At 39.8% G+C, this 72,089-nt stretch overlaps 2 protein-coding genes across 2 annotated transcripts in view; both read right to left on the bottom strand.

The window, feature by feature from the left end:
- The window catches only part of LOC129404260 (protein LEG1 homolog), a 15,910-nt gene extending 14,984 nt beyond the window's left edge, over positions 1-926 (bottom strand). The window contains exon 1 of the mRNA XM_055135988.1: positions 606-926. Within this exon, the coding sequence (XP_054991963.1) occupies positions 606-906 (301 nt within the window). The 5' untranslated portion in view covers positions 907-926. The remainder of the gene's footprint in view (positions 1-605) is intronic.
- Positions 927-44,668: 43,742 nt separating this feature from the next.
- LOC129404370 (protein LEG1 homolog) lies at positions 44,669-59,614 on the bottom strand. The gene is made up of 6 exons (XM_055136735.1): positions 59,314-59,614; positions 56,957-57,040; positions 54,509-54,693; positions 52,852-52,952; positions 49,278-49,516; positions 44,669-44,772 (listed from the first exon to the last, which is right to left on the bottom strand). The coding sequence occupies exons 1-6, from the start codon at positions 59,612-59,614 to the stop codon at positions 44,669-44,671; spliced, it is 1,014 nt and encodes a 337-aa protein (XP_054992710.1).
- Positions 59,615-72,089: the final 12,475 nt, after the last annotated feature.

Raw genomic sequence — 72,089 nt, 5'->3', positions numbered from 1 at the left:
ACACCTTCTCATGTGAATCTTTGGTTTGTCAGACAGGACAAGATTTTACATTTAATTTATGAAGCTCTGGCCTAAGTATACTTCAAATAAACATTAGTACATGCATTGCTTCTTAAAAAGAGACAAACAAAAAACATTATTCTCAGAGAACCCCCTCAAAAATCAATATTCTCAGAGAAGCATGCTCCTACACAAGATTCTTCTCTTTTGCACTTCCATTCCCAGTGGCTAAGTAATCATAACTTAAAAAAACTTTCTAATTGGAAGTCATATCTGGCTTCAATGGATATCTCCTTGATGGTATTATTTAACCCAATGCGTAGAATGGAGTCGGATGCTTACAGAAATTTAACAAATATCTGTGGAAAGATCAACAAATTATACATAAAATGTCTCATGAATGGCAACTATGTCTTATGTCCTATTATTGTTTCTAATAAAAAATACAACACATAAAAAAATTATGGTGAAGGGCACGAAAAAATGTACAAGAAGGAAAAAAAGAATTTATAAAATGAATGCATGATATATACTGAGTCCCATTTACCAACTAGTGCATGGTTACATTAATAGATCATTAGAACAAAAATGAGAAAGATACTTACCTGAACTATATTGCCAGCCATGCTGCAGAGGCAATCCCCATAAGATATTTTCTTCATTATCTTTTCCAAATCTTTGAAAATATTTGGCTGTCTTGTTTAATAGGATTTTATACATCCCCAATCTCTCAGGGTATACCCAAGGATTAATAATATATTTTCCATTTTGTGATGTATAGTCACTGAATTCAGCAGGACTCTCCTCCCATTTAGGAGGGTACAGAGCTGAGAGGTTGAGCATCTCTGCTAGAGAAACAGAGAAGCAACCAACTAGTACACAGTACCACAGAGCGAAGAACGCCATCGTGCCAGTACTGAGGACTGAGATTCGATCAGAGTATTTATTGGGAAACGAAGGAAGAACTCTGATGTAGGTTTATTGTCTATCTACTGTTTTCTTTTTTCAGGAGATGAAAAGATGAAAATGAAAATGCCTCCCTTGCCAATGAAAATAGGGTAACCTGTCCAATACGACCTTCTATTCACATAACAGGTGAAAAAAATGTTCCAGGAGAGTTTAATTTGGTTATTTATTTTAGACTTGTTAGTTTTGGGTTTGGGTTTGGGTTTTGGGTTTGTTTTGTTTTGATTCTACACCTGCCAGTTATCAGATTTATGTTCATTGTAGAACAATGTTTTCTCCCCCCACACCCCATGACAATAGGATAAAGATGAAAATGCGTTGCCAATGAAAAAAGGTTGGTTGTATTGTTAAATAACATTACTAATATTGATTTATATTCATATGACAGTAGAAAAAATGTTCTTGAAGACTTCTTAATGTTGAGTATTTTAGAATTGTTTTGGTCTTGTTTGGGGGTCACAAGTGTTAGTGCTTAGGGCTTACTCCCATCTCTGTGCTCAGGGATCACTCCTCACAAATGTGGAGAACCATAGTGCGTGTTAGGAATCAAATCTTGATTGGATGTGTGCAAGACAAGCACACACAATGCTGGCAATACTATCTCTGTGCCTCATTTTAAACTTTTAGAAAACTGTTATTATATTCATTTTTTAATGTGACTAGAAATTTAAGGACATTCCTTACATACTCATCTAGAAATTTTAAGACAAGGCATTTACTTGCCTTTGGAGAGGAGAGCTTACTTATTAAGTCCTCTATAATGATTAAGATCTCATTGAACTGAAGGTGGAAGCAAGAAGAAAGAGACAGGAGGTAACCTGGGTAGGGGGCAGAAGCCTCCAGCATATTAGTGCCGTAAAGGTGTGATCCAGGTATATATCTAAATCACAGAGCCAAAAAGCACTGTAAATATGAGATCCATACCGCACCACCAAACTTAAAAGTGTGTCTACCCTGGTGAAGGGATGGTTGTTTCACCATTGTATGACTGAGACTTAAGCCTGAGGGCATTGTGATTTTCCACATGGTGATTCAATAAAATGAAATTTAAAAAAATAGAATAAAAATTTTTTTTAAAAAGTGTGCCTACCCAATACTCCCCAAAGCATTATACAGATTCAACGCGATCCCTATAAGTATACCCATGACATTCTTCAAAGAAATGGATCAAGCAATCCTAAAATTCATATGGAACAACAAACGTCCAAGGATAGCTAAAACAATTCTTGAGAAAAAGACGATGGGAGGTATCACCCTCCCCAACCTCAATCTTTACTACAAAGCAGTAACAATTAAAACAGCATGGTAGTGGAACAAAGGCAGAGCCGTAGACCAATGGAACAGGGTGGAATACCCTTACACACATCCCCAAATGTATGATCATCTAATCTTTGATAAGGGAGCAAGAGATGTGAAGTGGAGCAAGGAAAGCCTCTTTAACAAATGGTGCTGGCACAACTGGACAACCACATGCAAAAAAATGGGCGTAGACCTTGACCTGACACCATGCACAAAAGTCAGATCAAAATGGATTAAAGACCTCAACATTAGACCACAAACCATAAGGTACATTGAAGACAAGGTCGGCAAAACCCTCCACGATATTGAAGATAAAGGTACCTTCAAAGGTGACACAGAACTTAGCAATCTTGTAAAAACAGAGATCAACAAATGGGACTACATTATACTAAAAAGCTTTTGCACCGCAAAAGATACAGTGACCAGAACCCAAAGACTATCTACAGAATGGGAAAGGATATTTACACAATACCCATCAGATAAGGGGTTGATATCAATGGTATATAAAGCACTGGTTGAACTCTACAAAAAGAAAACATCCAACCCCATCAAAAAATGGGGCGAAGAAATGAACAGAAACTTTACCAAAGAAGAAATACGAATGGCCAAAAGGCACACAAAAAAGTGCTCTACATCACTAATCATCAGAGAGATGCAGATCAAAACAACCACAAGATACCACCTCACACCACAGAGACTAGCGCACATCCAAAAGAACAAAAGCAACCGCTGTTGGAGAGGATGTGGGGAGAAAGGGACCCTTCTACACTGCTGGTGGGAATGCCGACTGGTTCAGCCCTTCTGGAAAACAATATGGACGATTCTCAAAAATTAGAAATTGAGCTCCCATTTGACCCAGCAATACCACTGCTGGGAATATATCCCAGAGAGGCAAAAAAGTATAATCGAAATGGCATCTGCACATGTATGTTCATCGCAGCACTGTTTACAATAGCCAGAATCTGGAAAAAACCCGAATGCCCTAGAACGGATGACTGGTTGAGGAAACTGTGGTACATCTATACAATGGAATGCTATGCAGCTGTTAGAAAAAAGGAGGTCACAAATTTTTTATTTAAGTGGATCGGCATGAAAAGTTTCATGATAAGTGAAATGAGTCAGAAAGAGAGAGACAGACATAGAAAGATTGCACTCATCTATGACATATAGAATAACAGAGTGGGAGACTAACACCCAAGAATTGTAGAAACAACTACTAGGAGGTTGACTTCATGGCTAGGAGGCTGGCCTCACATTCTGGGGAAAGGGAACCTCAGAGAAGGGATCACCAACTATAATGTAGTCGAAGGCCATGTGGGAGAAGGGAGTTTCGGGCTGAATGAGGGCTAGAGACTGAGCACAGTGGCCACTCAACACCTTTATTGCAAACCTCAACAGCTAATTAGAGGGAGAGAACAGAAGGGAATGCCCTGCCACAGTGACAGGGTGGGGTGGGGGGGAGATGGGATTGGGGAGGATGGGAGGGATGCTGAGTTTACTGGTGGTGGAGAATGGGCACTGGTGAAGGGATGGGGTCCCGAACTTTGTATGAGGGAAGCATAAGCACAAAAGTGTATAAATCTGTAAATGTGTCCTCATGGTGATTCACGAATTAAAAATAAATAAATTTATTAAAAAAAAAGTGTGCCTACCAAGAAGGCAGGCTAGAGAGTATAAAAGAATCTGGGGACACTAGTGGAGGGAAGTCAAAACTGTAGTGTGATTCATGTTGGAATATGGTACATTTGAAACTCAAATAGGAATAACAACCAGGAGTTACTTCAAAATTTCATAGTCCTGTCAGCCCAGTAGGATCACTGCAAATCTGATTGGAAAGTTGCATAGAAGACCACCAAGATCAGTGAATCTAAATAGCAACACAGAAGCCTCAACAAGCACTACATGGCACAGTAGATGCTCAGACAATGATTTTAGTAACATCATTGTGACACATAACAGTTATCACAGATGGACTCATTAATCTAAGTTCTGAGAATACCATTTGCCTTTGTGTTGTAAGAAACAATATGAAGTAATGTTATTGGCGTCCACAATGGGGCACACAGGGATAGAGATGAGAAATGGGGAAGGAAGGGTACACTAGTAGTGGGATGCTGTTGAAAGAAACAATTAGTGCCTGAAACAACTATATTATAAACAACATGGTAAGTCATGGTGTTACAATAAAAGTGTTGAAACTGATGCTTGTATGGTGTACATTTTGATGACCAGAAATCTAAAGTAGGACGTTTGTGATCAGAATTTTTGCTATGGATCTGTCAACAAATGTGGACAGATATTTTCATGGTAAGCATAAGCTTTTCATTTTGAAAAGCCAACCTTCTAATCCTGAAACTGAGCTTTTGTGCTACTAGTACTAGTACTGCATCACGAATCCTGTGCTACTAGTACTCAAACAAAGATATGCATGTTGGACATATTTGGTTCCAGACTAAAACTATAGTGTGCATACCATAATGCTTTTACAGTGTCTTTCAAGCAAAGACTCTGCCCTTCTAAATCTTCCTAGAATTTGCCATACCCTCACCTTGTTGTCGAAAACTCGGATGATGTGGATGGGCTTTTCAGCTAACTTCCTGTTTTCTGGAAACAGCAAGACCAGTATCACTCTCACTTTCAGTAATCTCTTAGTCCTCATTAATGTATCTCAGCTACCAGTTTCTCTTCTGAGATCTCTCTGAGGCCAATTAGGCAAGATGAAGAACACAATGAAAATAGAATAATGTGGGAACAGAGGAAGAAGACATAATTCAGAGTCAAAAAGAAAAATAATAGACCAAAGTAAAGAGCACAGGGAATCTCCAATAGCATGGCTTAAAATGAGAAAACACAAAGCTCAAAGCATCTTAGGACAATTAGATGGACTTCACACAATACTTTTGAACCTTTCCAAGTGACCACACACTGAGCAACCCTCGATCCCAAAGGAGTCCCTTTTTGTCTGTGAACTCTAGGCAACTGGGAACAGAGTGAGAGAGAAGGTAGAATCAGAAGGCAAACAAAAGCTACTAACACCATGAGGGGAAAAGTATTTCATAAGTACTGTATTTTTCTAAGGATTAAAGGAGTTTACTTAAGCTCTGTAAGTGTACATACAAATAATCTAATTATTTTTTTTACACTAAACTGGAGCCAACAGAAAACATTTATGGTAATATTCATGTCTTACTTGTCATTAATAAAACTTTAAAAAGATTCCATGCTAATATATTTTGGAGTTTACATGAAATAGGTACGGCCTACGCATGTAAAATTTTTTTCTCCTACACTTTATTTAAACACTGCGGTTTACAAAGTTGTTCCTAATCATCTATTACAGGCATTCAATATTCCAACACCAAACCTACCATCATTGTCTCTAATTTTCCCAAGCACTCCTCAAGCCTGCCCCTAATAGCAGGCCCACAATAATTTATTTTATATTGCTTGCTACTAATAAATTGCTAATTGAATGATCAGAAAATCATTTCCTTAGCAGAAAATTAGTGTAAATGGTTGTCATTTACCATGGAGACATTACATCCTTGTCTGAGGGATTACTAAAGTGTTGTTGCAAGTCGAGCCTTCTATGTTGATGTTAATGTTTTTAGTAGTCGAAATTGGTCGGCTTCTATGTGACATCCCATCCAATCTGGTGTGCTATTACTGCATTATCAGTATTGTAGAGTTTGGAGATGGCATGCAGGTGCATTTGCTCCAGAGAAATCCAGAATTTTTAACTGAGCAGTACAGTTGGCATTAAACTTTTAACCAGGCAGTGGCTTTGGCATATGAATGTGACTGTGGGGGTCTTTTTGAAAGTACAGGAAAGTGTTTCAACAGAAAGATTTAACTATTCCCTTCTAAAACATGGCCTCAGAATTTGCTCAAACCAGAATGACAGTACAGCTGGCAGGGCACTGGCGCTAGCCTTGCTCTCAGCTGACCTGGGTTCACTCTTCAACATCCTGGAGCACCACCAGGAGTGATGCCAGGTGTGGCCCAACACTCCCCCCCCCCCAAAAAAAAAATTTGCCAAAATCAAAAGGGCAAAACAATGTTTCAAGATTCTTCCTGGTGGAATAGAATCATAGTAGACTGATTTTTTTCTAGAAGGTTATCTCCACCCCAGATTATTTCCAATGAGTTAGCTGCAATGTCTACTCTTAGTGTAGAAAGAGGCTGTTCTTTCTTTGGAAAGGTTCAAGTTGTCACAGGCTTTTGAACACAGAAAAACTAAAATGTAACCAAATTATTTGGAAGCTGATTCAGTAACGATCTGTGGTAATATTTTATACAATACTTTTCTGGCTGAAAAGGGGAATAAAAGTACCGAAGAAGTGAGAGGAATATCAGTGTCATAGACATGTATATCCCTTCCTATTCAAGATTTTATACATTCATAACTTTCCAAAAAAATCTGGATAAACTCAGGGGCTGGAGAGATAGCATAGCAGCTAGGGCGTTTGCCTTGCACGCGGCCGACCCGGGTTCAAATCCCAGCATCCCATATGGTGCCCTGAGCACGGCCAGGGGTAATTCCTGAGTGCAAAGCCAGGAGTAATCCCTGTGCATCGCCAGTTGTGACCCAAAAACCAAAAAGAAAAAGAAAAAAAAACTGGAGAAACTCAGTTTTTTTCTTCCTTTATTCCTTCCTTCTTTTCTTTCTTTCTTCCTTTCTTTACTTCTTTTCTTTCTTTCCTTCCTTCTTTTCTTTCTTTATCTTTCTTTCTCTCCTACCTTCCTTCCTTCCTTCCTTCCTTCCTACCTTTCATTCCTACTTTTCTTTCTTTCCTTCTTCCTTCCTTCCTTCCTTCCTTCCTTCCTTTCTTTCTTTCTTTCTTTCTTTCTTTCTTTCTTTCTTTCTTTCTTTCTTTCTTTCTTTCTTTCTTTCTTTCTTTCTTTCTTTCTTTCTTTCTTTCTTTCTTTCTTTCTTTCCCTCTTTCTTTCCCTCTTTCTTTCCCTCTTTCTTTTTCTTTCTTTCTTTCCTTCTCTCCTGCCTACCTTCCTTCCTTCCTTACTTTTCTTTCTTTCTTCCTTCTTTTCTTTCTTAATCTTACTTTCCTACCTTTCTTTCTTCTCTACCTTTCTACCTTTCTTTCTTTCTTTCTTTCTTTCTTTCTTTCTTTCTTTCTACCTTTCTTTCTTTCTTTCTTTCTACCTTTCTTTCTTTCTTTCTCTCTCATTCTTTCTTTCTTTCTTTCTGTCTTTCTTTCCTACCTTTCTTTCTTACTTCCTTTCTTTCTTTTCTTTCTTTCTACCTTCTTTTCTTTCTTAATCTTTCTTTCTTTCTCTCTCTTTCTTTTTCTCTTTCTTTCTTTCTCTCGTTCATTCTCTTTCTCATTCTTTCTTTCTTTCTCTTTCTTTCTTTCTTTCCTACCTTTCATTCCTACCTTTGTTTCTTCCCTACCTTTTTTTCTTTCCTTTATTTCCTTCTTTCTTTCTTTCTTTCTTTCTTTCTTTCTTTCTTTCTTTCTGTCTGTCTGTCTGTCTTTCTTTCTCTCCTACCTTTCTTTCTTACTTCCTTTCTTTTCTTTCCTTCTACCTTCTTTTCTTTCTTAGTCTTTCTCTCTCTTTCTTTCTTTCTTTCGTTCGTTCATTCTCTTTCTCTCTCTATTTCTTTCTTTCTTTCTTTTTTTATTTCTTTCTTTCTTTCCTACCTTTCATTCCTACCTTTCTTTCTTCCCTAAATTTTTTCTTTCCTATCTTTCTTTCCTTCTTTCCTTCTTTCTTTCTTTCTTTCTTTCGTTCAATCTTTCTGTCTGTCTTTCTTTTTCTCTCCTACCTTTCTTTCTTACTTCATTTCTTTCTTTTCTTTCTTTCTACCTTCTTTTCTTTCTTAATCTTTATTCCTTTCTTTCTCTCTCTTTTTTCTCTTTCTTTCTCTCGTTCTTTCTCTTTCTCTCTCTTTCTTTCTTTCTTTCCTACATTTCATTCCTACCTTTCTTTCTTTCTTCCCTACCTTTCTTTCCTATCTTCTTTTCCTTCTTTCGTTCTTTCTCTTTCTTTTTTTCCTATATTTCTTTTCTTCTTTCTTTCTTTTCTTCTTTCATCTTTCTTTCTTTCTTTCTTTCTTTCTTTCTTTCTTTCTTTCCTTCTTTCTTCCTTCTTTTCTTTCTTATTCTTTCTTTCATTCCTACCTTTCTTTCTTCCCTACTTTTTTTCTTTCTCTCGTTTGTTCTCTTTCTCTCTTTCTTTCTCTCTCTCTCTTTCTTTCTTTCTTTCCTACCGTTCATTCCTACCTTTTTTTCTTTCTTCCCTACCTTTCTTTCTTTCCTAACTTTCTTTCTTTCTTTCTTTCTTTCTTTCTTTCTTTCTTTCTTTCTTTCTTTCTTTCTTTCTTTCTTTCTTTCTTTCTTTCTTTCTTTCTTCCTTTCATTCTTTCTTTCTCTCCTACCTTCCTTCCTTCCTTCCTTTCTTTTCTTTCTTCCTTCTTTTCTTTCTTAATCTTTCTTTCTTTCCTACCTTTCTTTCTTTCTTTCTTTCTTCCTTTCTTTCTTTCTTTCTTTCTTTCTTTCTTTCTTTCTTTCTTTCTCTCTCTTTCTTTCTCTCTCTCTTTCTCTCGCTCATTTTTCTTTCTTTCTTTCTTTCTTTCTTTCTTTCTTTCTTTCTTTCTTTCTTTCTTTCTTTCTTTCTTTCTTTCTTTCTTTCTTTCTTTCTTTCTTTCTTTCTTGCTTTCTTGCTTTCTTGCTTTCTTGCTTTTTCAAATTAAAAAATAAATCTGGAGGGGCCGGAGCGATAGCACAGCGGGTAGGGCGTTTGCCTTGCACGCGGCCGACCCGGGTTCGATCCCCGGCATCCCATATGGTCCCCCAAGCACAGCCAGGAGTAATTCCTGAGTGCAAAGCCAGGAATAACCCCTGAGCATCGCTGGGTGTGACCCAAAAAGCAAAAAAAAAAATCTGGGGGACAATTCCTGAATTGGGATAAACAGTTAACCAAATCTCCAGCATTGTTTATATTTGCAACCAGAGCAAAGCAGAAATGTTATAGTGCCCTCTAATGGTCAAGTGTAGTCATTTTGACAAACTTGCCATAGTCGTCTATTTATTTTATTTTATTTTATTTTATTTTATTTTATTTTATTAAGCGATTATTTATTTATTTATTTATTTTGGGGGATTTGGAACGATATTTTATTTATTTTTTAAATTCTTGTATTGAATCACCATGTGGAAAGTTACAAAGCTTTCAGGTTTAAGTCTCAGTTATACAATGCTCGAACACCCATCCCTTCACCAGTGCACATATTCCAACACCAAGAATCACAGTAAACGTCCCCCTGTCCCCCGGACCTACCCAGCCCCCCACCCCTCATGTGTAACTGGTAACTTTAACTTTACTTTCACTTTACTTTGATTACATTCAATATTCAGCAAAAAATTCACTATTATTGATTTGGAGTTTCTACCCCCTAAAGTCGACCTGCTGAAAAGAAAGCACTTGATCATTTGTTTTCCATTGCTGAGAATGAAGAGATATGAGGTAAATCGACCACACTAGCAGTCGCACGGTTTTGGATTTCTGTATTTTAGTATTTTAGCATCTAAGTCCAGAGAAATATCTGCCAGAAATCGCAACATTGTAAACTTGTACCTCTCAGCTACTTTATATTCCACATATGAGTGCAATCATTCTATGTCTGTTTCTTTCTTTCTGAATCATTTCACTCAACATGATACTTTCCATGTTGATCCACTTATATGCAAATTTCATGACTTCATGTTTTCTGACAGCTACGTAGTATTCCATTGTGTAGATATACCACAGTTTCTTTAGCCAATCATCTGTTTTTGGGCACTCTGGTTTTTTCTATAATGTGGCTATTGTAAACAGTGTGGCAATGAACATGGAAATGCAGATGTCATCTCTACTATACCTTTTTGCCTCTCCGGGATATATTCCCAGGAGTGGTATTGCTGGGTCAAGTGGGAGCTCAATTTCTAAAGTTTTCAGAATCGTACACATTGTTTTCCAAAAGGGCGGAACCAGTCGGCATTCCCACCAGCAGTGAAGGAGAGTCCCTTTCTCCCCACATCCACGCCAACACCTATTGCTTTTGTTTTTGGGGATGTGGGCCAGTCTCTGTGGTGTAAGATGATATCTCATTGTTGTTTTGATCTGCATCTCCCTGATGATTAGTGATGTTGAACATTTTCTCATGTGCCTCTCAGCCATTCAGATTTCTTCTTTGGGAAAGTTTCTGTTCATTTCATCACCCCATTTTTTGATGGGGTTGGCAGTTTTCTTCTTGTGGAGTTCAACCAGTGCATTGTATATCCTTGTTATCAACCCTTTATCGGATGGGTACTGCATAAATATCCTTTCCCATTCTGTAGACTGTCTTTGTATTTTGGTCACTGTTTCTTTTGAGCTGCAGAAGCTTCTTAGTTTGAGTTAGTCCCATTAATTTATCTTTGTTTTCACTAGCTTAGCCAGTGGCGTGTCAGCTTTGAAGATACCTTTGGCTTCAATGTCATGGAGGGTTTTGCCGACCTTATCTTCAATGTACCTTAGGGATTCTGGTCTGATGTTGAGGTCTTTAATCCAGTTTGATCTGATTTTTGTACATGGTGATAGATGGAGGTCTAAGCCCATTTTTTTGCATGTAGCCGTCCAGTTTTGCCAGCACAATTTGTTAAACATGCTTTCCTTGCTCCACTTCACATTTCTTGCTCCCTTATCAAAGATTGGATGATCATATATTTGGGGGTGTATGTCAGAGTATTCAACCCTGTTCCATTGGTCTGCTGCTCTGCCTTTGTTCCAGTACCATGCTGTTTTAATGACTACCACTTTGTAGTACAGTTGGAAGTTGGGGAGGTTGATTCCTCCCATTTTCTTTTTCCCAAGGATTGCTTTAGCTATTCGTGGGGGCTTATTGTTCCATATGAATTTCAGGAGCGCTTGCTCCATTTCTTTGAAGAATGTCAAGGGTATCCCTATAGGGATCGCATTGAATTTGTACAATTCTTTGGGGACAATTGCCATTTTGACAATATTAGTTCTTCCAATCCATGAGCAGGGGATGTCTTTCCATTTCCTCGTGTCCTCTTTTATTTCCTGAAGTAGTGTTTTATAGTTTTCATTATACAAGTCCTTTACCTCCTTTGTTAAGCTGATTCCGAGGTATTTGATTTTTTGAGGCGCAATTGTGAACGGGATTGCTTTTCTCAGGTCACTTTCTTCTCTCTCATTATTTGCATATAGGAAAGCCATGGACTTTTGGGTATTGATTCTATAGCCTGCAACTTTACTGTACGAGTCTATTGTTTCTAGGAGTTTCTTGGTAGAGGTTTTAGGGTTTTCTAAGTATAGTATCATATCATCTGCGAATAGTGAGAGCTTGATTTCTTCCTTTCCTACCTGAATGCCCTTAATGTCTTTTTCTTGCCTAATCGCTATTGCAAGTACTTCCAGTACTATATTGAACAGAAGTGGAGCGAGTGGGCATCCTTGTCTCGTCCCTGTTCTCAGAGGGAAGGCTCTTAGTTTTTCCCCATTGAGGACAATGCTTGCCATAGGCTTGTGATAAATGGCTTTGACTATATTGAGGAAGGTCCCTTCTATACCCATTTTGGCTAGTGTTTTCATCATAAACGGATGCTGGATCTTGTCAAATGCTTTCTCTGCATCTATTGATATGATTATATGATTTTTATCTTTTCTTTTGTTGATATGGTGGATTATGTTGATTGATTTCCTGATGTTAAACCATCCTTGCATCCCCGGGATGAATCCCACTTGGTCGTGGTGTGTGATCTTTTTGATGAGTTGGCGAATTCCATTTGCTAATATTTTGTTGAGAATTTTTGCATCTGTGTTCATCAGGGATATTGGCCTGTAGTTTTCTTTTTTTGTGGTGTCTTTGTTTGCTTTTGGTATTAGGGAGATATGAGCCTCATAGAAACTGTTAGGGAGGGTTTCTGTTTCTTCAATTTCCTGGAAGAGCTTGAGAAGGACTGGCAAAAGGTCCTCTTTAAATGTTTGGAAGAACTCACTAGTGAATCCGTCTGGACCTGGGCTTTTGTTTTTGGGAAGACTTTTGATTACCATTTCAATTTCCTTGATGTTAATTGGACTATTCAGGTACTCCAGGTCTTCTTGGTTCAGCCTTGGGAGATTATAGGAGTCGAGGAATTTATCCATTTTTTCTAGGTTCTCTTGTTTCGTGGCATAGGGATTTTCAAAGTAATCTCTGATGATCTTTTGAATTTCATTGGTTTCTGTTGTGATGTCCCCCTTTTCATTTCTGATTCGGCTTATAAGGGTTCTCTCTCTCTCTTTCTTTGTGAGTCTTGCTAGTGGTTTATCAATCTTGTTTATTTTCTCGAAGAACCAGCTCTTGGTTTCATTGATCTTCCGGATTGTCTTTTGGGTTTCCATGTCATTAATTTCTGCTCTAAGTTTTATTATCTCTTTCCTTCTGCCTGGTTTGGGCTCCTTTTATTGGTCCTTTTCTAAGGTCTTGAGCTGTGAAGTCAAGTTATTTATGTGGGCCCTTTTTTCCTTCCTGAGATATGCTTGCAGAGCTATAAATTTTCCCCTTAAAACGGCTTTAGCTGCGTCCCACAGGTTCTGGTAGCTCGTGTCTTCATTCTCATTTGTTTCTAGGTACCTTTTGATTTCTTCCTTGATTTCCTTCCTGACCCACTCATTGTTCAATATCGAGCTATTTGATTTCCAGGTGTTTGATTTGGTTTTCTGCATCTGTCCACAATTAAGTTTTATCTTCAGTGCATCATGGTCTGAAAAGATAGCTGGTACAATGTCTATCTTGTTGATTCTGTTGAGGTATGTTGTGTGGCCCAGCGCATGGTCTATTCTGGAAAATGTTCCATGTGCACTGGAAAAGAATGTGTATTCCTTTTTTGGGGGATATAAAGCCCTGTATAGATCTATTAGCCCTCTCTCTTCTATTTCTTCCTTCAAAGCCAGTATTTCATTGGTGAGTTTTAATCTTCTAGATCTGTCCAGAGGAGACAGTGCGGTGTTGAAGTCTCCAACTACTATTGTGTTGCTTGAGATGTCCTTCTAGAGGTCTCTTAGCAGCTGTTGTAGGTATTTAGCTGGTCCCTCATTGGGTGCGTAGACATGTAGGAGTGTGATTTCTTCCTGATGTACACATCCCTTGATTAATAAAAAGTGGACTTTCTTGCAGGCAACAGAATGTTGGGTTGAGTCTCTGAATCCATTTTGCCAGTCTGTGTCTCTTAATTGGTGAATTCAGACCATTGACATTAAGGGAGATTATTGTTATGGGATTTTGTGCCGTCTTTGTGCAAGGGTTTGTTGTGCTTGTAGGGGTTGTTCTTGTCTTACAATAGCCCCTTTAGTGCTTCTTTTAGGTGTGACTTTGAATCTATGAAGTTCCTGAGCTGTTGTTTATCCCCAAAGTAGTGTATGATTCCTTTGAGTTTGAATGAGAGTTTAGCCGGATAAAGTATTCTTGGTGAAGCGTTGATTTCATTGAGTTTTTTCACTATATCCCACCATTGCCTTCGAGCTTGGAGGCTTTCCTCTGATAGATCTGCTGTGAGCCTAAGGGGTGTTCCTTTGTATGCGATTTCCTTCTTGGACCTTGCTGCTTGGAGTATTGTGTCTCTCTGGAAGATGTCCATCATTGTAACTATCATATGTCTTGGGGTTTTTCTGTTAGGATCTCTTTTAGCTGGCACTCTTCGGGCGCCTTGAATCTGGATGCCCGCATTGTCCAGCTGTGGGAAGTTTTCCGCAATGATTTGTTTGACTGTGTCTTTTTCGCTGGGGTTGGTTCCCTGTGGTTCTGGTAGTCCAACGATTCTAATGTTGTTCCTCTTGAAGTCATCCCCTAGGACTCTGATTCTGGCTAGAGCTATTTTGAGGTCTCTTGCCATGGTTTGATGTTGCCTGTAGGCCTCTTGCAGCTCATCTTCAAGCATACTGATTCTGTCTTCGGCTGCAGTCATCCTATTGTTGAGGGAAGCCAGAGAGTTTTTGATTTCATGTATGGAATCCTTCATTTCTTTTTGAAGGTTTTTTATTTCTGCTCTCATTTCTTCCCGTATTTTGTCGGCTGTCTGTGGTATTGTTTCTGCCAGGTCTTCCTTGAAGTTGTCCATCTTTGCATTGAGTTCATTGAACATGTTGAGGATTTCAACTCTGAATTCTTTCTCAGAGAGGTCAAGTTTGTAGGAAGCGCCCATTGAGGTTTCCGGACTCCTTTGATCGTCCTCTGGTTGCAATGGGGATTTTCGCTGTTTCTTCATGTTGTTTGTGTTGATATGAAAGAGGGCCCTTGAAGATGAGTATCCCTGTCTCCTTTTGTTGTGAAAAAGGATTGTGGATAGGCTCAGTTAATAGTGGTTACCTTTTAACTTGCTGTTTGTAGAACCTGGTCTACTGAGATGTTTCCTTCAACCCTTATGTGGGGTCTTGTGCATTATTGTCCTACTGCTTGCGAATAGCTAGGATGTTAGTCTTGGATAGGATGTCGAGGAAACTACCTGCCGCCGTGTAGGAAAGTATAATTTTAATTGAACCCTAACAGTGCATTTTTCTAAAAAGAACTTATTTTCCAGCTTTTAAGTTCCAAAATAATTGTTTCATAGACTGTTTTATTACCATGGTAACTTTATTAATAAGCATGTTCTTAGGGTTTATGCTAAAATATAATTTCTCATTATTTATGTAGATTAAGTACTGTATGAATGAACAGGGAGTGCTTTAAAATTATATGAGGTTTGGGGTGAGGGGCGGGGCAGTGGGTATACTGATGATTTTGGTGGTGGAATATGGGCACTGGTGAAGGGATGGTGTTTGAATATTGTTTAACTGAGACATAAACCTGAAAACTGTAACTTTACACATGGTGATTAAATAAAAATTAAAAAAAAATAAAAATAAATAAAAACAAAAATTTAGTAATATTAAAAAAAATTATTTGAGAAAACTGCAGCTCCCGGAAGAGAGCGCGGCAGAATGTACTGACCCTGTGCCAGGCTGTCTTCACCAGGGCACCTCAGAGGGGAGCGGGTTGAGTTTCCCTCCCTGCCCCAAGCTGAACCTCGGCAGCCAAAACATTCCAGAACGCAAACGCCGGCATGCCCAAGGCAACTCTCCACATACTCAGATGACTTCAAGCAGGGATGAGCCTCACTCAAGACAGGATGAACCTCACTCAAGAGTGGACCAGCAGGAAAACCTAGGTATGCGGAACCTGTGGCTGAGATCTCCAAGCCCACTGGGATTGGGGCTGGGCCTCTCCTGCCAGCTCCCCAGTTTTCCAGTAGCCTGGCAGTCATACCCATAAACTGCCCCCAGCGCTGTCGGGGTCCTGGCCGGTCAACCCCAGCACACTGGAGTGTGAGCCCCGAAGTCACTGGACTTACTCCCTATGGGAGAGGGAGTGAGAAGCGGAGAAGCCTCTGCCCTGACCACAGGATTCCTACTGCTGAGAAAGAAGCCGACCAAGAAGGTCACCGAGCAGAGCAGGGAAGCCTGGTGGTCAAGCAGACTCCGTTTAGTAATTCTTACACAGGGGATTTTATACACACAATCTAGGGTGGGGGGACATTCCATGCTTGTATCACGTTTACCCCATGGAGCTCAGTACAGATGCCAGTTAATGATTTGTATTCCCCAATCTCAGGACCATGTTAACTAGCTCAGGTAAATGTTAACTGTCACACCCCTCATCCCATTGTCTCCTCAACCAGAGTGCCTGTGCGTGGAATTCTGGAGTGTATGGAATGCAGAGCCCCTGGGCCCCTGTAGACAGGGCCGACTCTTGCTTTCAGGGTCAGGGGGTTTAGTCAAAGTCGCAGGCCATCTACTGAGACCCCAACACAGTGCTATGTAATCTCATCAATGGCCAAAATCCAGAGACTATAAACTAAAGCTCCAGGAAGAGAGTGCTACATAATGTCCTGGAGTGGCATTCATGGCCATGCAACCTCTTATGCTCTACCTCACTTATTTATCAAAAGTAGCACATATTTGTTTGGTTTTAACATACTTGCTTGTAGTCTCTCATATTCGGGCTTAAACAGCTCCAGAATGAAATACAACAACCTTCACACATTTCCTTCTTATTGTGGTGGGAAGGTGCTTGGTGGTGGGATTGGTGTTTGAATATTATCTGCAATGAACTATTGTAAACTACTTTTATGAAAATAAAATATATATAACTATAAAAAATAAAAAAAACTATTTGAGAGTTTGGGTAATAAATGATCAACAGTATCAGAATGTATCAGAGAACTGGAGTGTATAAGAATACTACTAGAATTCATCCAGGCTATGCAAATTTATTTGAGGAAAGAAATACCTGCCCTGTTAGAGAGTATTGAAAGAATTTGTCAGAAGGGAATTCCCTGCCACATGGGTAGGGTGGGGAGGGGGATAGGGCGGGGGTGGAGGGATACTGAGATATTTGGTGGTGCAGAATGGGCACTGGTGGAGGGATGGGTAACCGATAATTGTATGACTAGAATGCAAACACGAACATATGTAAGTATGTAACTACCTCACGGTGATTCACTAATAAAAAAAAGTTTAAAAAGAAATAAAACTAAATAAAATGTTTAAATTATCTCAAGAAATAGGAAAGAATTTGTCAAAACTTTCTTAAATTACTTTTTTATAATGACTGTGAATTACAATGTTACAAAGTTATTTGTTTTTACTTTCAGGCATATAAATTTCCAACACCAATCCCTTCACCAGTGTCCACATTCCTCTACCACTGTCCCCTGTCTCCCTCCCTTCCCAACCTGCCTCTAGAGCAGGCACTTTCCCCCTCCACCATTGTCCTAGTGTTCCTTTCATAATTTATCCCTCCACCTCCAACCCAGTGGCAATCTTCCTCCTGAAAAACAGTTTTCCTGATCTTTATTTTGATTGCCTTTTGGACTTTTGTTATTCCCTTACGCAGTCAATTATACCCTGAATATGAAAGAGATCACTGTCTGTCCTTTCCTGATGGTTAACATCACTCAACTTGATACTCTTCAGATGCACCCATGTAGCAAAAAATTGTATGACTTTTTCTTTCCCTTTTACTGCCAAGCAGTATTCTATTGTGTATATGTACCGTAGTTTCTTATCCGGTCATTTGTTCTGCAGCACTTGTGTTGTTTCCAGATTTTAGCTAATGTGACCGGTGCTAAAATAAACATAGGAGTGTACTTGTTTTTTTTTTTTTTAATTGTGCCTTTGGATTGGATTTCAGGTCATATGGAAACTCAACTGTTAGTCTCATGAGTAATGACCATACTGACTTCCAAAAAGCATAGATCAGTCTACATTCCTACCTACAGTGAATGAAGGTCCTTTCCCCACAACCTCCACAACACCAGATGGGGTTTTTTCTTTTATTTTATTTTAATGTGTGGCAGTCTCTCTGGTGGTATGAGGTGGCATTTCATTGTTTTGATTTGCATTTTCCTGATGATTAGTGATACAGAATATTTTTTCATGTACCTTTTAGCCATTTATGATTTTTCTTTGAGAAAGTTTCTGTTCCTCTTTTCTTTGCATTTTTTTAGATGCGGTTAGATCTTCTTTTCTTATAGAGTTTTATCATCATCATCATCCCATTGATCGTCGAATTCTCGAGCAGTCTCAGTAACATCTCCATTCATCCTGGCCCCGAGATTTTAGAAGCCTCTATCTATTCAACCTTTCCACTGATGCCGCATTGGAGGCTCTTTTGGGGTCAGGGAAATGAGACCCAACTGGTTACTGGTTTTGGCATATGAATACACCGTGGGGACCTCACGAGGCTCTCCCATGTGGGTTGGAAACTCCCGGTACTTTGCCATGTTCTCCCAGAGGGAGAAGTAGGTTATAAGATATTGCTGTTTTATCACTGTTTTATGTATTTTGGATATTAATCCTTTATCAGATGGATGGTGAACAAAACGTTTTTCCCGGTCTCTGGAGTGTCTTTGTATTCTGACCATCATTTCTTTCAAGATACAGAGGCTTCTTAATTTAATAGAGCTCCATTGTTTGTCAATGCTTCCACTTGCTTGGTTCATGTCATTTCATACTTAAGATGCCTCTAGCTTCAATGTCATGGAAAGTTCTGCCAATATTTTTTTCAATGTACCTAATGGATTTAAGTCTGATGTCAAGGTCTTTGACCCTTTTTGATTTGACTTCTGTGCATAGCAATAGGAAGAGGTCTGTGTGAAAGAATATTTTAAAAAGATTATCAAGTGTTGCTTCATATAGTCAATAGCTTAAAGTGAAGTAAAAAATACAATGGGGGACGTTCAAAGTACATTAAAGGATGGAAAAAGTGAACCTAGAGCCCTTTGTGTCAACAGGCTAGTCTTACCTGGCTACGTTAAGTCAATGTTAAGCCCACATGCAGGACTAGAGCTAGGGATGAGGGGTCAGGAAGGACACTGGGGCAGCCTCATCAGAAAAAAATACAGGAAGGACATTGACAAATACTCAAAAATTCAGCCTTTGCAAACTTTATAATAAGATAAAAAATCAAGCTTTGTCTTTAAATCCTTTCTCTTAAACTATTATCATTTACTCAAGTGTGGCAAAAGCATACTTTTGTTAATGGGAAAGACATTTAATTTTTTTTCTATGTCCAGAATTTTTGAAACAGTGAGTATTCTTATAATAATGGCCATAAAATCCCATTCTTCTTGTAAAGAGTTTTGTGTAATAATTGATTATGAGCAACGAAACAGATTTCCTGCTCTTGGCACATTGGCAGGTATTTAAATATAAATATAATAATAATGATAGCAGTAATGATGCCCTTTTTGAATTTTCTTAATTGAAAGATAATTTCCAATGTCTTTAGACAACCACTACATCAGTGGATGTAATATATGTGCATGTATAATAACATATGTAAATTTAGACATTAAAGGATTAAAGCTGAAATATGATTGTTATTAAAATAAAAGTACTAGATAACACACACTAAGTCTCATTATATCTCATTTAATAGTATCATATAAAAACCACAGTAACATGTATATCTCTAATAGCACTTAAAATTTATAGTTATATGTATATACAACATGTGTCATATTTAACTTCTTGTGTCATATTTAATGTGTCATATTTAAGTGTGTTTGCTCATTTCGTTACAATTTTTTTTATTGAATCACCATTAGAAAAGTTACAAAGCTTTCAGGTTTAAGTCTCAGTCACACAATGATCAAACACCAATCCCTTCACCAGTGCACATGTTCCACCACCAAGAACCACAGTGTACCTCCCATCCCACCCATCCCTGCCTGTGTGGCTGATGATTTTCACTCTATCTCTCTTTACTTTGATTGCATTCAATATTTCAACAGAAAACTCACTATTATTATTTGGAATTTTCCCCCAACAATCAAAAAAGGCATCATTTGATAATTTGTTTTCCATTGCTGAGAATGAAGAGCATATGAGGTTTTGGATTTCTGGTATTTTAGTGATTAAGTCCAGAGAAATTTCTGCCAGAAGTCGCGTCGCTGCAAGCTCGTACCTCCGGTTAGTGGGCTCTATAAGATGGCGGTCTCCACAATGCTGCCGAAAGGAAAGGCCGAGAGAGAAAAACCTTTCCCCTCCTGGGGCGGCATGGGGCCATAGCTTAGTTCACAGTCTAGAGGCACTTCTGCAAGAAGCCGCTGGGTTCTGAGAGTAGTTCTTTTAGGAGTGGAGGAGCCGTTCATGTTTGGTCGCTCATGGTCTCGTCTGGGCAGAGAGCGCCTCGTTACAAAATTTTAATGTGTTCGCTGATTGGACTTTGACTATGACTCTAATTGAGGTCAGATAACATAGTAACTTTCTAAAGTTTGGAAAACTTTTATATCCTAAATTATCAGTGTGCAATATATCACTTGTGATTGTTACACTACAAATCACACCAAAACTATTTCTTATAAGATTATTTCTTTCTGAACTTTACAGAGTTCAGTGTGCAGGCAATTTCTAAAGCCTCAAGAGCTGTATTCGATACATTTTTCTGTCACTGTAAACGAATTGATTTAAACAAGGGAGAATATAGTTCAAATCTCAAAAAAATAATCAAAGAAAAGAAGAAATAAAAGTTAAAGTAAAACGAAATGATGACGCTCTCGGACTCTTGAATGAAGCGTTTGGTGCAAGGAGCTTCCATCCTGATGAGACTACCTGGAGGTAGTTGAGCTGTGAGTGATGAAGATACCTATTCACTATAGAAATTACTCCCTCAAGAAAACATCATGATTTAGGGGAGACAAGCATAAGGAAGGAGGAAGAAAGGAAATGTTTATAGAGGTGAGGATTACTACTGTCAATAGCTTAAAGTGAAGCAAAAAATACAATGGGGGATGTTCAAAGGACATTAAAGGATGGAAAAAGTGAACCTAGAGCCCTTTGTGTCAACAAGCTAACTTACCTGGCTATGTTAAGTCAATGTTAAGCCCACATGCAGGACTAGAACTAAGGATGAGGGGTCAAGAAGGACACTGGGGCAGCCTCATTAGGAAAAAAATACAGGTAGGATATTGACAAATACTCAAAAACTCAGCCTTTGCAAACTTTATAATAAAATAAAAAACCAAGCTTGGTCTTTAAATCTTTGCTCTTAAACTATTATCATTTACTCAAGTGTGGCTAAAGCATACTTCTGTTAATGGGAAAGACATTTAAAGACATTTAATTTTTTTCAATGTCCAGAATTTTTGAAACAGTGAGAATTCTTATAGTAATGGCAATAAAATCCAATTCTTCTTGTAAAGGGTTTTGTGTAATAATTGATTATGAGCAATAAAACAGATTTACTTCTATGATGAACATTTTTGGACCTAAGCAAAAAATATGACAGTTTTATTGAATGCCAAACAAATAACAAATTTGTTACACACTGCCAAACAAATTAACTCTGCTGTGTTTGTATTTAACAGAAGTGCAATAAATTTTAGAGAGGAATAACTGTTTGCTCCTTTGTAGATAAAAGATTAAAATTCTATTATCTTTGAGGTTTTGTTTTATTTATTTATATTTTTAAATTTTATTTATTAATTTATTTTTGCTTTTAGGGTCACAATCGGCGATGCACCGGGGTTACTCCTGACTCTACAGTCAGGAATTTCTCCTGGAGGTTCTGGGGGACCATATGGGATACTGGGGATCAAACCTAGGTTGGCCGCGTGCAAGGCAAATGCCCTACCTGCTGTGCTATCACTCCAACCCCCGAGGTTTTGTTTTAGACCTGTAAACTGGACTACATTTACAATTCTGGCTTCTTCAATTGTCTGCCTTTGACTCTCCAAATTTGTTTTCAATTTGCTCACTTGGTCCTGGTTGGAATTGCTGAGAACAAAGGCCTATGAATTTTCTTGAATAGAGCTTTATCAACTACTTCTCACTAGGGGAACCTGAAAAAGAGTTTACCATCTTTGAAACCTTCAGCCCTGGAATACAGGACCGAGACTTCTAAGAATGAAGAAGTGAGGAGGAGAGTCTTCTTGTGATGTGGAGGACAGGAGGTTACCTAATGTCAAGGGTCATGGAGACTATACTAGATTCTATTTTGTTTATTTAAAAAACTGTTTTGTGAAGCAAAATGGTTTGTCTGGTTTTGTTTTGTTTGTTTTTTACTTTTTTGCTTTTTGGGTCACACCTGGAGATGCACAGGGATTATTCCTGGATCTGCACTCAGGAATCACCCCTGGCGGTGTTCAGCGGACCATATGGGACGTTGGGAATCGAACCCAGGTCAGCCACATGCAAGGAAAATGCCTTATCGGCTGTGTTATCGCGCCAGCCCCACCAAATGGTTTTTATTTGAAAAAAAATGAGGATATGTGGAGAGACAGACAGGCAGAGACAGAGACACAGAGAGAAGATTGATTCTGGAGAGAACCTGGACTTCTTCAGAGTGAAATGGCATAATATTTAAATTTTTAAAAATGAGTTTACTGGGCCTGGAGTGATAGCATAGTGGGTAGGGCATTTGCCTTGACTTGGCCAACCCGGGTTCGATTCCCAACATATCATATGGTCTCCTGAGCACCTGCAGGAGTAATTCCTGAGTACAGACTCAGGAGTAACCCCTGAGCATCTCCAGGTTTGACCCAAAAAGAAAAAAAAAAAAGAGTTTGCTAAGGAGATGGAATAGGGTTATGGAGGGGGGCCTTGAGAAATTGTTGTGGTTGCTAACATTGATGAAGAGTTATTAACAGAATTGTAAATCATTGTACATTTAAAGTAGCCAAGGGGCCCTTCCCCTAGGCTTTGGTTTAGAGTTTCTTTTCCTCCTCCTCCCCTCTCTGTTGGGATGCCTCATCTTCAATGTCCGTCTCCTGGCCTGCTTCTTGGGCTGCTTCAGGGGCTGCCTCCAGCCACCTTCCATGCCAGACATAATATATTAAGGTTGAATATCCTGACATTAAACCCAGGTTTGGGACTCCCTGCCAGGCTTTTTTAACTCGGGGTACCCCAGAGAATGGCGGGTGACAGTCCTCCCTGCCCCACGGAACCCAGCCCCGGCAAACGACCTCCACTACCCAACCTCTGCCACTTTCCGGACACATTATAAACACTTCCTACCCATTTTCTATAATTACCACGCCATATTTGATGGAGTTCAGACAGCAGGCAACAAGTCATAGAGAGTAATATATGTAGTATAATATATACGTACACACATACCTCTCAGAAAGCCTGGCAAGCTACCGAGAGTATCCCGCCTGCACGGGCACAGCCTGGCAAGCTACCTGTGGCATATTTGATGTGCCAAAAACAGAACGATAGGTCTCATTCCCCTGACCCTGAAAGAACCTCTAATCATTGGGAATGACGAGTAAGGAGAAGCTGCTAAAATCCCAGGGCTGGGAGGAATAGAGATGTTACTGGTGCCCACTCAAGTAAATCCATGAACAATGGGATGACATGTTAGGACACAGCTCTGGATCTCTGACTGCAGACAAGGACCACACAGGAATGCAATCAGAAAGCAGGTAGTTTATTGTAAGACTGGCTAGCCAGGGTCGTGCATAGGCACACAGCGATACGCAGGTCCCATATTCGAGGCAAGGCCCCGACCCAGGGTGCAGGGGTTAGTTATATTGGCCCATGTCAGCCATTACGGCAAAAGCGCGAAAGCCCGCGCATTCCCTAGCCAATAAGTTCATAATTCGACATGCCTCTCCCTCCAATCCCATTAGGCCCATCTGCTTGTCCAGCCTATAGATATACAGGTCACAATTGCATAAGCGCCTGCACAGGTCCAAGGGCTGAGTCCGGGCGGGCCAGGAGGCTATCTTTTTAGATTATACCCTTATATGGTCGTAGCTCAGGAACCCTCACATTCCCCCTGGAGCAAGCAAGTAGCAGAGGCCTGAGTGGAAAATTTACAATTTTCATTGTCCTTGGCCCCGCCCAGGGTAGTCCTGCACTAACATACAGTGATACAGTGTAAATTAAAAAAAAAAAAAAGCAAAAACTTGAATAAAAGTATAAGTAGCACTGGAGTGGGCCACATCCCTGAACAGCACCTAACAGAACTGCAGTGTTCCTCAGGGGGTCGGAGAATGACCTCTCTATCTCCATACCCACCAAATCAAGTGTCTAGGAAAAGTAAGTAAAAAAAACTGCTACTGTTGGAGAGACTTAGAGAAATGAACTCCGCTGGAAGTTAACACAGTTAAAAGGTAAAATCTGAAGCTGATTGATGGTGGAGCAAATACTTTTTTTTTTTTTTTGCTTTTTTGGTCACACCTGGCGATGCACAGAGGTTACTCCTGGCTCATGCACTCAGGAATTATTCCTGGCGGTGCTCGGGGGACCATATGGGATGCTGGGAATTGAACCCGGGGTCGGCTGCATGCAAGTCAAACACCTTACCCATTGTGCTATCACTCCAGTCCTGGAGCAGATACTTAAGAAAAAAAAAAAAAGGCTCTCTGGCAAAAGTCAAGCCCAGTATAAAAGTCAATGTATCATTGAAGGATTTGAGGCCTCTGGTTCACTGAATGTAATCTGAGGCACAAATGTCACTTCGTGCTTAATTAGATTAATACAATCAGATCTTATGGAAGGAGAGGGGTGTCACCCCCTGCCCCCAGCAAAAACAAAATGGTTAGCTAAGAAAAATATTTTTTTCCAGCATCTGAACTTGTCTTGAAATGTCATATAATTAGATAACTTAAAATTCTTTCTAATCTTAGTACAAAGATTTCTTTCTTTGTTTAGTCGAGGTTCCTAAACAAAGAATTCCACTGAGTCCAAAGAGAGTAGAGTTCCTAAACTTATTTCACTGACTGCCTCTTTTTCAGAAGAAAAGAACAACAACAACAACAACAAAAAACATCTCAGTAGCCACCCTGGAAATCTATCTTACTTAAGAAAACAAACAGAAAATGCTCCTTCCCCTCCCCCATCCCAATTGTACACAAGAACCACTTTCTGCATCGTTCCAATCCTCTCAGGGGACAGTATCAGTGTACTTTGGGAAGCAGAGTTTAGAAATGCATGATCCAAACATTAACTTAACTGTTTAAACATATAAATATATATGCAAAATTATCTAGATTTCAGAAACTGATGGATCATTGGAACAAGCCATACTAGGATGTGGAGGAAAAGCCTCCTCAGACTCAGAATCAGAGTCAGATGTTAAAGGATTCAAGGTGGTAGCAATACAATTATATTCGTCTCATTCATCTTCAGAGATTAAGTCCCCATTTTTTTTAAAATTAATTTATTTATTTTTAATTCGTGAATCACCATGAGGGCACATTTACAGATTTATACACTTTTGTGCTTATGCTTCCCTCATACAAAGTTCGGGACCCCATCCCTTCACCAGTGCCCATTCTCCACCACCAGTAAACCCAGCATCCCTCCCACCCTCCCCATCCCATCTTCCCCCACCCCACCCTGCCACTGTGGCAGGGCATTCCCTTCTGTTTTCTCTCTCTAATTAGCTGTTGTGGTTTGCAATAAAGGTGTTGAGTGGCCACTGTGCTCAGTCTCTAGCCCTCATTCAGCCCGCAACTCCCTTCCTCCATATGGCCTTCGACTACATTATAGTTGGTGATCCCTTCTCTGAGTTGCCCTTTCCCCAGAATGTGAGGCCAGCCTCCAAGCCATGGAGTCAACCTCCTAGTACTTATTCCTACAATTCTTGGGTGTTAGTCTCCCACTCTGTTATTCTATATACCCTAGATGAGTGCAATCTTTCTATGTCTGTCTCTCTCTTTCTGACTCATTTCACTCAGCATGAAACTTTTCATGCCCATCCACTTAAATACAAAATTCGTGACCTCCTTTTTTCTGACAGCTGCATAGCATTCCATTGTATAGATGTACCAAAGTTTCCTCAGCCAGTCATCTGTTCTAGGGCATTCGGGTTTTTTCCAGATTCTGGCTATTGTAAATAGTCCCCATTTTTATGTGATTGACGCAATTCTTTTCCCACTCTTTTCCACAGTTCTGAATCTAACTGATCTTTATTTCTGGACTCAAACCAATAACAATGCTTGTGTACCCTTTCAAGTAAGCGTTGCACTACTAGCTCCTTCAAAGGCAGACCAGCTGCTTTTGTCAGAGTTCAAGAAATCCAATGATCGATTAGTTTCTGAAGTAACTTACAGGGAAACTCCTGTGTTAGAGGAGGAGAGGGGGGAAGAGTCTTGGACTCAGCCTGTATCCTGAGCTGATCGAGTGACATCTTTATTATCTATTGATTCAGATCAGACTAATAGTTTACCTGCCCAGGCTGTGCCTGACAACTTTGGGTTAGACACAGACAACTCTGACTCAAGAGAGGTGGTAACTCGTCAGGAACTGAATTCAGTTAATGAGAAATTGGATCGATTGCTTAGACAGATGCAGTGCCTGAGCGCTGCCCTTCCAAAAGAGAGACAAGCCCGCCCTACAGGGGCTCAATGATTCTGACCCTCTAGCAGTTCTTCTCCCTTCCTATCGGTTTGGGGGAGAGGAAGCCCTGAATCATCGTTTTTGGTTTATTCCTGAATTATATGCCTTTATGCAAGAATCTGAGGCTCCTTTACAACGGGCTAAATCAAGCCGACAGCCTGCTCAGTTCATGGCTTTTCCAGTCGTTCGTAGTCCTGATACACAAGGAAATGGGCAGGTGGGGGAATATGAACCTGTTCCCTTTGAGTTTCTTTCCTCGCTTAAGCAAGTTGTAGTCACCTATGGCGTTACTGCTAAATATGTTCTGGCCCTTCTCGAAAATTTTGCAGAAGCTAATACTCTGCTTCCATTTGATTGGCAGACTCTTGCAAAGGCGGTGTGAGAAAATTCAAGTCATGGTGGAGAGAAGAGGCTGAGAAAGTTGCTAGGACTAAGACACCAAGACAAGTTAAGGCTGCTGTGAGCCAGATCTTGGGCACTGATAAATGGGCTCCTGCGGAAGAACAAGTTCGCTTGGAGGCAGACGTTTTGGAAGCTGTCAGTAACACCTGTCTGAAGGCCTGCTTCTCTCTTGAGACCTCGGCGAGAAGTACTATGCCGTTTACAAAATTCCTCAACAACTTTTGTAAATTGTTGAGGGGCCCCCTCCAAAATACGGGAGATTGTCAGTAGAACCTCAAGTTAAATCTGGGGGTTCTCCCTCCTTCGCAATGGCGATAATTGACAATCTTAAGACCATCAACAAAAAATTATCTTATACTGACCTTGTAAGAGCAACAGAGTGAAGTGTAGCCGCTGATATTCCAGCTTTACAGGATTTGTTTCTGATTCCTAACAAAATATATAAAATCCCGACTAATGTTTATGGTCCCCTTCCAAAAGGGACAGCCAGATTAGTCCTAGGGAGAAGCAGCATGACTGTGCATTGTTTCAATGTGACGATGGGACTTATTGACAGTGATTTTGTTGGTGAAATCTGGTTCACAGTCACTGTTCAAGCAGACTTCAGGATACTTAAAGGGGAGCGCATTGCTCAGCTGCTTTTGTTTCCATGTGTATCTGGGAAAAGTACAGGCATGAGGAGAGAAGGTGATTTTGGAAGTACTAACGCAGAAATAGTCTGGGCAAGAATGATAACTGATGATAAAGCTGCTTTAGTAATGACCTTTGAGGGTGGAATAAAACTGGAAGGTTTGGTGGATTCAGGTGCTGATGTTACTATTGTTGCCTCTCATCAATGGCCTATGATTTGAGAAAAGCACCGTGTGGACCTTACTTTTTCTGGTTTGGGTGTGATCACTGATGTACAGCAGAGTGTGCGACCCCTTCACTGTACTGATCCTGATGGAGAGAAGGCAGAAATTCAGCCATACATTGCTCCAATAGCCATTACCCTATGGGGACGGGATTTGTTGAAACAACTTTGTGGGGCTGGAGAGATAGCACAGCGGGTAGGGTGTTTGCCTTGCAAGCGGCCGACCCGGGTTCAAATCCCAGCATCCCATATGGTCCCCTGAGCACGGCCAGGGGCAATTCCTGAGTGCGGAGCCAGGAGTAACCCCTGTGCATCCCCAGGTGTGACCCAAAAGCAAAAAAAAAAAAAAAAAGAAACAACTTTGTGTGAAATATATTAAGGAGAAAATGGCGCCCCAAGAGCCACCTTTCCAAATGGGGCCGCTGCTTGAGAAACAGCTCTCCTAAAAGTCTGGAAACAGGTTCAGTCTCTTTGGGTTGAGCAGTGTCCCTTGACAAAAGAAAAACTTAAAGCTCTACATGAGTTGATTACAGAACAGCTTGACTTGGGATATCGTTCCAAGCTCTAGCGCTTGGAATTCTCCTGTATTTGTTATTAAGAAAAAGAGTGGTAAATGGCGGATGTTCAATGATTTGAGAAAGTCAATAATTGTATGGAACCCATGGGCCCTTTACAGTCAGGCCTACCTAATTTGGCTATCATTCCAAAGCAGTGGAATATTATTATAATATTATTATAATACATGGCAGAGCCTGGCAAGCTACCCGTGTGTATTGGATATGCCAAAAACAGTAACAATAAGTCTCTCAATGAGAGATGTTACTGGTGCCCGCTCGACCAAATCGATGAACAGCAGGATGACAGTGATCTAGATTTATTTTTTATTAAAGAATGTATCTCTTAAAAACAACTCAAGGTTCCAAGAACAATGACTGGATAAAGAAATGATGGCATATGCACATTGATGGCTCCTAGAAAAGACAAAATCATGGAATTTGCTGCCATTTGGTTGAATCTGGAAAGTAGCATGTTGAGTAAAGTTAGTCAGAAGGAGAGGGACAAAGAATGCTCTCTCTCTTTCTCTCTCTTTCTCTCTCTCTCTCTCTCTCTCTCCCTCTCTCTCCCTCTCTCTCTGTCCTAAGTGGGAAGTAGGGGAATAATGAATAACCGAAGGCCACAAAACCTGAGAATTGGGTATCTATAGGAAGTTGACCACAGGTTTCTGGGTCTGGGAAGTGTCCAGGTGCTGAAACAATGGTGGAGGGAAGAGGACACTCTGGTGGAGGGTGTGGTAATGAAATAGTTTATGTGCGAAACTATACATTATCAGTGTATGTAAAATAGATGGTGTTTAAAATAAGAACTAGAAAATATGTGCCTCAAATAGATTTTCTGAGTGCCAGAGTAAAAATTCTAAAGATGGCTTGAAGCAATAAGAAATTTTGTATGCTTTGGTAGAAATATTATTATTTTTTAATTGAATAAATAAATGCAATTCTATGTATGTTTTATGTCATTTAAAATTTGAAGGATGAACCTATAAGGGGCCCTGATTGTCAACTGTTCTCACTTAATAGACAACTACAGGCCTCCCCTCTGGACAGCCGGCCGAGTGGCCAGCACGCCGACCCCAAGCGCCTGCAGCAGTTCTGTCTCCACCCCCAGCCCCTTGACCACTGTCGGGCTGTGGGAAAGGGGCGTGGCCTAATTGGCAGGGGGTGTGGCCTAAGAAGTGGGCATGGCCTCTTTTCAGACCGGCACCCGCTAACGGTGCAGCAGATAGTTGCCTCAGCATCATGTCCAAGACTAACATCCTAGCTATTCACAAACTGTAGGACAATAAAACACAAGAATTCACATAAGGATTGAAGGAACCTCTCAGTGGGAGACCAGGTTCTACAAGGGGGAAATAAAAAGGCAACCACCATTGACTGAGCCTATCCACAATCCTTTTTCACAACAAGAGGAAACAGGGATACTCATCTTCAAGGTCCCTCTTCCATACCACCACAACAACATGAAGAAACAGCGCAAATCCCCATTGCAAGCAGAGGATGATCAAAGGAGTCCAGAAACCTCAATTGGCGTTTCCTAAAAACTTGACCTCTCTGATAAAGAATTCAGAGTTGAAATCCTCAACATGTTCATTGAACTCAATGCAAAGATGGACAACTTAAAGGAGAACCTGGCAGAAACAATACAACAGACAGCCAACAAAATACAGGAAGAAATGAGAGCAGAAATAAAAAACCTTCAAAAAGAAATGAAGGATTCGGTAGATGAAATCAAAAACTCTCTGGCTGCCCTCAACAATAGGATGACTACAGCGGAAAACAGAATCAGTATGCTTGAAGATGAGCTGCAAGAAGCCTACAGGCAACAACAAACCATGGCAAGAGACCTCAAAATAGCTCTAGGGTGAATCAGAGTCCTAGGGGATGATTTGAAGAGGAACATTAGAATCATTAGACTACCAGAACCACAGGGAACCAACTCCAACGAAAAAGCCACAGTCAAAGAAATCATTGCTGAAAACTTCCCACAGCTGGACAATGTGGGCATTCAGATTCACGGCCCCGGAAGGGTGCCAGCTAAAAGAGATCCTAACAGAAAATCCCCAAGACATATCATAGTTACAATGATGGATGTTATCCAGAGACACAATACTGCAAGCAGCAATGTCGAAGAAGGAAATCACATACAAAGGAACACCCCTTAGATTCACAGCAGATCTATCAGAGGAAACCCTCCAAGCCAGAAGGCAATGGTGGGATATAGTGAAAAAACTCAATGAAATGAACACTTCACCAAGAATACTTTATCCGGCCAAACTCTCATTCAAACTCAAAGGAATCATACACTACTTTGGGGATAAACAACAGCTCAGGAACTTCATAGACTCAAAGTCACACCTAAAAGAAGCACTAAAGGGGCTATTGTAAGACAAGAAGAACCCTACAAGCACGACAAACCCTTACACAAAGATGGCACAAAATCCCATAACAATAATCTCCCTTAATGTCACTGGTCTAAATTCATCAATTAAGAGACACGGACTGGCAAAATGGATTCAAAGACTGAACCCAACATTCTGCTGCCTGCAAGAAACACATCTGAATAGCCAGAACAAACACAGACTCAAAATCAAACGATGGAAAACAATCCTGCAAGCAAACAACTCCCTCAAGAAAGCTGGGGTGGCTTTACTAGTATCGGACAACATAGACTTCAGGTTGAAAAAGATTAGAAGGGGGATATGTACATCACAGGCTATGTACATCAGGAAGAAATCACACTCCTAAAGGTCTACGCACCCAGTGAGGGACCAGCTAAATACCTACAACAGCTGCTAAGAGACCTTAAGAAGGACATTGTGAACAACACAATAGTAGTTGGAGACTTCAACACCACCCTGTCTCCTCTGGACAGATCAAGAAGATTAAAACTCACCAAGGAAATACTGGCTTTGAAGGAAGAAATAGAAGAGAGAGGGCTAATAGATCTATACAGGGCTTTATATCCCCCCAAAAAAGGAATACACATTCTTTTCCAGTGCACATGGAACATTTTCCAGAATAGACCATGCGCTGGGCCACACAGCATACCTCAACAGAATCAACAAGTTAGACATTGTACCAGCTATCTTTTCAGACCATGATACACTGAAGATAAAAGTTAATCATGGACAGATGAAGAAAAACAAATCAAACACCTGGAAATAAAATAGCTTGATGTTGAGCAATGAGTGGGTCAGGAAGGAAATCAAGGAAGAAATCAAAAGGTACCTGGAAACAAATGAGAATGAAGAGACGGAGCTACCAGAACCTATGGGACGCTGCTAAAGCCGTATTAAGGGGAAAATTTATAGCTCTGCAAGCGTATCTCAGGAAGTAAGAAAGGGTCCGCATAAATGACTTCACAGCTCAAGACCTTAGCAAAGGACCAACAAAAGGAGCCCAAACCAGGCAGAAGGAAAGAGATAATAAAACTTAGAGCAGAAATTAAAGACATGGAAACCCAAAAGACAATCCGAAAGGTCAATGAAACCAAGAGCTGGTTCTTTGAGAAAATAAACAAGATTGATAAACCACTAGCAAGATGTGGAAGTCAATGTGGAGGTCTCGTTCTGTTCAGCAGGGAGAACCTTTCATGGGGCTGAGAAGGGGATGCAGCTGAATGAACAGACGCAGAGCCCGGAAAAGGGAGAAAAGGTATTTATTCTATGGCAGTTACAGTATTTTATACCTCCCTGCTGGGAGGAGGTGCATAGTATGCACGCTGGGACCCCCAATAGAAATGCAGGGTGTGGCACGGGCTTTAGCTAGTAATAAAACAAATGCTGATAGGATAAGATCAGTAAGATTAGGAGTGGCAACCTTTGCTAGGTGTGGCATGGGGTTAGCAAGTGATAAACAAATAGTGACAGGATAAGATCAGTAAGGTAAAATGGCTCCCTACATCTCCCCCTGTTTTGTTTTAAATTAAATGTGGTCAGGGGAGGCACTTTCCGGTATCCCTTGTGACATAAAGACTCCATTTTTGCAGGGAAAGGAAGGAAAGGATGATTGGGTCTATGCAGGGGGCTCCTCGTAGGCCCCATCAATCCTTGGTTTTGGAGTAATCTCTAAGCTATACCGGAATACCACACAGGGAGCCGGGCCCGGGTATCAGCCCTCCCTTGCAGTGCTTTGCCTGGCAACCTGATCCACAAGAATAAATCCTTGGGAGCCCGGCATCCTCAAGGTAAAGAACTGGGGGAAGATGAGGTCCTACAAATCAAGGCAATGATCCTTAAACACTCGAAAACCTCATTTGTTACTCTAAGATATTAACCCAGCCATGGACCCAAAGTAGCACTTGCTGTAGAGTGTTCAATTGTTGCTCAACATCATGGTTGACAGTAGCCTGCATTGTCCAAAGGTGGTAAGAGACATTTTGCCATGTTTTGACGAAGTTGTGTGTCTGGACCGAGGTTTGAAGAGCTATTCCTGCAACAGCAGCAGTAGTGGTTACAGCAATGAGTCCCAGGATACCTGCAATCAGGGGTCCAAGGAATCGTTAGGAGCGCCGGAGCAGTTGTGTCAGGTCTTCAGTAAAGAGCCCATCATTGGGGGAGCGTTGCCATTCTTTGGTCAGGTACACTGGTAACCATATGTGATCTGGCCCTTAATAAAATTATACTGTGGGGAGAATCTTGGGTTGAGAGGAAAGAATTGAGACAGGTAAATAATGCACAATCACCAGAAAAGAAAAATCTTTTTGCGAGTGATCAGAGGTAGTATGAATTTGGGACTTGGTATGAATCCAAGTCTGAAAGAGAAGAGGGAGACAGGGAGGCACTCCATTGCGGACAGGATCAAGTGAGTATCCTAGAGAAAAAATGAAAAGGTGTTTCTTCTTTATTCGGCAGCTGAGGCATCTGTGAATCCCATGGAGGGGGTAAAAGAAAGGAATTGTTAGTCCAGATACGGGGTCCTGGCATGGTCCAATCTACAACCTGTAAAAGTGGAGGGTGAGGAATGTAAGTCCAATAGATATGTTTAACTTACTGGAATTCAAGAGAATTTCAACTGTTAATAACTATTAATGTTTCTTCCAATATGAAATCTAGATTGAAATTTCAATTTCTTTGTAGGCGCCACATTCTGATTAGAAATCTTTGTTTAGACCTGATCTAACAAGCTCCAAAGATACCTAGATCTTTTAAATTGCTGGGCTCCATATCACTCTGACCTCCCTTGATTTTATTTGCCCATGTCTAAGAATTACTGACTTTATTTTTTATTTATTTTTTTTTTTTGCTTTTTGGGTCACACCCAGCGATGCTCAGGGGTTACTCCTGGCTCTGCACTCAGGAATTACTCCTGGCGGGACTTGGGGGACCATATGGGATGCTGGGGATCGAACCCGGGTCGGCCGCGTGCAAGGCAAACGCCCTACCCGCTGTGCTATCGCTCCGGCCCCAGAATTACTGACTTTAAACTAGCTCTAATACTCAAGTGTTCCACAGACAGAGAGACAGACAGTCAGACAATAAACATCACACATGTGCATAAATATATACTTGATCGATCAATCTGACCCCTCAAGAATGGCAGGAAAAAACTAATAGACTGAGAAAGGAAAGAGCAGTCCCCATGGCAAAGTGAGCCCTGTCAGCCTATTGGGAACATTGCTCCCCATTTCTCTGCCTGAGCAGTCAGTTTCCTGCTTGTTGAAAGAACGGGTCAAGAAAGCGCTTTTGTTGATATAAACCGGCAAAACCTTCTCAAAGTTGTTGAAACCTAAGCAGAACTAAGAGAAAGATAATGAGACAATTACACACACACTAGGGGCACATGCACAAATCTTATTCCTGCACACGCTTGGACCAGTCCTTTCTTTCACATGGGTGCGCACCCCACTCACCATGTTCACACTGAGACTCCCGAACCTGCCCTAAGGGCGTCCACGTTATCTTCGGTCTTGAAAGTAACGCCGGTTCCTGCTCTCGCCAGGCCAAGTCTGAACAACTGTTCTGTGAACGAGACCACTAGTTGATCGCTCCCGACGCGACTGATGTGACTGCCGTTGTGGTTTCAGTGGCGATGAGCAGAAGCAACTTCCTGGGCAGTGGCAGAGGGGACACTGTCCTCAGAGGATTCATTTATTCTCTGGGCAGAAGTTGGTTCAGCCAGAGCAGGTGTGTCGACCTGCCTTATCAGTTGTTCAGGGAACCAGTGGGCTACACCATCAACAGCATCAAATATGCAGGCTGACCCTCGGCCCCATATAAGGACTGCATCAGGGCCCTTCCATAGACCACTCAGTGGATCTTTCCACCTTACTTTTGCGTAAGTGGGGCTGGTGGAAGTATGCCAAAAACAGTCCGCCGCGCTGCGGCTTTCTTTGTCCAGTATAAGAAAGTTCATGACAAACAAAGCATGAGATAGTAACGTCTTAGGGAAAAGTGAGGCTGGGTACAGTTCCTTTTCTGTCCGAAGCTTTTGAATATATGATTTAACGTGAGATGGGCTTGCTCCACTATCCCCTGCCCTTGAGGGTTATAGGGGATCCCTGTACAATGGGAAATCTTGGGAAATCTGCAGCTTCTTGCAAAAATGCTCCAACCTTTTTCCAGCGTATCCTGGACCATTGTCTGTTTTTATTAGCTGCGGTTTGCCCAGTACAGAAAGGCAGTACAAGACATGAGTAATGACATTTTTTGAGGCTTCTCCAGTCTGAGCTGAGGTGCAAATAAACCCACTAAAAGTGTCAATAGTCACATGCACGTATTTATGCTGCCTGAAGGAAGGAATATGAGTGACATCCATTTGCCAGATGGCTTTAGGGACTAGTCCTCAGGGATTGACCCCTAAGTGAGGCACGGGTAGAAGGGATACACAGGAAGGGCACTGGCGCACAATCTGCCGTGACTGCTCACGCGTGATTTTAAACATAAGGCGGAGACTTTGAGCATTCAGATGGTGAAGGGCCTGTGCAGTCGTGGCCTCCTGCAGCGGATCTGTTTGTAGAGTTAGCGCTGCGAAAGATCGGGTGGCCAAATCTGCCAAGTGATTACCTATTGCCAGTGGCCCAGGGAGGTTAGTGTGGGCACGAAGATGGCCTATGAAAAATGGAGCTTGCCGGGAGCGAATATACTGTTGGATTTGCAAAAACCATGATGTTGAGGGGGAGGAGGGTTTTATGTAACTAATAGTCTCCAGTAATGGTATGGAGAAGGCCACATAGGCACTATCCGTGTATAAATTGAAAGGAAGAAGGGAAAAATTTTTTAAAAACCATTAGAACAGCTGTGAGTTCAACCAGCTGAGCAGAGGACTCCTTTGTGGAAAAAGAAACAGTCTCACGTGACCTCACAGGCATAGGCGGCCTGGCCATTAGAGGATCCATCAGTGAAAATCACTTTAGCCCCAGGGATAGGGCTGGTCTTAGTGACAACGGGAAAAACCCATTGATGTAAAGCCATAAATTGTATCAACTTATTGGGGGGATAATGATTATCTAAAATTCCTGAAAAGGAAGCGCAGGCGATTGGCCAATCATCAGTATTTTGAAGAAGCCAATCTATCTGTTCCTTATTGTAGGGTTGAATAACAGAAGCCGGTTCAAGACCAAAGTGTCTTCGAGAGAAACTCCTTCCTTCAATAATTAAGGATGCCACTAAGAGATAGTAGGGTACAAGAACTTTCTTTGGTGTGGCAGGAAGGTGAATCCAAGAAACAGGGTTTTGCTGCCAAATTAAGCCCATGGGGGAATGAGGAGTAGTGAAGATAAGGAGGTGAAAAGGGCACTGATAATCTAGAGAGCAAACAAAGTGACCTTCAATCGCTTTTTCTATGAGAACTAGGGATTCTCAGGTTGCTAGTGTCAAACTCCGAGGGGAAGAAGGGTCAGTATCACCACGCAAAAGGTCATAAAGGGGCATAAGGTCTCCTTTGGTAAGTTTCAGATAGGGACTGAGCCATGTAATATGCCCAAGCAGTTGTTGAAAATCATGTAGTGTCTTTAACGAAGTAAGTTTCAGCTGCATTTTTTGCAAAAGTACACGGGACCCCTGAAGACGAAATCCAAGAAAGGTATAAGGGTCAGTAATCTGAATTTTTTTGAGGGCAATTTGAAAGCCAGACTGAGTAAACGCATGGATCACCTGATTGCAACAGAGCATAGTGGCCTGTGGGTCAGATCCAGCAAGCAGTATATCATCCATATAATGGATCATATAGATGTTGGGCCATTGTGCCCTAATGGGAGCAAGAATTTGAGCCAAAAATTTTTGACACAGCATGGGGCTATTTGCCATTCCCTGGGGCAAAACCTTCCATTGAAAACATTGCATGGGCTCTTTACAATTAATAGCTGGCAAACTAAAGGCAAAACGGGGGCGATCATCAGGATGCAAGGGAATTGAGAAGAAGCAGTCTTTTAAATCGAGTACTATCTTATACATTTATGAAGGAATGGCCTCTGGGGAGGGCAGTCCAGGTTGAAGTGCCCCGAAAATGACCATGGTTTTATTTACTGCTCGTAGATCCTGTAGCAGTCGCCAACTGCCGTTTTTCTTTTTTATAACAAAAATGGGTGTGTTTCAGGGGGAGGAGGTGGGTTCTATGTGTCCCGCCGCGAGTTGTTCCTGCACTAACAACTTGGCGGCCTGTAATTTTTCAGTGGGAAGCGGCCACTGGTCCACCCATACAGGCTCATTGGACTTCCATATGATCTTATCCGTATGGGGTGCAGGAGGAGCAGTGGCAGTTACTGAGAATAAACCTAAGCCTGTGCGGTCATTTTTCACTGGGTCGAGGGCTAGCGGCGAAGACGTGCCCTGGAGGTGTTTTCCTAGAACCTTTCGGGGAGAATAACCTGCTGCAAGGAGCATGTCTAGGCCCTTGGCGTCAATTAGTATAAGGTCCGTTTGTGAAAGAATATCCCGGCCCCAGATATTGAGTGGGAGCCCGGGCAGAACATAGGGGCGTACCATCCTGGATATTCCCTCCTTGGTGCGCCAATCAAGCGTAAATGAGCTTAACATAGGGTTTTGGGATTGACCTATACCCTGAAGGTGAGTCAGTGAGGAGGTGAGGGGCCACCTTTTTGGCCAGTCTTTTTCAGCAATGACCATTACATCCGCACCAATGTCAATCAGACCTAAAAACTCCTTCCCGTTGATCTCTAAAATCATCAGGCCCTTGTAATTAAGGATGCATTGGGCAAAAAATGCAAAAGTGTCTGACATTGGGGGTGGTTTTTGTACTGTTGTTATAGGAATGAGTATTAGCTGTGCTAGCCGAGCGCCAGCGTCTAAGACTGAAAATGGGGAGATTGATTCAACTACTACTCCAATCTGCCCTTGAAAATCAGCATCTACAATCCCGGGGAGTACTTGTACGCCCTGAGCAAGCATATTGCCTCACCCAATAATTAGGCCAAAAGTTCCAGATGGCAAAGGGCCACAGGCGTTGACACACACTATCTGGAGACCCTGTTCTTTAACTAATATTGTGCGGGAGGTGGCACAGAGATCCAATCCGGCTGAGTATGGGATGGCTCTGCAGAGGGGTTGGGTGCCGATGGATTGAACGGCCCATGATTTTGAGGTGCCCCGGTCATGGGAGAGGGAGCGAATTGGGGGCTGGACGCCGATGGGTTGTACGGCCCATGATTTTGAGGTGCCCCAGACACGGGAGAGGGAGTGGACTGGGGGCCCTGGGGCTGGCCCTGTATCCAGTTTCCCGGCCTGGCCTTCTGGCAGCACTCTGACGACCAGTGGAAACCCTGTTTGCACTTAGGGCAAAGACTTTTAGGTCTGGGCCGCGATTTTTTATTGGGACAGTTTCTTTAGAAATGTCCAGGCTGCAAACAGCCAAAGCATAGCTTGTTCTGACTGCTCGATGGTTGAATAGAGAACTGTTTGAAGGCAGCCCCTATAGCATGCCCTATTTTTTGGGTGGTGGGATCAACATTGGAGGATAGCCGGATGAATTCTGAGAGGGTCTTCCCACGCTTATAGGGGCGGAGTGTGGCCTGGCAGATGGGATTAGCATTCTCATATGGCCTATATGCCATATAGGAGAATTAGCATTCTCCTATGCCCTCATATGGCCATTCTCATATGGCCTATATGCTATAGGCCAAATGGCAGATCAGCTTATTATCCGTCTCTTCATTTCCCATAAGTTTTTCAGCCGCCTCCGTGAGGCGCCCTATGAAATCACTATAGGGCTCATTAGCTCCCTGACGAACCTTGGCTAAGGATGTTACCACCGGCCCTTTAGAGGGAAGTCCCTTCCAGGCCCGGAGGGCAGTCACATGTATTTGGGCTAGTAGCCCTGGGGGAAATTTAGCCTGCACCTCATTAGAATCGAAGGGTGCATTGCCCTGAAATTTAGCAAAGATCCAGGATGAGGAAGAGCCTCCTGCCGCGACATTGTGGTGCGCCATTTCTTGGCATCGTTCTAAATAATCTGCTTTCCACAAGAGATAGTCTCCCCTACTCAGGACAGCCTTAGCGACTGAGAACCAGTCGTTCAGCGTGAGCCATCCCTCACAAAAGGAGTCCAAAAGACCAAGCGTAAAAGGAGCAGTGGGGCCGCAAGAAGAGACAGCAGCCTTTAAATCTTTCAGGTCTTCGAATTTTAATCTACGGTAGTTTTGGCGGGTTGGTGCCTGCGGAGCTACGTCCTGAGGGGAATTTTCCTCTTCGGAATGTGCCCCTTCCTCAGGCTGATAGGCCTCCTCAAATTCTCTGTCTGAGGGATCATTATCAAGTGGAGCCGTGGCAGAGGTGGGGTAATTGGGGACCCGAGAATGGGACCTGGTAACTGGGAAGGCAGCCGTAGGTTTTGAAGCTAGAGTGTGGCAGGGCGAAGGAGAGACTGAGTTTGCACTAGATTCTTGGGAGAGGGTAGAAGGCTGCAGGGCACTCACTAGTTCCTGAACCAGCTGCCTTATTTGAGTCAAAAGTTGGACATTTTCCTATTTCTGTTGGAGAACTGCGCATAAGGTGGCATTGTCCTGGGCAAGCTGGCGGGCTGCCTCACTGGTTTATGGGGGATTAAAAAAGGCAGTGTCATGGGACAGATAATGGGGTGGCAGAGCTGAGGGCTGACACCTCGCCTCCTCATCTACCTGGGTAGCCTTGTCCTCCGGCGGCAAGGATTTAGGTTCCGGAGGAGAGGGATCGGGGATATCAGAAGTCACAGGATAAAGTCTCGGAGGTGCCTCTGCTCAGGAGGGCTCAGATAGGGGAGCAGAGTGGTCAGGGTCTATAGTAGTAGACCCTGAGGAGTCAGTGCCTGCTTGGGGGGTGCCTCATCCCCAAAGACAGAGGGAGCCTTGGAACTCTCATACTTTTTCCTCAAAAAAATCTCAAGTTCGGAAACACGGTCCTGAATCTCTGGCTGACTTTTTCACTCCTTAAGAATCTCATTTAAGATCCAAATACAAAAAGCAAAATTAGCGAGAAAAAGGATGCAAATAACTGGGAATTCCCAGGAATAGGTAGAGATGGAGGAATCAGAGGGTAAGTAGGCCATTCCCACACCACGGTGTGTGCCAAGAGAAAGGCGACCCTCAGAAATACTCACTTTTTCCGTGAATTCGACGGCCACATTGGGCGCCAGGTGTAGAAGTCCATGTGGAGGTCTCGTTCTGTTCAGCAGGGAGAACCTTCCTGGGGCTGAGAAGGGGACACAGCTGAATGAACAGATGCAGAGCCCAGAGGAGGGAGAAAAGGCATTTATTCTATGGCAGTTACAGTATTTTATACCTCCCTGCTGGGAGGAGGTGGTATATTATGAACGCTGGGACCCCCAATAGAAATGCAGGGTGTGGCACGAGCTTTAGCTAGTAATAAACGGATAAGATAAGGTCAGTAAGATTAGGAGTGGCAAACTTTGCTAGGTGTGACATGGGGTTAGCTAGTGATAAACAAATAGTGACAGGATAAGATCAGTAAGGAAAAATGGCTTCCTACTGCAAGACTCACAAAGAAAGAGAGAACCCTTATAAGTTGAATCAGAAATAAAAAGGGGGACATCACAACAGAAACCAAAGAAATTCTAAAGATCATCAGAGACTACTTTGAAAATCTGTATGCCACAAAACAAGAGAACCTAGAAGAAATGGATAAATTCCTGGATTCCTATAATCTCCCAAGGCTGAACCAAGAAGAGCTGGAGTATCTGAGTAGTCCTATTAATATCAAGGAAATTGAAATGGTAATCAAAAGTCTTCCCAAAAACAAAAGCCCAGCCCCAGACGGATTCACTAGCGAATTCTTCCAAACATTTAAAGAGGACCTATTGCCAATTCTTCTCAAGCTTTTCCAGGAAATTGAAGAAACATAAACACTTCCAAACAGTTTCTGTGAGGCTCATATCTCCCTAATACTAAAAGCAAACAAAGATACCACCAAAAAAGAGAAAACTACAGGCCAATGTCCCTGATGAACACAGATGCGAAGATTCTCAATAAAATATTAGCAAATAGAATTCAACAAATATCAAAAAGATCATACGCCATGACCAAGTGGGATTCATCCCAGGGATGCAAGGATGGTTTAACATTCAGAAATCAATCAACATAATTCATTATATCAACAAAAGAAAAGATAAAAATCATATAATCATATCAATAGATGCAGAAAAAGCATTTGACAAGATCCAGCACCCGTTTATGATGAAAACTCTCACCAAAATGGGTATAGAAGGGACCTTCCTCAATATAGTCAAAGCCTTTTTTCACAAACCTATGGCAAGCATCATCCTCAGTGGGGAAAAACTAAGAGCCTTCCCTCTGAGAACAGGGATGAGACAAGGATGCCCAAGGATGCCCACTCTCTCCACTTCTGTTCAATATAGTACTGGAAGTACTTGAAATAATGATTAGGCAAGAAAAAGCTATTAAGGGCATTCAGGTAGGAAAGGAAGAAATCAAGCTCTCACTATTTGCAGATGATATGATACTATACTTAGAGAACTCTAAAACCTCTACCAAGAAACTCCTAGAAACAATAGACTTGTATCGTAAAGTTGCAGGCTATAAAATCAATACCCAAAATCCATGACTTTTCTATATGTAAATAATGAGAGAGAAGAAAGCGACATGATAAAAGCAATCCCGTTCACAATTGTGCCTCAAAAAATACAAGTACCTCGGAATCAGCTTAACTAAGGAGGTAAAGGACTTGTATAATGAAAACTACAAAACGCAACTACAGGAAATAAACAGAACATGAGGAAATGGAAAGATATCCCCTGCTCATGGATTGGAAGAATGAATATTGTCAAAATGGCAATTCTCCCCAAAGCATTGTACAAATTCAATGCGATCCCTAGAGGGGATCCCTTGTCATTCTTCAAAGAAATAGAGCAAGTGTTCCTGAAATTCATATGGAACAATAAGCCTGTACGAATAGCTAAAGCAATTCTTGGGAAAAAGAAAATGGGAGGAATTAACCTCCCCAACTTCCAACTCTACTACAAAGCGGTAGTCATTAAAACAGCATGGTACTGGAACAAAAAAGAGCTGTAGACCAATGGACCAGGGTTGAATACTCTGAAACATCTCCCCGAATATATGATCATCCAATCTTTGATAAGGGAGCAAGAAATCTGAAGTGGAGCAAGGAAAGCATGTTCAACAAATTTTTCAAAAACAAAAGCAATCGGTGTTGGTGTGGATGTGGGGAGAAAGGGACTCTCCTTCACTGCTGGTGGGAATTCCAACTGGTTAATCCCTTTTGGAAAACAATGTGGACGATTCTGAAAACGTTAGAAATTGAGCTCCCATTTGACCCAGCAATACCACTCCTGGGAATATATCCGGGAGAGGCAAAAAGGTATAGTAGAGATGAAATCTGCATTTCTATGTTCATTGCAGCACGCTGGAAAAAAAAAAAAACAGACTGCCCAAAAACAGATGACTGGCTAAAGAAACTCTGATACATCTACACAATGGAACACTATGTAGCTTTCAGAAAACATGAAGTAGTGAAATTTTCATATCAGTGGACCAACATGGAAAGTATCATGTTGAGTGAAATGAGTCAGAAAGAAAGAGGCAGACATAGAAAGATTGCACTCATATATGGAATATAAAATAGCTGAGAGGTACGAGCTTGCAATGATGCAATTTCTGGCAGATATTTCTCTAGACTTAGTTGCTAAAATACTAAAATACAGAAATCCAAAACCGTGCGACTGCTAATGCGGCCGATTGGCCTCATATCTCTTCATTCTCAGCAATGGAAAACAAATTATCAAATGCTTCCTTTTCAGCAGGTCCGACTTTAGGGGGGAGAAACTCCAAATAATAATAGTGATTTTTTTTTGTTGAAATATTGAATGTAATCAAAGTAAAGTGAAAGTAAAGTGAAATTTATCAGTTACACAGGCGGGTGGGGGGCTGGGAATGTGGGAGGGAGGAGTGGAGCTATACTGTGGTACTTGGTGGTGGAATATGTGCACTGGTGAAGGGATGGGTGTTCTAGCATTGTATAACTGAGACTTAAACCTAAATTAATTATTTAATTAATTATTTTAATTATTTTAACTTCTTTATTTACATAGGTTAATATAGCAATCAATCATCACAACTTGATTTCTGGGCACTTATTTTCTGATAATTCCTTTTTCCATCCCTCTAAGCTTTATTTAAGCAAGCGAAAATATGAAATCAGTTTTTTATATGCCTGGCAAGGAATTAAGCTTGGGGTGCGCAGAGACCTGGAGACACTGGTAGAGAGAAGGGCACTTTGGTGATGGAATTGAGTTGGAATATTGTATGCCTAAATCAACTCTATTATAGAAAACTTGTAAATTATTGTGTCTAAAGAAAAATAAATTCACTGTCCTCCCATTGCTCATAGATTTGCTTGAGCGGGCACTAGTAACATCTCTATTGTGACACTTGTTACTGTTTTTGGTATGAATATCTTTGTTCTTTATTATCCACCATTGCCTCTTTTTTGACCAGATGCATATAATATGATTATGGGTTTTTCCTTCTATTAATATCTACCTGTCTTTCCCGGGGCCCCTCGGAGAGGATGGGCTCCAGCTTCCTTCTCCACCCCGAGCAGAGCTCCCAAATGCCGGGGATCACCGAAGCCTAGCTACAGCCATGCTGGAGGCCCCTCTCCACACGTGTGGACAAGCATCATTCATGAAGTTACCGGCAGAGAAACCCAGGTGTGTATAATCCCATCAATGGCCAACATCCAGAGAGAGACCTAAAAGTGAGCTCTCAGAAGTGATATCTTTGGTCTGCTTCTCCCTCTGGGAGAAATTGGCAATCTTCTGAGAGTTTCCTGCCCACATGGGACAGCCTTGCAAGCTTCCCATGGTGTGTTCATGTGCAAAATCCAGTAACAAGCTGGATCTCATTCCTCTGACCCTGAAGAGCCCCCAGTGCAACACCGTTGGGAGGGCCAAGTCAAGATAGACTTCTAAGATCTCAGGGAAAGGACGAAATGAGATGTTACTGAGCCCGCCCGAGAAATCAGTGATTAACGGGATATTGTGATTGTGATTGATTGTGATTGGGATTCATTTCTACTTGACTTGGAATAGCATTGCAACAGTTCCACTTTCAGTGTTTGTCTATATAAGTGAATCTCTTGCAAAAATCATATAATTTGGCATTTTTGTATCTTTTCAGATTCAGCAAAATAATATTTGTTATCTTGGCTCTGGCTGGACCGATAGCACAGCGGTAGGACGTTCGCCTTTCAAGTGGCTGACCCAGGTTCAATTCCTCTGCTCCTCTTGGAAATCCCCACAAACTATCAAGGGTATCTTGCTTTCACGGCAGAGCCTGGCAAGCTACCCGTGGCGTATTGGATATGCAAAAAACGTAGGAATAAGTCTCACAATGAGAGGCATTACTGGTGCCCACTCGAACAAGTCGATGAGCAATGCAATGACAATAACAGTTACAGATCTTGGCTCATCAAAGATAACTTTTATTACCCGACAATATAACATGTTATTGGTCTCTGAGGACAATTATTAAGATAACTGATAACTTTTGTGGATGTCTAGTCTAGCACTGAGTGAAAGAGTACTAGAATTATTTATCTTGATGCTTTGTTGACTCCTCAAAATAATTGCAAGCTAAAATGTTTAGTTAAACTAAGTCATATAGAAGGCTGGAAAAAATTTGCAAGCTCTATCTGGGAAACAGTAGAACAGATTTCTCTTTCCCACTCCTCGTATTAATAAAGTCAAATTATTTCATTTAGTTCCCACCAGTTATTGGGCAGATTTAGTTTGTGGTGATCTAAATTGTATGAAATAAGACTACAGAAATTAAAACAAAAGAATTGTAGACAAATTTAATGTTATTAATTTATTTGTAATTTATTATTGCTTAATTTAATCATCATTACATTCTAAACGTTTTAAGCATTAAAAATCATCAAATAGGATGGGGGGAAATAGTACAGCCAGTTAAAGCACTTGCCTTGCATATGCCCAAGTGAGTTTAATCCCTAATACCATATATGGTCCCTTGAAAACCCCCTGAGCACAGAGCCAGGAGCAATCCTTAGGCATCACTAGATGTCACCCAAAAACAAACCCCCAAAGATTCACAAATAGTAATTAATCAATAGACTTATACCATTAATTTTCATTTAAAATTATAAATGCATGAGTAAATTACAAGTAATCATAAATTGAAAACTGTGAAACATGAATAATATAGTTTTAGCAGACTAAAATTTGTAATGGTGCTGATCAAAAAAATTTTATAACCATTATCAGTTTCTAAAAATTACGAAGTAAAGGCTTTAGCAATTATTTTTGTTAGCAGTTGCACTGCAGTCTTCGCTCCAGGTATATTCATCAAAAATTTCCACAGCGTTAAAAGTGATGAACCTAAAAGAGATATAAAATTATTGCTGGTAAAGTTATAACTATTATAAAAATAATTTTTCAGCAAAATTTGATGTTTTGCTTTCGGCTGCTGCATGAGCATGATCCCGGAGGCCAAGTTTGGACACTAGCAGCTCAAAGAAAGGCCTCTGGACTGTGAACTGAGCCGCTGCCCCATGCGGTGCCAGCGGGGAAGGGTTTCTATCTCAAGGCTTTTCCATCTTATGAGCACCACAAAAGGGAAATAAAAGCTTGCAGGGATGCAATTTCTGGCAGAATTTTCCCTGGATTTCATACAGAAATCCAAAACCAAAACTATCTCTTAATTTTCAACAATGTGAAACGGTTCCTTTTTAGTAGGTCTGACTTTGGGGGGAAACTCCAAACAATAACAGTGAGTTTTTTGTTGAAATATTGAAGGTAATCAGAGTAGCAGCCATTTCTGTAGACTGTGAACTAAGTCATAACCCCACGCCGGCCAAGGAGAGGAAATATCCCTCTTTCCCCGTTGTTTCTCATTTTCGAGGAGAAACGCAGCGTGGCGTCCATCATATTATGAGGTCTATTAAGCAAGTCTGAACTGGGCAGTGCGGGAAGGGGGAAGAGAAAAAAAAAGAAAAGAAAAAGGAAAAAAAAGAGTTATGTACTTGGAGCAGTTGGACTTCATATTGCTTCATTCTCAGCAATGGAAAACTAATTATCAAATGCTTCCTTGGTAGTAGGGCTGTCTGTTTTTGGGGGAAACTCCAACAACAAAAGTGAGTTTTGTGTTGAAATATGGAATGTAATCAAGTTCAAGAGAAAATGAAATGAAATTCATCAGTTATGCAGGTGGAGGAGGGGGGACGGGAGGTGAGAGGTATACTGGGGTTTTTGGTGATGGAATATGGGCACTGGTGAAGGGATGGGTGTTTGAGTATTGTATAACTAAGACATAAGCCTGGGAACTATGTAACTTTCCATATGGTGATTCAATAAAATAAATCACAAAAAATAAAAAATTGATATTTTGCATATAAATATTAAATGTTTATTTTGTGATGTTTACACATGTAAAGTTTTTAGTTAAAAATTAATTGACCAGTTCTTGATATTTGTCTAATAATTTTTCTGTGTTTTTCCTCTCTTTATCTTATTCATAGTGATTTTATGAATTTCATAGTGGAATGCTTAGAGTCCGTTACCTTTATTTTTTGCACATGTAGCATAAAATTTATAAAGCATATTATATGTAAGCAATCTGTTTTTGATGATAACAATTTAAACTAGAATGCATTTAAAATTTTTATTTTACTTTCATGCTTTTGATTTTCTGTTACCATATTTCATATATTTGGTAAAACAATTGACAATATTTTGATTTTAGTATTTATTAAGAAACGTGTAACAATATTTTTGCTGCTCACTAGATTTATAGCTGATTAACTCACCACCATTGCATCATTAAATTATTATTAATTCAACTATATATAAGTCTTTACTAGTGATATTTATACTTTACATTTTTCTAAGGCTTATTTGCAGTTCTTTCAGTTGGCAATTTTTCTCTAAGAACTTTGATACAGAACCTGGCAATATTCGTGGCATATTCAATATGCCAAAAACAGTAACAAGTCTCACAGTAGAGACATTACTGGTGCCCGCTCAAGCAAATCAATGAACAACAGGATGACAGTGCTGCAATGCTACTTTGATATATTGGGCCATTTCTTCTGACCTGCAGTTTTTGCTTTGAATTTACTGCTACTAGTCTTATAGGTGTTCTTTGTACATAATAAGTTGTTGCCTTTAGTTGATTTTAGGAGACTATCCTTGTGTTTAATTTTTGACATTAACTATAATGTATCTAAGTGTGGTTCTCCTTCTAATTTTATTTCATAAAAGCAAGACGAAAGATATTCTCTAAGATTTATGGATGCTGATGTCTATTTCCACAGACGTTTTTAGGCATTATTGCTTCATACATATTTTATGTCTCCTTATATTTCTCTCTATCCCTCTCTTTTCCTTCTGGAATTGCTAAAATCTTAACAATGGTCCATTCAATATTGGTCTTATTTAAGCTAACTTCACCTTTTTTCAAACTTTCATCCTTTCACTATTCTGAAATAATTGCCCTTCTTTGTCTTTGATTTACTTATTATTGGATTCTCTGCAAACTACAACACCCAAAAGGAGAGAGAGCAAAAGGGAATGCCCTGTCACAGAGGCAGGCTGGTGTGGAGGGGACAGGGTGGGGATTGTGGGAGGGATTCTGGGACCATTGGTGGAGGAATATGGGCACTGGTGGGGGGATGGGCACTCGACTATTATATAACTGAAACACAAGCACGAAAGTTTCTAAGTCTGTAACTGTATCTCATGGTGATTCATTAATAAAAAAAATTTTTAATAGTAATAATAAAAAAATAAAATAAAACATATGAAATTGGAAGAAAAAAGAACTGCCCCTTAGTTAATTTCAACCACATGATTTTTATAGAAACCAGTCCTGGTGGATTTTAGGGAAACCCTTCTTGTAGGATAACATAGCCTCAGTAGTTTAGGTTTATTGGGCTACTCCGTTACAGTGCTCCTATTCCTCTTTGTTCATTTGTAGCTTCTTTCTTAGTGTTCTGTTGACTTGTAAATAATGTTTTTCTCTTCTCCTTGAGTCCTTTGCATAGTTTATTCAGAGCAAGTCCATTTTGTATAGACACAGGAAGACTTAACAAATGTTATGCTTTTGTAACCTGGGAGTCATTTGACTCTACATGATATTTTCCTCCAGGGCATCTGTTCTCTTGACCTAAGCCTCAGCTGCCCTTACTTCCTAGCACCCCCAAAGCACGGTCCCGACGTGTGTGCTACCCTGGCATCGAGATGGGCCTGGCCAAAGTGCCTAATGCTTAGCTATAAGTTAAGAGCTTGATCATGGACAAATGCTGTCATGATCCAAACAGTGATACTAGATTCGGACCCTGCTAGGGTGAGGAATGATTAATCTGGCCTGAGTGCTGTGGTCTGAGCCTGTGGCAAGATGTTGCCAGGAGAGCTGCCTTGCAAGCCTCAATGTATCCCTTGCTATGTCCATACAAAAATAACTAGTATTAAGATGTTAATAAGTTCCTGGACTAAGGAAAAGAAAAAAACCTTAAGAGTGAGGAAGGGCTTTGGAGTGCCCTGCCCTCAGGAAGGGCTTTCTTATGTTGATTTTGCTACCTGGCTGGTTGTAGCCTAGAGGGCAAGGTGGGAGAGACAAGGAGGAGGAGAGAGAGAAGGGAGAAAGAGGCAGGAGTAGATCCAGAGAGAGGCCGGAGCTGGGAGTGCCTGAGATGAGAAAGATGGAAGACTGAATAAATGGCAACTAATCAGCAACCAGCTTGGTCCTCGTTCTTCCTTCGCCTGTCCTTGACCACCGACCTTCCCGATCCGGTCCACACACTGCGGTTCCAGGGCACCGAACTCGGGCGGTGAGAGCCTCGAGTGCACTCACCCCTCGGCGAGCCTTAGTTTTTTACACCTTCTCTAAGAGAAGGTCTTAAAATTTGGGATGTCAAACTGTTTATTCTTCAGGCAGAAGCTAGAAGTTATGAGATCCCTCTTAGTTAAGTGTTGCAGTGGCAGTTTTATTTGTTCAGTTGGTTTTTAACAAGAACATGTCACAGTATTTTCTAATTATATGTATTATTTTCCTCATTCTCCTACTGTGCAAGAATCACTTAGCTAGTTTCTGGGTTTCCTTCAGAGGGAATTGTTCTGATGTGGCTGTGGATTTATTAAATTCATCAAAAGAAATAAGTTTGAGAAACTTATGATGTCATTTGAAGTTTATTAAATTCTCCAATATATTTATCTACAAAATGTTAAGGTATTATAATATACTCGTCACTATATATAAGCAATTTTAAATTAACGTTTATATTTTTTATTTGTTTAATTATTTTACTCTATTAATGTTTAGATTGTGTTTTAAATATGATTCCTGGGTTCACTGAATTAGAATATTTTAAATAGTTGTGATTATATGCTTATTCAAATTGCAAAAATAGAGTCCTATTTATATTCTGATAAGACATCCTATAGTTAAATGGCTGGAATATAGTACTTCTTCCATTATAGTAAGGATAGAGGAGTTTAAAAGAATAAATATGCTATTTTCCCATTAACTGTGGAAGATTTTCTTTTGAGACTCCTTTATTTTTATAAGAGTGATATATAAGGGAAAGAAGAAAATAAGTAACAAAAAAAAATCTTACATTTATGTATGTGGGTTTGGATATATATGTGTATATATACACATATCTATGAGTCTGTGGATGAAAAATGTCAACCCGAGCTATTCTGATACTTCCATGGGCCAATAAGGACCCAGGAGAAAGGCTAGAATCAAGATAAGTAACATATATACCATAAAAAAACTGAATATTTTTCTAGAATAACTGTTGCAATGATATATATGACATAATCTTTTTTCTTTATCTATTAAACATAATTTTGATTTTCTTTATTGTTTATAAGGCACTTACCTGAAGCACTGTCCACTTTGTAAAGGAGATTCAGACCAAGCATAACTACATTCTGAAAGTTACTAAAGTCTTTTATGAAGGGAGCTTCATCTCCATTAACAAGGATTCGTGGTGGCAGTCCTATCTGGAATTCATGTATTGTAATCAAAGTTGTATGGAGCCAGAACGATGCAAAATATCCCAAAACTGTAATCCAATCTTTCTCAAACTTTACTTCAGGGTTAGAGTAATATGCATACCTAAAAATCAAATGGAAAAAATAAATAATTGCTTCCCTCAGAATTTCAACCACACTGTTTTATAGAAAGGTTCATTACCTGGCAACAATTATGTTTATGATCTATCACATACTATTCCACTTATACTCTACATATGTATATATATACATATTCAAAAATAGGAGCTATAGGTAATATTCTAAGAAATAACTGGGGAATTATAATTTTTTATTTGGATAAGAGCATCTCTTGAATTATTTATAATTATTTATTTTGAGATTTTATCTCTTCAACCAAACATCTTATATTTGATTATTATGTAATAACCAAATGTTATGTGGTGAGCTCTCTTTAGAAATGTATAATACCGAAAAATCAAAGATTTGAAGATCAAATGTTTGCTAGACTAAACATCTTTTAAAAACTGATGATATCTCTTTTTCATTTTTTATTGAATCGCCGTGAGATAGTTACAAGCTTTCATGTTTGGGTTACAATCTTACAATGATCAAACACCCATCCATCCACCAGTGCACATTCCCCACCACCAATATCCCGGGTATACCCCCCCTTTCTCATCCTCTCTCTGCCTCCATGGCAGACAATATTCCCCATACTCTCTCTCTACTTTTGGACATTATGGCTTGCAACACAGTCACTGAGAGGTCATCATGTTTGCTCCATTATCTACTTTCCGCATGCATCTCCCATCCCACTGGTTCCTCCAGCCAAATACTGATGATATCTTAAAGTCAGAACACCCCCAAAATATTTAGCATTGTCCAAAAAATGATAGGTGATTTTTTTCTCTGGTTTCCTAAATACTTTTTGATGTTGTTCTTATTCTACTGGAACAAGTCTGCTAGGAAGCCAAACTTTTTTTGTGTTAAATTTTATATGGGAAAGGTTAAAGTTCTGGAAATTGGTTTTATCACTATATAATGCACAATTTTATCTCCATCTACTATCTAAACATGCTGAGCAACTTAAAATATTTTAAGATATATTACACCTGAAATATCATTGACTCCTTTCTTTATTCACCAACTACATTCTACTTCAAGTCTGATAGATGTCACCTCCTTAACAGCATTCTCAGTGCACCTGAGTTGAAATCTACTATATCCTCCTGCACAAAATTCCCATCGCACTCTGCCACTCATATATTTAAGTTTGATTTTTATTATATTATACCTCCTAGATTTTTTAATCATCTTCTAGGTTTCTATTTTCACATAACATTTACTAGACCTATTAAAATCAAAATGTTTGAATTATTTTTATTTATATCAAACAAATTATAACACAATCCCCCCAAAAGAAACTTTGGTGTTGAGTTCCCATCCTTATGGGCTCCTTTCTTGCTTCCTATACACAGAAATAGAAAAGTGGGTACAGCGGACCCTTCATGAGAGAATAATTTTATTTGAATTTCTAGTTGGCTATCATTAGTCCCATCAAAGGTGACTATGAGGGCTGGAACAATAGCACAGCGGGTAGGGCGTTTGCCTTGCATGTGGCTGACCCAGGTTGTTTCCCAGCATCTCATATGGTCCCCTGAGCACCACCAGGAGTTATTCCTGAGTGCATGAGTCAGGAGTAACCCCTGTGCAATGCCGGGTGTGACCCCCCCAAAAAAGAGAAAAAAAAGGTGATTATGAAAGGAAATGTAAATTCATAATAATTTTGTGTAATGGACACTCAGCCCTAATAAATAGTTAATGCAACAAATTCACAGGAGTCAGCAACATTAAGGGAGGAGGAATAAGATAGAGTATTAACTCAGCACACAAAGTGTACATGAGCAAAAGTTAAAATCAACAGATGTCATTAAATGATTAAACAGGTGTATTATTAGACATTCAGGATTAGTAGTGAAATATGATATTGTTAAGTAAAGCTTTGAAAAATAATGTTAAATGGCTCCATTTAAGACATAGCAACAGATGCATCAATCTTTGGCCTCAGGGTCATAGTTTTATTTAAGTATATGTAGAGTACAGTGCTGTTTCATATATATAGTTACTACCTAAATTACCTACTTCAGCTAAAAACAATAACACAAAATTTTAAGTAAGTTTCTTGATGTGTAGCAGAAGCATAGCCTTAAATTTTTTTAACACAATGGAAAATAAAGCTTATTAACCCAAAGGAAATAAAGTGATGAAGAAAAATAAAAATATTAATTTTTTCATGCTCAAGATGTGATTAATAATACTATTCAAATATATATTGAAATAATAAAAGTCCCCATATAGCTATACAGAAAAAATGAAATGCGGAGAAAAATGTGTGTGAAGTGGGTGTGAAATATCGAATTTTTGTATAATTTTTAAATATATCTAGATATATACCATAATTCAATATGATTTCCCATAGTAATGATTCAAAATCTAATACCCACGACCAAATATTATAGGAAACTCTCAAAAGTTTGATATTATTACATATCAAATAAATTTTAAAATAAATGAATGGGACTATATATCAAATTAGGCAAAATATTTCGAAATAATGAAAGAACTCACTAATACAATGAAGACAACTTGTGGAATCAGAAACATATTTGAAACTGTTTATCTGATTTAAAGTCAGTGCACAAAACACAGAAATATCTCAACTTAATAGTATATTCAATAACAATAAACTGACTTGTTTTAATACGTGGCAAAGGTGTTTGTCCATTTGGAACAACACAGGACTGGAGGAGCTCATACTGAGTATTGTAAGTCAAAAAGAGAAAGGAGAATTATGGTTTGTGAAATGTAAATAAACAAAACACCCAAAATAATATAAAAGAAGCTTTAGTCTCAGAAAACCAAAAGAAGGTTATGCTTAGCATGGAGCCTGATGCTGATATAGGGTGTCAGTTGGTGGTGATGAATGATGATTGGGCATATTTGAACATTGTATTGGTTTTACGTGTGCAGCTTCTCACATGAGCAACTGTATATATCATACTACCGCACTACCCTCTTCTTAATAAAATATTATTTTAAACATAGAAATGCTGTTTTGGGGTGTTTTTTGCTTTTTTGGGTCACACCTAGTGATCCTCAGGGGTTACTCCTGGCTCATGCACTCAGGAATTACTCCTGGTGGTGCTTGGGGGACCATATGCGATGCTGGGAATAGAACCCTGGTCGGCCCCATGCAAGGCGAACGCCCTACATGCTGTGCTATCACTACAGCCCCTAAAAATGCTAGGTATTGATGGCATGTCATTGAAATTTCCAATGATTAAATATATTATTCATTAGGAAGTAAGATACATATATTAGGAAAATAAAAAGGCATAAATAAGACCAAAAATTATTTGCCTTATAAATAAAAGTTTGGGGGGAACCCATTCTTACCTATCTTCAAATTTTGAGAAAGTTTCTTTTACAGTTGAGGTGTGTGCATCCCATAAGTACTTCAAGAGGTTATCAAAGCTAGTAGAAGGTAACTGAATACGCTGTATTAAAAAAGAAAATTTTTATTCATATTTGATTATAACATTTTCTCTATAATTTAATCTAGTTCACTTTTACATGTAGCAGTATTTCACAGAAGAGAATTTTGTTTCTGAGAAATAATTTAAGTCTTCAATTACTAACTTCCTAGGATTATAATAATCATGTATTATTTTCATTAATATTGAATGTAGATATAAAAATGAACTCCAAGTGTTTTTCTGGGAAAATGAGTTTATAATTTCTAGAATAATGTATTTTTGCTTATCATTTGTTTTTCCTCTACCATACTTGAAGTCAACATAAAAAAATTAAGATTAACAAAAAGGAATTAGAGTATTAATCATCACTGTTACTGTCACTGTCATCCCATTGTTCATCGATTTGCTCGAGCGGGAACCAGTAATGTCTCCATTGTGAGACTTGTTACTGTTTTTGGCATATGGAATATCCCACAGGTAGCTTGCCAGGCTCTGCCATGTGGGCGAGATTCTCTCAGTAGCTTGCCGGGCTCTCCAAGAGGGGCAGAGGAATCGAACACTGGTCAGCTGCATGAAAGGTGAACGCTCCAGCTATAAACTGGCTCCAGCCCAGTTTAATTGTATTTAAAATAATAAACTATCAGGGCTAGAGTGACAGCACAGAGGGTAGGGCATTCACCTTGCACGCGGTCAACCTGCGTTCAATTCTTAGCATCCCATATGGTCCCCTGAGCACCTCCTGGAGTAATTTCTGAGTGCAGAGGCAGGAGTAACCCTTGTCCATAGCCAGGTGTGAGAAATAAATAAATAAATAAATAAATAAATAAATAAATAAATAAATAAATAAATAAATAATAAATTGTTAATCTCTGCAACTAGTAAGTCTATCTCTTAAGTGTTGATATAATCCAATGTCTATATATAAATCATTATATTTTATTTTATCATTGAATGGTTTTGGTTGTCACATTAATTGCAATCCACGGACTTGTGATCACATATTAAATCTCTTTAAATAAGTTCATTAACTGTTCTAAAACTAACTCCATAATCATATTTATCTCAAATGTTATTTGGTAACTTATTTGGTGATTTACTTAATCAGAATAACATTTTAGTTTAATTAATATTTTGTGATTTATCACATTCATGTGTAATTTATTTAGCGTTAGATAAAGTGGATGGTTTTTATTAAGAGGTTGCTAATGACATATAGTGCCTTGTTCAGTGTAATAATATTATTTTAACTTTTAAAACAATTTACACTTTTTGCTGTTGTTGATTTGGGAGCATACCTGGAGATGCTCATGGTTTACTCCTGGCTCTACACTCAGGAATCACTCTTGACACTTCTCCTGGGACCATATTGATGCCTGGGTTGGAACTAACATGGGCCATGAGCAAGGAGAATGCCAATAGCTGCTGTACTCTCTCTCCTGCTCCACAATTACACTCTTATACTTAGAAAATATCTGGTAATTAGTGCAAAAACCTAGACCCAAGGATGTTAAAAGAAATTATCTTGTCAGTTCCTAAGAATGAATTAAAAAACATAAAAAAAAAGAAAGAAAATGAACCTGGTAAAAGGCTTTCCATTTTTTCATTGTGGTAGGGTATGATGACTGACAACTAGAAACACTATTGCAAAACCTCGACCCATCCTTCGGTGGCAGCAAAAGTTCAACCTGGTCTGATGATATCCCCATGATGCCAGAATCCACCGCACCAAACACCGGCAATACACATAGAAAATAATTCATATCTGTAAAGGCAAAACACTTGTGTTACCATAAGCACTAACAACTGTGAGAGAAGGTATGTTCAGTACTTTGTAAATAACTAAGCAAAATCTAACAAATCCAGAAATTTAGGAGAAAATCATTGTGGAAAAAAAATCTCTCTGGGATCTTGACTGATAGTCCAGCCGTCAGTGACCAACCAGGAACCAGGATTCCATCCACTGCACCCTATGTGGTTCCCAGAACCTACCAGAAGTGAACCCTGAATGCAGAGCCAAGAGAAAATCTTGAGTTCTGCTTGGTGTGGCCCCAAAACAACAAAAACAACAAAATTCCTTCTACAGTGTATGTAAAACTTAAACCTATTTCTGTACATAACTGCAATCATAAGTAAGCGTGAGTTTAAGTGCATTACTGAAACTTAAAACAAAGAGAATTGAAATGGATTTGGTAATTCATTAGTCTTAAAGCTCTAAATTGAAAAAGAAAGTGTCCACTTGCGCTTAGAATAATACAGCACTTTTTAAATGAAGCTTTACCATGAAATGCTACTTTTCCTACCATAATTTATTTTATTTTATTTTATTTTTGATTTTGGGGTCACACCTGGTGATGCTCAGGGGTTACTCCTGGCTGTTCACTCAGGAATTACTCCTGGCTGTGCTCAGGGGATGATATGGGATGCTGGGAATTGAACCCGGGTCAGCCGCATGCAAGGAAAACACCCTACCAACTGTGCTATCACTCCAGCCCCCCACTACAATATTTTAATAGCATTGGCATATACTATTTACCTGGATTTAATGTGCAAACATGACTTTGAAAAATTCTTATCTTATAGTGTCTCTAAAGCAAAAAAGTAAAAGATTGAGAATACACCTTTGGATGGTTTTTTAAAAGATTTTAAAAGATGCAAACTGTCATTGTCACTGTCACTTCATTCCATTGCTCATCGATTTGCTCAAGCGGACACGAGTAACGTCTATTGTGAGACTTGTTACTGTTTTTGGCACATCTAATACTCCACGGGGAGCTTGCCAGGCTCTGCCATGCTGGCGAGATACTCTCCATAGCTTGAGAGGCTCACCGAGAGGGGAAAAAAGAACAGTTTACCTAATTATGTATGACTTATCTAACGGATTTAGAAGCTATTTTATCACTGTATCACTGTCATCCCATTGTTCATTGATTTGCTCGGAGGTCACCAGTAACGTCTCCATTTCAGCGGGCACCAGTAACGTCTCCATTTGTCCCAGCTCTGAGATGTTAGCAGCCTCTCCTTACTGTCTTTCCCCATGATTGAAGGCTCTTTCAGGGTCAGTGGAAAGAGACCTGTTATTGTTACTGTATTTGTCATATTAGATATGCCACAGAGCAGCTTGCCAGGCTCTTCCGTGCAGAAGCTATTTTATAGTTGACTAAAAGCTATATTGATTCCTATTGGTGATACAGAACATTTTTTTCATAAACATGCATTTGTGAGTGCAATATACAATTCTCTAAAATCCTAAATTAATTTGAAAATAAAGAAGCCTGAATTTTACAGAACTCGACACTGGAGGCCATAACTATTTGTGGTTTTTGAAAAGAACCAATACCTATTAGAAAACCCGGTACTAGTTCACATCTTTGTCACTCCAGAAAAGCAAAATTTAATGTTATTATATTCTAATTATTGGTAAAAAGCTCTAATATTTTATCAATTCACTTAATTCCTAAAGCACAAAATAAAACTTAAAATAAGAAACTATTTTTAAATTATCTTGACATTACATATCTGAATGAAGACCAAGAACTAGTAATAACAGTAGTGATAACAGTGCTTTATCGAGTCTTGTGGTAGCTTAATCTGTGACTTGTTTATAGGTTAAAACGTTAAATAGGTTAAAACGTTAAATAGATTTGATCTGAACAAAATGAGTAAAAGCATTATTTTCTTGCTGTCTCATTTCTCTTCTGTTTTTCTGGAGAGTCTCCCCTAGAGTGGAAACTCCCAGCTAACTGCAGGAACTATCTTTCAACGGTAGCTATCCTTAGTGTTATTCCTCTGGGGGTGGGGGGGAGAGGGCGAGGAGATGAGAGGAGGGAGTAAGCCCTGGGGAATCTTTAGTGAAGTTGTGGTTGTTAAAGCCTAGAATGTGACATAAGAGCATAGGGTACTAGAGTTGTTTTCTTTGGGGCAAAGAAATAATAGTATTTATGTTTTAATCTCTGTGACTAAATGTTAGGTTGAATGTTGTTTTGGGGGGAAGGTTATTGCCTGTTAAGTTATATAAATGAACTTACCAGCCCACCAACTGTCCTCTGAGATACATAAAGGATCAGATTCGTAACCACAATCTGTCGTTCTTGTGGGATCAGCTAATCTACCTAGGAAAGAAAGGATATACAGAAACTTTTATTACATACATATTGAACGTGCTTATAAATGTCAATTAGCTGTATTTTGTTTATAAAATTAGAATTTGAGCTTAACACAATAATGCCTATTCTGCATTCTAATTCATCTATATCAAAATACTAAAAATGTCAATGAAAATACAATATTATAAAATTGTATTTGTTTATGATCCTAGAAATTTTCTACTTCTTAAAACTTAAATCTCAAACTACTAAGTAAATTAACTAATATCTCAGTACCCCTTATTCCTGAATAAAAATAAATACTTTATAAGTTCTACTTTCAAAGATCCAGTACCAACCTTCTTTCTCTGAAATCCTTCATGTCTTCACTTTCATTCCTGTTTTCTTCTTTACATAGACACACACACACACACACAAACACACACACACACACACTCACACACCCTCCACTCAATCACATACACATATGACATGTGGTTCTAAGTCTGTTATTTTGGCTAATTTCACGTAGTATTAAAACTGAATAGAATTTCTGTTTGTATACCTTTGAATATGATGTTCTTAAAACAAAATTGTTGATTTCAATGAACAGTCAAATCTGAGAACCACTAATTGAACTTATCCTTTTACTCTCTAAAAAGAAGTTGTTTCTATTTCTACTGTGAAATTTATACATATTTAAAGTCTTATTTTAGGAGCAGGAGCGATAGTATAGCGGATAGGATGATTGCCTTGCATGCGGCCGACCCAGATTCAATCCCCGGCATCCCATATGGTCCCCCAAGCACCGTCAGGAGTAATTTCTGAGTGCAAAGCCAGGAGTAAGGCCTGAGCATAGCTGGGTATGACCCAAAATGTAAAAACAAAACAAAACAAAAAGCAATAAAATCTTATTTAGTTAATTGCCTGATTATTCCACTTCATTCTATTCCCCACGCCCCTTTTCACTTTTAACAGTTATATAACTGCTGATATTTATTATTCTTTGTTGAATTTCTCCTATATTTACTGTTCTAATGATGTTGTTAGGTCTTCCATGGCCGAGAAACTGACCCACTGTTTGTTTATGACCATTAATACTCCCTGTACCACATGAGTTTAAACTGTATCCTGCCATAATGTAATGTATATAATAAAATAAAATGAATGTGAATTTAATTAAAAAGGAAGATTCAGGCAGCTCATTCATCTTCCATTACCAACCTCTCTGAAGCAGATGTTTTTAAAATCATAAACTTTATGTTAGTGTTTCCCCAGATCCATGGCCATTTTGACCCCCAGGAAAGTCAGATAAGTGAGAGTAGGTTTGGGTCTCCATGTGTTCCCAGACAAAAGTGGTTGACTTGTCAATTTCAGTAGCTCCTACATAAGATCACTGCTCAGACTTGAGATAAATCAAACTAACTTGTTCACTCATTTTGTTTCCATCTAAAACAAAGAAAACTTTCCTATTGGCACTGTTCTCAATATGGACTAGGCAAGAAGCACACCTTCTCATGTGAATCTTTGGTTTGTCAGACAGGACAAGATTTTACATTTAATTTATGAAGCTCTGGCCTAAGTATACTTCAAATAAACATTAGTACATGCATTGCTTCTTAAAAAGAGACAAACAGAAAACATTATTCTCAGAGAACCCCCCAAAAAATCAATATTCTCAGAGAAGCATGCTCCTACACAAGATTCTTCTCTTTTGCACTTCCATTCCCAGTGGCTAAGTAATCATAACTTCAAAAAACTTTCTAATTGGAAGTTATCTCTGGCTTCAATGGATATCTCCTTGATGGTTTTATTTAACCCAATGCGTAGAATGGAGTCGGATGCTTACAGAAGTTTAACAAATATCTGTGGAAAGATCAACAAATTATACATAAAATCTCTCATGAATGGCAACTATGTCTTATGTTCTATTATTGTTTCTAATAAAAAATACAACACATAGGGGCTGGAGCGATAGCACAGCGGGTAGGGCATTTGCCTTGCACGTGGCAGACCCGGGTTCGATCCCCGGCATCCCATATGGTCCGCCAAGCACTGCCAGGAGTAATATCTGAGTGGAAAGCCAGGAGTAACCCCTGAGCATCGCTGGGTGTGACCCAAAAAGCAAAAAACAAAAATACAACACATAAAAAACTTTATGGAGAAGGGAAAGAAAAAAAGCACAAGCAGGAAAAAAAGAATTTGTAAAATGAATGCACGATATATACTGAGTCCCGTTTACCAACTAGTGCATGGTTATATTAATAGATCATTAGAACAAAAATGAGAAAGATACTTACCTGAACTATATTGCCAGCCATGCTGCAGAGGCAATCCCCATAAGAGATTTTCTTCATTATCTTTTCCAAATCTTTGAAAATATTTGGCTGTCTTGTTTAACAGGATTTTATACATCCCCAATCTTTCAGGGTATACCCAAGGATTAATAACATATTTTCCATTTCTTGATGTATAGTTACTGAATTCACCAGGACTCTCCTCCCATTTAGGAGGATATAGAGCTGAGAGGTTGAGCATCTCTGCTAGAGAAACAGAGAAGGAACCAACTAGTACACAGTACCACAGAGCGAAGAACGCCATCGTGCCAGTACTGAGGACTGAGATTCGATCAGAGTATTTATTGGGAAACGAAGGAAGAACTCTGCTGTAGGCTTATTGTCTATCTACTGTTTTCTTTTTTCTGGAGATGAAAAGATAAAATTGAAAATGTCTTCCTTGCCGATGAAAATAGGGTAACCTGTCCAATACGACCTTCTATTCACATAACAGGTGAAAAAATGTTCCAGGAGAGTTTAATGTTGGTTATTTATTTTAGACTTGTTAGTTTTGGGTTTGGGTTTGGGTTTTCGGTTTGTTTTGTTTTGATTCTACACCTGCCAGTTATCAGATTTATGTTAATTGTAGAACAATGTTTTCTCCCCCCACATCCCACGACAGTAGGATAAAGATGAAAATGCCTTGCTAAAGAAAACAGGATGGTTGTATTGTTAAATAACATTACTAATATTGATTTATATTCACATGCCAGTAGAAAAAATGTTCTTGAAGACTTCTTAATGTTGAGTATTTTAGAATTGTTTTGGCCTTGTTTGGGGGTCACGAGTGTTAGTGCTTAGGGCTTACTCCCATCTCTGTGCTCAGGGATCACTCCTCACAGATGTGGACAAACATAGTGTGTGCTAGGGATCAAACCTTGATTGGATGTGTGCAAGACAAGCACACACAACACTAGCAATAATATCTCTGTGCCTCATTTTAAACTTTTAGAAAACTTTTAATATATTTATTTTTTAATGTGACTAGAAAATTAAGGACATTCCTTACATCATCATCTAGAAATTTTAAGACAAGGCATTTACTTGCCTTTGGAGAGGAGAGCTTACTTATTAAGTCCTCTATAATGATTAAGATCAAATTGAACTGAGGGTGGAAACAAGAAGAAAGAGACAGGAGGTAACCTGGGTAGGGGGCAGAAGCCTCCAGCATATTAGTGCCGTAAAGGTGTGATCCAGGTATATATCTAAATCACAGAGCCAAAAAGCACTGTAAATATGAGATCCACACTGCACCAACCAAACTTAAAAGTGTGCCTACCAAGAAGGCAGGCTAGAGAGTATAAACGAATCTGGGGACGCTAGTGGAGGGAAGTTAAAACTGTGGTGGGGTTCATGTTGGAATATGGTACGTTTGAAAGTCAACTAGGAATAACAACCAGGAGTTACTTCAAAATTTCATAGGCCTGTCAGCCCAGTAGGATCACAACAAATCTGATTGGAAAGTTGCATAGAAGACCACCAAGCTCAGTGAATCTAAATAGTAACACAGAAGCCTCAACAAGCACTACATGGCACAGTAGATCCTCAGGCAATGACTTTCGTAACATCGTTGTGACATATAACAGTTATCACAGATGGACTCATGGATCTAAGTTCTGATAATACCATTTGTCTTTGTGTTGTAAGAAACAATATGAAGTAATATTGACGCTCACCATGGGGTAAACAGGGATAGAGATGAGAAATGGGGAGAGAAGGGCACACTAGTAGTGGGATGCTGTTGAAACACCTAGTGCCTGAAATAACACTTTATTTAAATAAAAAACATTTATTTTAATATTTTGAAATAAATATTATAAACAATATGGTAAGTCATGGTGTTACAATAAAGGTGTTGAAACTGATGCTTGTATGATGTACAGTTTGATGACCAGATGTTGGAATATAGCTCTAAATAAGTTAGGCCTGACTTTGGTTCGTCCTTGCTCCCCTTGCCCCAAGGAGCTTAGGTTTATCAGTCACGCCCATCAAAGTGCTCCCGAGTCACTCCCATTCCTTTGTTTGTCTGTAACCATTTCTACCAGTTTATCTGCTCTTCCTCTAATCAAACTCTTAATTTGTAAGGTCAGACCTTGCTAGGACAGTGTAAGTTAATATTGTCTTTAAGTTAATATTGTCTTTCTCCTCTCTTATGTCTTTTGAATAGTTTACCTTAAAACAATATCCTTTTTGTATGGACAAAGAAAGACATATATTAATATGGTTTGGTAACATGGGATTTAATTGGCCTCAAATATTATTCCCTCCCGGGCATCTGCTTTCTCCACTTCAGCTTCAGTTGCCCTCAGTTCCTAGCACCCCAAAAGCAGGGTCCCGACGAGGGACGGGAAGGATTCAGGGCAAGCGGTGAGTTATGTGCTACCCTGGCATCGAGATGGGCCTGGCCAAAGCGCCTAATGCTTAACTATATGTTAAGAGCTTGGTCATGGGCTGTCATGTCATGATCCAAAAGCAACGAGGAGACTAGGCCATGCTAGGGCTAGGAAAGACTAATCTGGCCTGAGTGCTGTAGTCTGAGATCGAGGTGACCCCTGGAGAGCAATTCTATAAGCTTAATGCATCTCTTGCTATGTCCTTACAAAATGATTTATAATATGAATACTTATATGTTACTCGGACAAAGAAAGGAGAAACACACCCGTGGAATTCCTCTCTTGGGCGGATGTCCCACTGAGAGAGATTCTGTCTTAGTGAAAGCATTCCCCTAAGGGACAGAACTTTACCCCCTATGGATTGTAACCACACCTTTGTATAAGCCCCAGCCTGCTGGGGGATGCAGGATATTTAAGGGAGCTGTGTGAGGGGGAAAGGGGAGAGTTCCAGAGGAGAGTGTATAGAGGGAAGATTGGAATAAACTGCAAGTGAGACCAACCATCTTTGCTCCGTTCCTTCCTTCGCCTGCCACATCATCGTCATCAGCCTCCCCGGGGTGGGGGAAGAGGCCGGAGACTACCGAACTCGGGTGGCCGGAGAGACAGCGCTGCTGCCTTAGGCCCTGTGCCTGGCTCGGTGCGGTGAGGTGCTCTTTCCCTCGCCCACGCTTTTCTTTTTATTTTTGTGATTTTTACACAACCAGAGATCTAAAGTAGGATGTTTGTGATCAGAATTTTTGCTATGGATCTCTCAGTAAATGTGGACAGATATTTTCATGGTAAGCAATAAGCTTTTCATTTTTGAAAAGCCAACCTTCCAATCCGGGCACTGAGCTTTTGTGCTACTAGTATTAGTACTGCATCACTGAATACTGTGCTACTAGTACTCAAACAAAGATATGCATGTTAGACATATTTGGTTCCAGATCAAAACTATAGTGTGCATACCATAATGCTTTTACAGTGTCTTTCAAGCAAAGACTCTGGCCTTCTAAATCTTCCAGAATTTGTCATGCCCTCACCTTGTAGGCAAAAACTCGGATGATGTGGATGGGCTTTTCAGCTAACTTCCTGTTTTCTGGAAACAGCAAGACCGGTATCACTCACTTTCAGTAATCTCTAGTCCTCATTAATGTACCTCAGCTACCAGTTTCTCTTCTGAGATCTCCCTGAGGCCAATTAGGCAAGATGAAGAACACAGTGAAGATAGAATAATGTGGGAACAGAGGAAGAAGACATAATTCAGAGTCAAAGAGAAAAATAATAGACCAAAGTAAAGAGCACAGGGAATCTCCAATAGCATGGCTTAAAAAAAGAGAAAACACAAAGCTCAAGGCATCTTAGGACAATTAGATGGATTTCACACAATACTTTTGAAACTTTCCAAGTGACCACATACTGAGTAACCCTCTATCCCAAAGGAGTCCCTTTTTGTCTGTGAACTCTAAGCAACTGGGAACAGAAGTGAGAGAGAAGGTAGAATCAGAAGGCAAACAAAAGGTACTAACACCATGTTGGGAAAAAGTATTTCATAAGTACTGTATTTTTCTAAGGATTAAAGGAGTTTACTTAAACTCTGTAAGTGCTTAATACACATAATCTAATTTTTTACACTAAACTGGAGCCAACAGAAAACATTTTTTTTTAAATATACATGAATGACCAGTGTAAAGGCAAGAGGCGTAGGGGTACTGCTCAGAGCAAGGTGGGAGTTTAGACCATCCTGATCAAAGGGTACTCCATGTAGGGTGAGGACAGTGAGGGAATGGGGAGGCTGAAAATATCAGACCTGGCAGGATGATGGCTCCAGGGTAGACGTAGCCAGGCACCAGACCATAAATCTTCTAGATTAACTTGCTGTGTAGTTTCTGCAGACCAATGGCAAAGTCGGTATATAGACTCTATGGCTTGGTACCCACATGGGCCAGGCTTAAATTGGCCTTGCAGTCATTGATGTTGAGATTAGGGTCCTTGTAAGTCCTCTCAGCAGCTGTCTTGTCAGTCACAGGCACAAGGCCATAGCTGGGAACCTGCTCATCTGGCAGTCAGTGATGACCTCAGCCTCCTTGAGGTCCATAAAGCCCTCAGAGTACTTCCTGAGTGAGACATGGTAGTGTGGTACACTGGGGATGGGTGTGGTGTTGGGATTATATTCAGGAGAAATTATTTATTAATAGTGATTAAGAAATCAAAAATATATTGCATTAAATTTTATTTTGTACACAAATCTCATTATGGTAATATTCATGTCTTACTTGTCATTAATAAAACTTTAAAAAGATTCCATGTTAATATATTTTGGAGTTTACATGAAATAGGTAAGGCGTACGCATGTAAAATTTTTTTTCTCCCCTACACTTTATTTAAACACTGCGGTTTACAAAGTTGTTCCTAATCATCTGTTACAGGCATTCAATATTCCAACACCAAACCCACCATTATTGTCTCTAATTTTCCCAAGCACCCCTTAAGCCTGCCCCTAATAGCAGGCCCACAATAATTTATTTTATATTGCTTGATACTAATAAATTGCTAATTGAATGATCAAAAAATCATTTCCTTAGCAGAAAATTAGTGTAAATGGTTGTGATTTACCATGGAGACATTACATTCTTGTCTGAGTGATTACTAAAGTGTTGTTGCAAGTCGGGCCTTCTATGTTAATGTTAATGTTTTTAGTAGTCGAAATTGGTCGGCTTCTATGTGACATCCCATCCAATCTGGTGTGCTATTACTGCATTATCAGTATTGTAGAGTTTGGAGATGGCATGCAGGCACATTTGCTCCAGAAAATCCAGAATTTTTAACTGAGCAGTACAGTTGGCATTAAACTTTTAACCAGGCAGTGGCTTTGGCATATGAATGTGACTGTGGGGGTCTTTTGAAAGTACAGGAAAGTGTTTCAACAGAAAGATTTAACTATTCCCTTCTAAAACATGGCCTCAAAATTTGCTCAAACCAGAATGACAGTACAGCTGGCAGGGCACTGGCGCTAGCCTTGCTCTCAGCTGACCTGGGTTCACTCTTCAACATCCTGGAGCACCACCAGGAGTGATGCCAGGTGTGGCCCAACACTCCCCCCCCAAAAAAAAAAATTTGCCAAAACCAAAAGGGCAAAACAACGTTTCAAGATTCTTCCTGGTGGAATAGAATCAGAGTAGACTGATTTTTTTCTAGAGGGTTATCTCCACCCCAGATTATTTCCAATGAGTTAGCTGCAATGTCTACTCTTAGTGTAGAAAGAGGCTGTTCTTTCTTTGGAAAGGTTCAAGTTGTCACAGGCTTTTGAACACAGGGGTTAATAGATAACAGAAAAACTAAAATGTAACCAAATTATTTGGAAGCTCATTCAGTAACAATCTATGGTAATATTTTATACAATACTCTTCTGACTGAAAAAGGGAATAAAAGTAGGGAAGAAGTGAGAGGAATATCAGTGTCATAGACATGTATATCTCTTCCTATTCAAGATTTTATACATTCATAACTTTCCAAAGAAAAACTGGATAAACTCAGTCTTTTTTCTTCCTTTATTTCTTCCTTCTTTTCTTTCTTTCTTTCTTTCTTTCTTTCTTTCTTTCTTTCTTTCTTTCTTTCTTTCTTTCTTTCTTTCTTCCTTCCTTCCTACATTCCTTCCTTCCTTCCTCCTTCCTTCCTTCCATCCTTCTTTCTTTCTCTCTCTCTTTCTTTTTCTTTCTTTCTTTCTTTCTTCCTTTCTTCCTTTCTTTCTTTCTTTCTTTCTTTCTTCCTTTCTTTCTTTCTTTCTTTCTTTCTCTCTCTTTCTTCCTTTTTTCCTTCCTTCCTTCCTTCTTTCCTTCCTTCCTTTCTTTCTTTCTTTCTTTCTTTCTTTCTTTCTTTCTTTCTTTCTTTCTTTCTTTCTTTCTTTCTTTCTTTCTTCTTTCTCTATTCTTTCTTTCTTTCTTTCCTTCTTTCTTTCCTTCTTTCTTCCTTTCCTACCTTTCTTCCTTTCCTATCTTTCTTTCTTTCTTTCTTTCCTTCTTTCTTTCTTCCTTTCCTACCTTCCTTTCCTACCTTCCTTCCTACCTTCCTTCCTACCTTTTTTTCCTCTTTCTTTCTTTCTTTCTTTCTTTCTTTCTTTCTTTCTTTCTTTCTTTCTTTCTTTCTTTCTTTCTTTCCTTCTTTCTTTCTTTCCTATCTTTCTTTCTTTCTCTTTCTCTCATTCATTCTCTCTTTCTCTTTCTCTCTCTCTTCCTTCCTTCCTTCCTTCCTTCCTTCCTTCCTTCCTTCCTTCCTTCCTTCCTTCCTTCCTTCTTTCCTTCCTTCCTTCCTTGCTTGCTTTCTTGCTTGCTTTCTTGCTTTCTTGCTTGCTTTCTTGTTTTTTCAAATTTCAAAAATAAATCTGCAGGACAATTCCTGAATGGGGATAAACAGTTAGTTAACCAAATCTCCAGCATTGTTTGTATTCGCAACCAGAGCAAAGCAGAGATGTTACAGTGCCCTCTGCTGGTCAAGTGTAGTCATTTTTGACAAACTTTCCGTAGTCACTATTAAGTGTGAACAGTTGACAATCAGGACCCATAATAGGTTCATCCTTCAAATTTTAAATGACATAAAACATACATACAATTGCATTTATTTATCCAATTAAAAATAATAATATTTCTACCAAAGCATACAAAATTTCTTATTGCTTCAAGCCATCTTTAGAATTTTTACTCTGGCACTCAGAAAATCTATTTGAGGCATATATTGTTTCTAATTCTTATTTTAAACACCATCTATTTTACATACACTGCTAATGTATGGTTTTGTGCATAAACTATTTCATTACCACACCCTCCACCAGAGTGTCCTCTTCCCTCCACCATTGTTTCAGCACCTGGACCCTTCCCAGACCTAGAAACCTGTGGTCAACTTCCTATAGATACCCAATTCTCAGGTTCTGTGGCCTTTGGTTACTCATTATTCCCCTACTTCCCACTTAGGACAGAGAGAGAGAAAGAAAGAGAGAGAGAGAGAGTGAGAGAGAGAGAGAGAGAAAGAGAGAGAGAGCATTCTTTGTCCCTCTCCTTCTGACTAACTTTATTCAACATGCTACTTTCCAGATTCAACCAAATGGCAGCAAATTCCATGATTTTGTCTTTTCTAGGAGCCATCAATGTGCATATGCCATCATTTCTTTATCCAGTCATTGTTCTTGGAACCTTGAGTTGTTTTTAAGAGATACATTCTTTAATGAAAAATAATTCTAGATCACTGTCATCCCATTGTTCATCGATTTGTTCGAGCGGGCACCAGTAACATCTCTCATTGAGAGACTTATTGTTACTGTTTGTTACTGTTTTTGGCATATCCAATACACACGGGTAGCTTGCCAGGCTCTGCCATGTATTATAATAATATTATAATAATATTCCACTGCTTTGGAATGATAGCCAAATTAGGTAGGCCTGACTGTAAAGGGCTCATGGGTTCCATACAATTATTGACTTTTCTCAAATCATTTAACATCCTCCATTTACCACTCTTTTTCTTAATAACAAATACAGTGAAATTCCAAGGGCTAGAGCTTGGAATGATATCCCAAATCAAGCTGTTCTGTAATCAACTCATGTAGAGCTTCAAGTTTTTCTTTTGTCAAGGGACACTGCTCAACCCAAACAGACTGAACCTGTTTCCAGACTTTTGGGAGAGCTGTTTCTCGAGCAGCGGCCCCATTTGGAAAGGTGGCTCTCGGGGCGCCATTTTCTCCTTAATATATTTCACACAAAGTTGTTTCAACAAATCCTGTCCCCATAGGGTAATGCCTATTGGAGCAACGTATGGGTGAATTTCTGCCTTCTCTCCATCAGGATCAGTACAGTGAAGGGGTCGCACACTCTGCTGTACATCAGTGATCACACCCAAACCAGAAAAAGTAAGGTCCACACGGTGCTTTTCTCAAATCATAGGCCATTGATGAGAGGCAACAATAGTAACATCAGCACCTGAATCCACCAAATCTTCCAGTTTTATTCCACCCTCAAAGGTCATTACTAAAGCAGCTTTATCATCAGTTATCATTCTTGCCCAGACTATTTCTGCGTTAGTACTTCCGAAATCACCTTCTCTCCTCATGCCTGTACTTTTCCCAGATACACATGGAAGCAAAAGCAGCTGAGCAATGCGCTCCCCTTTAAGTATCCTGAAGTCTGCTTGAACGGTGACTATGGACCAGATTTCACCAACAAAATCACTGTCCAGTTAGTCCCATCGTCACATTGAAACAACGCACGGTCATGCTGCTTCTCCCTAGGACTAACCCGGCTGTCCCTTTTGGAAGGGGACCATAAACATTAGTCAGGATTTTATATATTTTGTTAGGAGTCAAAAACAAATCCTGTAAATCCTGGAATATCAGCGGCTACACTTCACTCTGTTGCTCTTACAAGGTCAGTATTAGATAATTTTTTGTCGATGGTCTTAAGTTTGTCATCTTTATTCCTCCCAGCTCTGAGATTTTAACAGCCTCTCCTTACTCGTCATTCCCAATGATTACAGGTTCTTTCAGGGTCAGGGGAATGAGACCTATCGTTACTGTTTTTGGCACATCAAATATGCCACAGGTAGCTTGCCAGGCTGTGCCCGTGCAGGCGGGATACTCTCGGTAGCTTGCCAGGCTCTCCGAGAGGTATATGTGTGTATGTATATATTACATATATTACTCTCTATGACTTGTTGCCTACTGTCTGAACTCCATCAAATATGTCATGGTAATTATAGAAAATGGGTAGGAAGTGTTTATAATGTGTCCGGAAAGCGGCTTGGAGCGTGGCGGAGGTTGGGTAGTGGAGGTCGTTTGCTGGGTTCCTTGGGGCAGGGAGGACTCTCACCCGCCCTCCTCTGGGGTACCCTGAATTAAAAAAGCCTGGCAGGGAGTCCCAAACCTGGGTTTAATGTCAGGATATTCAACCTTAATATATTATGTCTGGCATGGAAGGTGGTAGGAGGCAGCCCCTGAAGCAGCCCAAGAAGCAGGCCAGGAGATGGACATGGAAGATGAGGCATCCCAACAGAGAGGGGAGGAGAAACTCTAAACCAAGGCCCAGGGGAAGGGCCCCTTGGCTACTTTAAATGTACAATGATTTACAATTCTTTTAATAACTCTTCATCAATGTTAGCAACCACACCAATGTCTCAAGGCTCCCTCCATAACCCTATTCCATCTCCTTAGTAAACTCTTATTTTTTTTCTTTTTGGGTCATACCTGGTAATGCAGACCCAGGGGTTACTCCTGGGTCTGCACTCAGGAATTACTCCTGCAGGTGCTCAGGAGACCATATGATTCCCAGCATATGGGATGCTGGGAATCAAACCCGGGTTGGCCACGTGCAAGGCAAACGCCCATCCCACTGTGCTGTCATTCAAGGCCCAGTAAACTCATTTTTAAAAATTTAAATATTATGCCATTGCACTCTGAAGAAGCCCAGGTTCTCTCCAGAATCAATCTTCTCTCTGTGTCTCTGTCTCGGCCTGTCTGTCTTTCCACATATCCTAATTTTTTTTCAAATAAAAACAATTTTGATGGGCTGGAGTGATAGCACAGCCGATAGGGCATTTGCCTTGCACGCAGCTGACCCGGGATCGATTCCCAGCATCCTATATGGTCCCCTGAGCACCGCCAGGGGTGATTCCTGAGTGCAGATCCAGGAGTAACCCCTGTGCATCTCCAGGAGTGACCCAAAAAGCAAAAAAAAAAAAATTGTTTCACAAAAAAGTTTTTTAAATAAACAAAATAGAATCTAGTATAGTCTCCAAGACCCTTGACCTTAGGTAACTTCCTGTCCTGCATATCACCAGCAGACTCTCCTCCTCACTTCTTCATTCTTAGAAGTCTCAGTCCTGTATTCCAGAGCTAAAGGTCAAAGATGGTAAACTCTTTTTCAGGTTCCCCTAGTGAGAAGGAGTTGATAAAGCTCTTTTCAAGAAAATTCATAGGCCTTTGTTCTCAGCAATTCCAACCAGGATCATGTGAGCAAATTAAAAACAAATTTGGAGAGTCAAGGGCAGACAATTGAAGAAGCCAGAATTGTAAATGTAGTCCAGTTTACAGGTCTAAAACAAAACCTCGGGGGCTGGAGTCATAGCACAGCAAGTAGGGCGTTTGCTTTGCATGCAGCCAATCCGGGTTTGATTCCCAGCATTCCATATGGTCCCCCAGCACCGTCAGGAGTAATTCCTGAGTGTAGAGCCAGGAGTAACCCCTGTGCATCGCTGGGTGTGACGCGAAAAGCAAAAATAAATAAATAAATTTTAAAAATAAATAAATAAAACAAAACCTCAAAGACAATAGAATTTTAATCTTCTATCTACAAAGGAGCAAACATTTATTCTTCTTTAAAATTTATTGCACTTCTGTTAAATACAAACACAGCAAATTAATTTGTTTGGCAAAGTGTGGCTGCATCCAATAAAACTGTCATATTGTTTGCATAGGTCCAACAATGTTCATCATAGAAGTAAATCTGTTTTGTTGCTCATAATCAATTATTACACAAAACAAGAAGAATGGGATTTTATGGCCATTATTAAAAGAATACCCACTGTTTCAAAAATTCTGGACATTGAAAAAAATTTTAATTGTCTTTCCCATTAACAAAAGTATGTTTAGCCACACTTGAGTAAATGATAATAGTTTAAGCGAAAAGATTTGAAGACCAAGCTTGATTTTTTATTTTATTATAAAGTTTGTAAAGGCTGGATTTTTGAGTATTTGTCAATGTCCTTCCTGTATTTTTTTTCTGATGAGGCTGCCCCAGTGTCCTTCCTGATGGCTCATCCCTAGCTCTAGTCCTGCATGTGGGCTTAACATTGACTTAACGTAGCCAGGTAAGACTAGCCTATTGACACAAAGGGCTCTAGGTTCACTTTTTCCATCCTTTAATGTCCTTTGAACATCCCCCATTGTGTTTTTTGCTTCACTTTAAGCTATTGACAGTAGTAATCCTCACCTCTATAAACATTTCCTTTCTTCCTCCTTCCTTATGCTTGTCTCCCCTAAATCATGATGTTTCCTTGAGGGAGTAATTTCTATAGTGAATAGGTATCTTTGTCACTCACAGCTCAACTACCTCCAGGTAGTCTCATCAGGATGGAAGCTCCTTGCACCAAACGCTTCATTCAAGAGTCCGAGAGCGTCATCATTTCGTTTTACTTTAATTTTTATTTCTTCTTTTCTTTGATTATTTTTTGTAGATTTGAACTATATTCTCCCTTGTTTAAATCAATTTGTTTACAGTGACAGAAAAATGTATCTAATACAGCTCTTGAGGCTTTAGAAATTGCCTGCACACTGAACTCTGTAAAGTTCAGAAAGAAATAATCTTATAAGAAATAGTTTTGGTGTGATTTGTAGTGTAACAATCACAAGTGATATATTGCACACTGATAATTTAGGATATAAAAGTTTTCCAAACTTTAGAAAGTTACTATGTTATCTGACCTCAATTAGAGTCATAGTCAAAGTCCAATCAACGAACACATTAAAATTTTGTAACGAGGCGCTCTCTGCCCAGACGAGACCATGAGCGACCAAACAGACCAAACACGAACTGCTCCTCCACTCCTAAAAGACCATGATCCCGGAGGCCCACTAACTACCCAGCGGCTTCTTGCAGAAGTGCCTCTAGACTGTGAACTAAGCTATGGCCCCATGCCCCCCCAGGAGGGGAAAGGTTTTTCTCTCTCCGCCTTTCCTTTCGGCAGCATTGTGGAGACCGCCATCTTATAGAGCCCACTAACCGGAGGTACGAGCTTGCAGCGACGCGACTTCTGGCAGAAAATTCTCTGGACTTAATCACTAAAATACCAGAAATCTAAAACCTCATATGCTCTTCATTCTCAGCAATGGAAAACAAATTATCAAATGATGCCTTTTCAACAGGTTTGATTGTTGGGGGAAAATTCCAAATAATAATAGTCAGTATTCTGTTGAAATATTGAATGCAATCAAAGTAAAGAGAGATAGAGTGAAAATCATCAGCCACACAGGCAAGGGTGGTTGGGATGGGAGGTACACTGTGGTTCTCGGTGGTGGAACATGTGCACTGGTGAAGGGATTGGTGTTTGATCATTGTGTGACTTAAATATGACACACTTAAGCACGACACATTAAATATGATACAAGAAGTTATATATGACACATGTTGTATATACATATAACTATAAATTTTAAGTGTTATTAGAGATATACATGTTACTGTGGTTTTTATATGAAACTTTTAAATGAGATATAATGAAACTTAGTGTGTGTTATCTAGTACTTTTATTTTAATAACAATCATATTTCAGCTTTAATCCCTTAATGTCTAAAATTACATACGTTTTATACATGCACATATATTACAT

This window comes from Sorex araneus, chromosome 4, assembly GCF_027595985.1.
Source record: "Sorex araneus isolate mSorAra2 chromosome 4, mSorAra2.pri, whole genome shotgun sequence".
Classification (NCBI taxonomy): Eukaryota; Metazoa; Chordata; class Mammalia; order Eulipotyphla; family Soricidae; genus Sorex; species Sorex araneus.
Note: the sequence above shows the minus strand (reverse complement) of the source record. Positions and strands in the feature narration are given on the sequence as shown.

Coding starts and splice junctions, on each gene's coding strand:
- LOC129404370 (XM_055136735.1), bottom strand. CDS start 59,614: ATGGCGTTCTTCGCTCTGTGGTACTGTGTACTAGTTGGTTCCTTCTCT. Junction 57,041..59,313: donor TGGCTGGCAATATAGTTCAG/GTAAGTATCTTT, acceptor TTTCTTTCCTAG/GTAGATTAGCTGATCCCACA. Junction 54,694..56,956: donor AGAGGACAGTTGGTGGGCTG/GTAAGTTCATTT, acceptor TTGCCTTTACAG/ATATGAATTATTTTCTATGT.